At 36.5% G+C, this 65,639-nt stretch overlaps 2 protein-coding genes, 2 long non-coding RNA genes and 1 pseudogene across 34 annotated transcripts; 1 reads left to right on the top strand and 4 right to left on the bottom strand.

The window, feature by feature from the left end:
- Positions 1-3,083: 3,083 nt before the first annotated feature.
- Positions 3,084-7,569, bottom strand: LOC114271120 (transcription factor, putative (Protein of unknown function, DUF547)). Of its 5 annotated transcripts, none has more exons than XM_082922101.1 (12): positions 7,025-7,569; positions 6,807-6,923; positions 6,243-6,326; positions 6,007-6,123; positions 5,473-5,728; positions 5,225-5,379; positions 4,773-5,134; positions 4,581-4,680; positions 4,320-4,379; positions 4,047-4,130; positions 3,837-3,953; positions 3,084-3,611 (listed from the first exon to the last, which is right to left on the bottom strand). In XM_082922101.1, exons 2-12 carry the CDS (start codon positions 6,864-6,866, stop codon positions 3,306-3,308), a joined length of 1,701 nt encoding a protein of 566 aa, XP_082778227.1. In that variant the 5' UTR covers positions 6,867-6,923; positions 7,025-7,569; the 3' UTR covers positions 3,084-3,305. The 5 variants fall into 5 exon arrangements, with proteins under 5 accessions (XP_082778227.1, XP_082778225.1, XP_082778228.1 ...); XM_082922099.1 differs by having other exon boundaries at positions 6,243-6,341; positions 7,025-7,355; XM_082922102.1 differs by having other exon boundaries at positions 6,807-6,902; positions 7,025-7,355.
- A 15,929-nt stretch (positions 7,570-23,498) lies between these two features.
- HEMD (uroporphyrinogen-III synthase family protein) lies at positions 23,499-63,968 on the bottom strand. Of its 27 annotated transcripts, none has more exons than XM_082922080.1 (12): positions 63,602-63,909; positions 61,300-61,387; positions 60,709-60,778; positions 55,357-55,472; positions 55,106-55,201; positions 54,112-54,167; positions 53,094-53,206; positions 52,575-52,709; positions 44,253-44,415; positions 30,550-30,690; positions 23,921-24,021; positions 23,499-23,843 (listed from the first exon to the last, which is right to left on the bottom strand). In XM_082922080.1, exons 1-9 carry the CDS (start codon positions 63,833-63,835, stop codon positions 44,313-44,315), a joined length of 1,011 nt encoding a protein of 336 aa, XP_082778206.1. In that variant the 5' UTR covers positions 63,836-63,909; the 3' UTR covers positions 23,499-23,843; positions 23,921-24,021; positions 30,550-30,690; positions 44,253-44,312. The 27 variants fall into 27 exon arrangements, with proteins under 27 accessions (XP_082778206.1, XP_082778205.1, XP_082778215.1 ...); XM_082922079.1 differs by having other exon boundaries at positions 30,550-30,650; XM_082922089.1 differs by lacking the exon at positions 30,550-30,690 and having other exon boundaries at positions 53,094-53,179; positions 60,709-60,775; positions 63,602-63,954.
- LOC145823075 (uncharacterized) lies at positions 36,541-36,768 on the bottom strand. The gene is made up of 2 exons (XR_014365180.1): positions 36,709-36,768; positions 36,541-36,666 (listed from the first exon to the last, which is right to left on the bottom strand). It is a non-coding gene; the product is annotated as an uncharacterized LOC145823075 (long non-coding RNA).
- Positions 39,529-39,805, bottom strand: LOC145823074 (uncharacterized). The gene is made up of 2 exons (XR_014365179.1): positions 39,680-39,805; positions 39,529-39,637 (listed from the first exon to the last, which is right to left on the bottom strand). It is a non-coding gene; the product is annotated as an uncharacterized LOC145823074 (long non-coding RNA).
- LOC145823073 (uncharacterized) lies at positions 41,267-41,854 on the top strand (annotated as a pseudogene).
- Positions 63,969-65,639: the final 1,671 nt, after the last annotated feature.

Genomic DNA, 65,639 nt, shown 5'->3' with positions numbered 1-65,639 from the left:
AGAAGCAAGAAGATGACTTTAGTTTGGTCATTGCTTGATAAATAAATTAACTAATTAAAACAAGAGATCAAATCAAGGGCTGCAAATATTTGTTGTTTATTTAAACTCTTTTATTTACAGAATTACATATGGATAGAAAGCATATTGGCAATTTGAATGAAGCTAAATTAAGATAGTTTGTGCACCTTAAATAACAAGTTATGAGTTTTGTTTTTTCCTTTTTATCTAGGCTTGTTTCAATTTGGATCTTGCCTAAAACCATATGCAATCCACACAACCCACTTGATTTGACTTAGTTTTGAAATATAATTATTTTGAGTTTTAACTTCTTCTTCTTTTTTTCTTCTTTTTTTTTTCTTTTTTCGTGAGAGTAGATCGTGGATCTTTGCTTGTGAAGGCAAGGGCAGAGGGAATAGGGTTGGAGGGGTTACTAAGTTTTTTTTGATCGAGGAGGGGTTACTAAGGTCTCGTTTGAGAACCTTCCCTTTTAGTCAAAAAGTTAAAAAGTTACTAAATTAGTCAAAAAGCCAACAACTCATACCAAAAAGTCAAAGATTCTCTTTTCTCTCTACTTTTTGCACATCTTTTCGTAAAAAACCAAAAAGTCATCCCAACATACTAGTTTTTTTTAGCTCATATTTTAGCCAAATAGCCAAAAAATTACTAAATTAACCCGTTCCCAAACGAGGTCTAAGTTTGATTCACCGTTTATAGTTTGGACAAATATGGCTCAGTCATTAGATTACTTAGATTATTGCCTAAGGCTTACAAAAAAAATATTATATGGTCGAAAGTCCTAAGGCCTCATTTTTATATTTAAGATTGTTTTGAAAATTGACCTTTTAGTAGTTTTTTTTACTTTTTATTTTATAAAAAGACGTTAAAAAAATTAAAAAAATAATTAATTTTTTTATAATTGTGACTTCCCAAAAGAGGACTCCAAAAACTTTGGGCTGCTGCTGAGCTTGGGGAACGCAAGGGTTGGACACAGATTGGGTTTAAAATGCTCTCCTGTTCGAGTATGGGGTGCTAGTAGGCTGTGTTGGATTGCAGTTTTGGGCTTTGTCCGTGTTCTGTAGTCTCTTTAGAGAGCCCCATGGGCCACTTGTCACGTAGTTCATGGGCTACGAGAGTTTGTTTGTATGTTGGATGCAACCGATATATCACGAGGCATTCTAATTAAAATCTAATTAAGTGGAATCATTATATGTCATTACTAATGTTAATTTTTGAGTTTTTTTTTTTTTAAAAAAAAAAAAAAAAAAAAATTAATCTTAGTCAAGTTATATATATATGGAAATGTCTAGAGACCCAGACTAATCCACCCGGAAAATTTTGGGTGAATAATTGTGTGGTGAAAATTAATTTGTAATTGTGTGGTGAAAATTCATTTGTGTAGTATAGGGTCCATGTATATGAAAAATCTGAACTACAAGATAAAATTTCTAGATAATTTTTGAGTTGATAATGGTGGATTCCTAATATTACTGTATATATATTTCATAAACATGTTTGTGGATTCCTAATATTACTGTATAATTTAACTTTTTATAAACATGTTAAATTACATGTAAAACAAGACTTTGAGACATTTAAACTATTGCTTCAACAAATGGAGCGCTTTCACAAATCTGACTTTGAATATCTCAGCCTTTTGAATTTGTATGAGATAAATAACTAACAACAAACAAAATGTCAAATGTCTTATAATCACATGTAAATGAGCTCAAACTCTTTAAGTATCAAGTTTCCACTAAGTTTTTTTTTTTTTTTTTAGATAAAAAAATTATTTACTTAATAAAAAAAGGCCCCCAACTTTATTTTTAAATTTTTATAATTAGATTCAAATTTTGAAACTCCAAAAAGTTAAAATTGTGTATTTTATAATGTTTATACAAAAATGTTAAAAATATAATTCAATTATGTATGCTTATTAGTCTTTATTATTTTAGAGAGATTGAATATTTTTATGTAGTTAAAATATATGTTAGGTAAAATTTGAGATCTACTTTAATGTATTAAATGTAAAGCATAAAATAATTTGTTTTAAAGAAGACAAGAGTATGCATTTGTACCCCTGATGCAGGTATAACCCCCTTTCCCCTTCTCTCTCTCCTCGGTTGTTAAGACATTAGCCATACTCAACAAACTAGTTAATTAGCTAAACATGTAGAGGACTATTTCACAAACTCATTGGAGCCCATAAAAATAAAAATAAAAATAAAAAATACTAGACCATCAGATTGAGGGGTAATAGCTTTTTGTAATCACTCACTTTGGAAAAGCACTTTGTTCTTTTCTTCAACTATGGAATGGTAGTAGTAGAGGTAGATGGGGCTTCCTACTAATATATATATATATACAACCAAACCTAACCTAAGCTTTGGAGTTAGGACATAGGACCACTCACTGTACTGCACAAGTCAGCTGTCAGTGATCCAAAAAGGTAAAAAATAGGACCACTTCCACTTACTGATTATATTTTCATGAGAATGGGACAAAGTTGGATTCTTCCCTTCCACCTGTTCCCTACCCCTGTTTTGTGCTATCTAGTAAAATAGATATGTATTATACAGATATATATATGTGTATAAATGGGTATTAACTGATCAAAAAACTTGTGGATTTGTGAGTTGAGAAGACATTTTTGCAGATACTTTTGCACATCTATTTCTAACAGGCTAGACAGAGTAATGGGATGTCACTGTTCACACCATTCATGAAACAACCTCTCACTTCCCCATTCATTGTCAATATAGTTGGCCATCTTTCTGTGGGAAATTCTGTACTCCAATCCAGAATGAACATTTAACTATCTGTCCTCGTCCCGAGAAAATATCCGGAACTCTCGGAGCAAAGTTATGTGATGTTCCAAACCCACCTTGCATCCACGTGATTAGTCCATATCAATGGGGTCCGATCCGACCTTATATGTCGGTGTTTACATTTTAGCCCAACACCTTTATATCATAGTTCTTAAATATCATTTCTCATAAACACATTTTCTGAATTCACCACAAGAAAAAAAAAAACTGCAAGAATTTGCCCATTTCATGTAAAATTCTTCCACCAAAGCAAAACCAGAAGCAAAGAGTAAAATAATTATAATTATACCCAAAACCTCTTTGTTTAAGAAAAACATACCTTCCAAGAAGTCAATTTACTTACAAGTAAGAACAGATTATACTCCCCCCCCCCCCCCCCCTCTCCATTTTACTATGTATTCTATAGCTGTGTACATACCCATAACCTCAAAAAGTCCTCAAAACTGTGCAGACAAAACATCAAATGAAGCAAGATTTATTTTATGCACGAAATAGGTACCTGAAATTAAATTCATATGGTCTAACCCAAACAAACTGCGAAAGAGGCTCGCCTTTTCCTCTCTCAAGGCACTTAATTGCTTCCTTTCCAAGTTCATTTGGTAGTTGAAGGCATATCCAATCAAGCAATGATTCCAAGTCTTTTGCAAAGTCGAGTAGATACCAATCCAAGAGCTTTGGGATCCCTAACAGCTTCCTTCTTGTTGAAACGCCAACCGCTGCCTGTAAATAGTCTCTTTTCGCTACTTCCAATTCGTTTTCTACCTGAGAAGCGGTGTACACTCTCACCTTCATTCAACAACGTTCATGAGTCAATAATAGCGCATAAACATAGATCTAATAAGGACTCTGATGGAAGTGTTTATGACTACAATGGTAGGTCTGGGCTGGGAAACGTTTTTGGCAATAGGTAAAAACATCAGGGGAAAAAAATAACATTTTGACGAAACAGCATATAATTTGAGAATATCCACAGGATTAAATGAATCCTATCTACCCGGTGCATGAACTTACAGCGGGGGAGGACCAGCTTCCACAAGAGAGAGCAAATGTTACCAACGGTTCAGACAATTCCAATGCAAAGGCACTCTGTGCTATCATCTCATTGTTTCTCACACCTTTCGCAAAGGTCTGGTGGAAAAATTATTAATAGGGTGTAGGGGACAGCGAATTCCAATTAAAAGCTGAAAGAGAAGCTTGTATATTGAAAGGGACTCGGCTTACATATTTTGAGTGGTAAGGCAGTCTGAGGATGAAATGTTCGATGGTGATTGCATTTAGCAAGTGCCCCCCAACATTTATTGTTGCCTGAGGATAAGAGGTAAAATTTCATCTGTCAATGAATTCATATATCCATCTACACACATAAATATAGAGTTCATGTCTAAACACAAATATAAGGATGTCAATTTATGAACTAATTTAACTGTAACGACCGTCCTTGGTTAGAATACAAAATAGTCTTATCATTACATGAACAAAATGATTGCCCGTTACCTTCTGCATTAGCTCAACAACCATCTCAGGACTGTCTGGTATTCCATGCTCAAGAAATGCCTGCAGCAATGAAGTATGTGGTAAATGGCTCTTTTCTTGACATGAATGGAATATAATAACACACCCATAACTTGTCTTTTATTTAGAAAACACTTGTAAGAATGGACAATTTAACTGAATATGATCAAATATATTAAGTATCAAAATTTAGTTAAACAGTCAGTTTCTGGGGTAGTATATAGATAGAAAGGTCTCACATACATTCATCATGCACGAATTGTACGTGTTAATCCAAAAAGCTAGCTTCTCCTGATGAGTGAGGCCGTTTAAGTTGAGCGAGGCAAGTTTCCCCAGGAGAAGTCTGAGAATGCGAAAGACAAGATAGTTACAGCTCCCAGCAGATCAAGAAAGTGAAAATTGAAAATCTAATCCAATTCCAAAGCAGAGACTTACTTCAGTCTACGAACAAGAAACACAGAATTTGTTCTTCGGTTTGGTTTAATTGAGGTAGCTTCAATTGCAAGTAAATCCTTATAAGGACCAATATCTCTCTTGCCAAATTCTAAACAGATACCATAAGGGTCCTTGAACTCTGTTGCCTCAGAGTTGTCACGTGAAGTCAATGCCGAAAATGAGGGCAATGTATCCGCTGTGGCTCTACTCTTTGACGAACTCATTCTTAAGAAAATATTCGATAAGCACGTCAAAATGTTCTCAGAGATTTTGTTTGGACTATCATCTCCGGATAATCTTTCATCTCGAATAATAGGAGTTGTCACTTCTGCACTTTCATGGTCTGTAATGCTGCATTCTAGCTGGACATACAAAAAGCCCGTGTTCATTCCACAGCAATCTAGAGACTTGACTCTTAACGAAATGAAATTAGGTGTTATTTGAGCTTATACCTCTAACTTTTGAGGATCTAAGCACCTCTCAGGTGGTCTATCCTCAATGGGAGGTCTCTTTACTGGAGTCTTGATTGTTTGTATTTTCAAATTCAATGACCATTTGTTCTTTGAAGAATTAGAACATGCCTGGTTCTCTTTCCCTCGCCCATCATCTGAAAATCAAAATAGAGCATAATCAAATTTTTTTCCGATGTTTTTTCTTCAGTTAAGGGCCAATCAAAACAATGTATATTTAAAAGTAATACCGGGAAGAGAAGGTAAATGCCCCAATGTGGATGTTGCTGAACTGCCTTCAGTTTGAACTGAAAACTTGGATTGCTTTAGTTTGGAATTCTTAATTGGGTAGGGATCATATAAATCAGCTGAACTTTCCATATTCCTCTTTGAGGAAGAAATGTAAACAGCTTCCTGATAAAGGCCTTGTCTGAAATGCACGACCTGTTCTTCAAGCCTAACAACCTCCTCTTCCAAAACAGCCACTTCAGCAAGAAGCTCTAGTGTCTAAAAATTTCAGAATTCAGAATTATAATCACAATTCTCACCCAAAATACATTTTGTGGTCAAAATTCATTGACTGTTAGATAAAAAAAAATATTAGGTGAAATTGGGGAAATTGCATCAATGTCAATCTTTCCATTCAAATTTGTATGCCCATTATTCTCATTATTACTAAAATTGTTTGTGGTCCGCTTATCCAAATTGCAAATACTATTCACAATTACAAATATAAAAATGAAATCAAATATAAAAAATGTTTACACAGAGAGTGAATTACTAACAGATGGAGGCAGATAAGGAGGAAGACGAGGTAGGGCTCCCAAGGGTCTGGTGAAAGCCCTCTCCAATGCTCTGTGAACATTCTCTTCATGTCTAAGCTTCTTCTTTAGCTTATCTACCTGACAGTACAGGAACAGCATTATTGCAGAGCCATAATCAGTAGAATCAAATTTGGTATGGAATTCAAAAAAAAAAAAAAAAAAAAAAATCAATGGCTAGTGTAATGTAGAGTGGATACATCTTGTTGTAATGCCATTTTTTTCTCTCTGATTGAGCCCCTTCGACTAGTGGTTGCTTTCTCAGCATCCATTGCTCTGCTCCCCTGCATTTTCACCTTCTAATTTAAGCAATCAGAGAGAGAGAGAGAAGAAAAGACAAGAAAAATCTGCAACCCATTGTGGGAAATAATTAAAGAAAACAAGTACTTTTTTACACTTTGACAGCTGATAGATCAAAAATTCACAATCACTCAAAACAATGAAAAGGAGAAAAGAAAATAATCAAGTTTTCCCGAGAAAATTTTCCGCCTGGGAAATTGAATTGGAAAATTTTGTTGTTTTTCAACGGACTGAATCCAAAAACCCATCAGGAATTTTCACATCAGAGGCCTACTTCTCGAAAGATTCTGGGGGATTTCAACTTCCAAAGAATGGCCATTGAATTTAAGGCCATGAGTTCTTTATAAAAGTTGTAACAGCTTCTACAGTAGAAAAAGCAAACCGTTTTTCAAAAACACACATCGATTTCAAGAACCCAGCTCAGACGTTGATTACAAAGTATTAGTAATTAGTATTGTGATTACATTTTCGTGCTTCATTGGAGCTTTCATAGACTGCAATGTAGTCCGGACTCTGGTATTCATCTTTTTATTGATAGCCAGACAGACAACCAGTTCACACTGCAAACCCACAAGAGCAACCTGTCAAATCCATAAATATGTACATAAATAAACACACTTCACATATCAGAATTAGAGAAACAACATCGAATTTGACATTAATGGGAAGAAAAAAGGAAGACCTAGAGAGAGGAATATCATTCCAATTCCATCAGAAAGCGGGAAAGTTTTAACCCAAGGCGCCAAACAAGGCCTTGATGAGTCCAATCCCCGAATCCCTCGATGGGTGTGAACTAGTAGTAATAATAAATCAACATAAACCCAGGGGCCTAGAACTGGAAGATATGAATGAGGTCTTCATAGGACAAAAGAGGAAGCTTATCAGAACTAGAACTAGAACCAGAACTAGAACTAGAGCTAGATATGTACATACATATATATACTGATATAGATAATGGAATGGTACATATGTATGTATCTGAACAGAGAGAGAGAGACGATGTTTACAACTGTATGTATGTGGTTCTTCATGTCCAAATTTTTATATTGGATTTAGTTGGGGGTATTTGAGAAAATAATTTTTTTTAAAAAATAAAATATAAATAAAATATATTTATATTTCATTTAAATTTATATAATTTTTTTTTTCTTTCTAAATTTCTCACTAAATCCGGTAACTAAACCCACACGGCATTAAGAGAGAGTGTGAAAGGTAAATTAGTTGGTTGTGACCAGAGATGCAATTAATTCGTTATAAACATCATCACTAAATTGATAATGTTAATTTTATTATTTTAGATTGCAAGCAATATGAACAGTTTCTCACATCTCAAAGGGTGGTAGTAGTGGTGCATCGAGTGCGCTATAGCGCCGTACGAAAGCAAACTAAAGGCGCACAAGCTGCCTCGCAGCTTCATCATGAATAAACGTGCGCTTCTCTTGTCTTGTCTTTTTTAAAAAATCGCAAACTACAGCATCAGACCGCTTTCCACTTTTTATACTTCCTTCACCTCTTCACCTGGTTGTGATATTACCGAAATGCCCTTGAATTGTGCCTTAAATATCAATAATTATAAATTGTAGGATACAGGAGTATTTTTTTTTTTTATCAGATAGGAGATAGGAGATAGGAGATAGGAGTATGATTTTGTAAATTACACTAATCTCTTTTAAAATTAAAAATATATATTCTATTTTATAAGTTTGATATAATTGTATTAAATTTTTTTAAAATTTTAATTCACACAATATTTTATTATTTTGTTGTCACTAATTTGTTAATAGTATGGATATAAAATAATATTATTATCTCTTTTATATTGATATATATTTACCATTGTTTATTCCCATATCTACAAAATATATGTATAATTTTTATCACTTTAGTCTAGTCTTATGAAAGAAAAATTTAATATAATTAGGTCAAACTTATAAAATTTATAAGATTTTTAAAACTTCGAGAGTGGTCAATGTAATTTACTTACTTGTTTTGGTAAAGAAGAATATGAAACACAAAAATTGTGTTGCAAAAATGAAAAAAAAAACTCAAATTTAAACATCACATCTAACTAAAATAATACCCAACAATCCCTTTATCTTTTAATGTTATTACAAATTGAGTCAAGTGCTTTCATGCAAATCTTTGATTTGATTTTTTTTTTTTTTTCTATGAATGAATTATTTAACAATTAATCATAAGCAAATTAAATAACTCATACCAAACGGGGCACTAAATTACCTACTTTAGTTTTGAGGGTAGATGAAGAAATTGTCTAATAATAATAGTAAAAAATAAATTGCCCAAAACACATGACTAAAACCAAAGTATTTTTTGGCACTTGAAAAATAAAATGTGAAGACATTCCAAGAGATGGAGGCTATTGGGGGTGGGTTTGAACACATGGATCCATAGCTCTCTTTATTAATTAGAGAGGCCAGTTGTCATGCTCAATTCACATGCAGATCCATTGGACCATATTATTATTTTCTATATCATGTACATATATATATATATATATAATAATGTCTCTCCTTTGCATTTTCTCTAAATTTTTACAAGTAAAATGAAGTCATATTAATTGCTATTCTCCTAGAAATTAGTTGGTAGTTTAGCAAATCTGCATTAATTGCAAATTAAATTGGTCAATACTATGACTTCTTCATTCATGTATGTTTTTTGTCCTTTTTTTTGGTAGAATCATATCTTTCATGTTCTCTTTGATCTTTAATTTTAATAACAAAAATAAAAAGGGTGGTGGAAGATAAACTAATTAATACTCTTAATAAAGAGAAATCATAAAACATATTATCTAAATCATTCATTATCTTTAAATTACTCAACAAAGATAAATGTATTATCCTATACCCATAATTTTTTTTTTACCAAGCCATTCATTGAAAGTATTATATGAATAATATCATGTGGTATAATTATTTATATTGCAAACATCCGTTTCATGAAGTGCCATGGAACCATGAATTCCTCGGGTATTTTTATTTTTTATTTTTTAAGAAAAAAAAAAAAAGGAAATAATTTTAGCTTTTCCCTCCTCCATATCTGCATCCCTTTCACCTTTTGTAAAAGAAAATGTTCTACCTTTAGAAGACAGCACATCAAAGAGAAAAAAGGATAATTCCTTAATTACAAAACCCATCGCAATTCATTAACATTATTATTATTATTTTGGGGCATTTACACACAAATTTTAATTTATGAATTTATACTCTATTAAGTCTTGACTAAGATTTTTTTGACCTTTAATTCCTATCAAATTTTTAATAATCAGGATTGCACTTCAAATAATGATTGTTTATCATTTTTTATTATCTATAAAGGAACCTGATAATTTGGCATTTATTTTGATTTTCAAAACTATAAAATATCAACTTTCAAATTGACAAAAAAAAAAAAAAAATTATGTGCAAAAAAAAAAACTAACATGTTTTTTTTTAAAAAAAAAATTGAAAAAAATAATTATTTTTTCTGCAAAACTAAAAATTTTGTATCTATAAAAGAGCATGATGATGGAGCATTGATGTGCAAAATTGAAAAAAAAAACTTTAAAAATAAAAAAATTAATAATGTTCTCAGTTTTAAAACTGAAAAAAAAAACTGATAATATTCTCGATTTTATAAGGATAAAAACATTTAATCTCGTGCTCTGTTTTTTATCATTTAGTGAAACAATTATCTAAAACACTACTAACTATACAAAATTGATAATATTCTTAGTTTTAAAAATTGAGAAAAACTTATAATATTCCTAATTTTACTAGGACTTATTGGTTTAAATTTTTTTAAATATGACATGAGTTATCATAACATTTATAGATAGGATTTTAAGTAATTAACTCTATTATGTTTTTATTTTTTACTTTTTATTAAAAAAAATAAGTGGATTTTAACAATTTTCTCACATTGTTAAAACAGTATTATGACTTTGCGAATAAAGTCTGTTAAACACTTTTTTCTTATAAATAACTAATTTGAATTGTGAATGAACTGTTTATAGAACGGATTAAGATAGTAAAAAAATAGATAAAAATTGATCAAAATAGGTGCAGTTTTACAATTTGAATTGCAAATGAACTCTTTATAGAATGGATTAAGATAGCGAAAAAAATATATAAAATTTAATCAAAAATTTATCATGGATCGAGTAAATAAAATAATATATTCTAACTAAAATAGTGAAAAGAAGAGTAACAAGGTGATCTGAACACTTATTAAAAACAAATTAGATATAGGTGAGGAAGAGAAAAGAAGGCAATATTAATGGGCGGTGACAGACAGCCTGGTGATGTTAAACTTTTAAGGCCGGTGAAGCCGAAGGCAGTGAACAAAGCAATGGGCAGAGCCCCACACCCACAGCACGTGACAGTGACTCCGAAATCCAAAAGGCTCAATATTTTATCATATTAATTTCAATGCCATATTATTTTCTTAATTATTAGTCAATTGTGAGTTTTAGTGATTTAACGTTTGATCCATCCATGCACAACAACCTCAATTTGAATGACAAAAATATCCTTTTTATGAGGATCTAAAAGTGTTGGCCTCATGGTGATATATTTATAATGACACACATAAGGCTCGATTAAACAAAAGAATTCAAGTTTGATTCATTCAAAATTTATTTAAGATTTTTTCAAATTAAATTTGAATCATTTACTACTCAGCTTGATAAATATACATGCATTATAAAACATTAAATTATTTAAGCTTGAATTGAAAGATAAAAAATAAACTTGAACTCATTTTGAAATTCGTCAAATTTGCAAAGTAAAATTAAACAATTTACTATTTAGTTATAGACCGACCCAATTTATAACTCTAATGATACACAGTCACATAAATGAGCTCAGACCCTTTCTTTCAATCATTTTCTATATGTTCATCTCAAATCATCTCTCCACTATATAATGAGTTTCTTTAACGAAAAGGAAATGAGGGACAAAAAGGTGTAAGACATAGGATATTGGTTAATAAATTGTTTTCAAAATAAAATTACCCCAACGTAAACCTATAATGTTGACAAATGTGTGTCAATCTAAGGGTTAACTCAATATAAAAACAACGAAAGGGTGACTAAAAAAAGCATTAAACTAATAAAATCATATCTTTCTTCTATAATCAAAATTGTATAATGAAGATAAGATTGAAAGCTATATTTATATATATCAAATGCATAATGACACTTTGCAATTCATTATTAAAGATGACATTAAGACATCAACATCGTGGCCGTGCACGGTAAGTTTATAAAGACATTTAAAGCAATAATTATCTACTTTTTCTTTTCTTTTCTTTTCTTTTCTTTTGTGTATAATAAGAAATAGTAGTATGATGTAACAAGAAAATCTAATTTTTATGCGTATCACAAAAAGGTCTAAGGATGGAGATGGCATCACCATATCTCATTGATTAATGGAGGCAATATGGCTTTGGCTTTCTAAAGGATGTAACATTTATTTATTTTTTAATCAGTCAAACTTAGTGATTAGTTGTTAAGTTAGTACCTTGAAAGAGTTAAACCTTGTACTCATACATCTTGCAAGAAAAACTTTCCTTCCCATTTCACTCTTAAGAGTGGAACCTAAGACCTCTCCTTAATAAGACTTGATGCCAAAGACCCAACCAATTAGGATAGAGTCCCTTAGTTTCTCAAAGAAGTAACATGTTTCATTTTTTTCAATAATCATGCTATCAGTAATATTAAGAACAAAAATTTTAGATACCTTTTTTGATGAATTTTTAGTAATGTTAGAAATTTATATATATCAATTAGGAGTGTTCGCGGTTCGGATTTGGCCGGTTTGCGGATCGGTTTGGACCCGCCGGCATCTATGCAGTTTTGGGAAAAGACAACCCACAACCGCCCGCAATGCAGTTTGCGGTTTGTGCGGATAAGGTTCGCGGATGTACGGACGGTTGCGGGTGGTTTGCGGATTGGACTTTTTTTTTTCAAAAATTTATTTTTGAACCTTATTTTTTTACCATTTTGTAAATATTTATTTGGACCCTTTTTTCCCCATTTTCTAAAATGCTCCAATATTAATAATTAATGAATTAAAACTTATAAAATTAAAAACAAAACAAAATCAATTCGTAACACAATTAAATCATTCAAAATCTTAAATCAAATCATAAACTAACACAAGTACATATTTCAAAATCCTAAATTGTAACTACATATTCACTAAGAAATTTAAAATTCCAAATCACACTTCATCCGAGACAAGTTCAATTATGTAACAATAATAATATGATCAGTATTTATTCAGTTTCAGTTGATATAATACTATTAGCAAATGTAATGTTAGAGTAAGTTTAAAGAATAAATGGTGTTTTGTTTTGGGCAAAAATATCTAGGTGGGATATATGAATGAAATTAACGGTTAAGATAAATAAATAAATAAATAAATAAAGTACAGGCAATTTCTTGCTGGTGCGGGTTAAACCCGCAACTCGCAAACATGCCATATTTCAAACCTCATCCGCCCGCATTGTATTTGTGAAACCACCCATTTATATGCAGATTGGGCAATTTTTACAGATCGGATAAACCGTTGCCCCACCCTTAATATCAATAGACGAACCCTAAAAAATGCACACCATAAAATTTTCCTAGATGTAATAGTTGAGCTATTCATACCATTTTGCATTTAAGATATCAGAATTTCATTATTATGGTGTCCTTTAATAATGTTTACCGTTGGTTTTTTTTTTTTTTCCTAAAGAAAATGTGAAATATGCTTATTTTATTTTTAATAGCTACAAAATAAAAAATATATTTAATTCCACGTGTTTTAAAAGTTATTTTGAAAATAAGTGAGAAGGGGTGGCCGAAAATGGTTGCCAATTGTTTAAGGTAGTTATAGGGCGTCAGAGGTGGTGGCTAAATGTGGTAGTGGTGAGAGGTGGTTTTTAACCGGGGAGGGAGGGGGCAATTGTTCAAGGTAGTTATAGGGCGTCAGAGGTGGTGGCTAAATGTGGTAGTGGTGAGAGGTGGTTTTTAACCCCGGGGGGGTGATATGACCAAAGGTAATTGTCTGTAGCTAGAGGTGGTTGCCCAGCGAGAAGTGGTTAAAGGAGATTGCTAGCAATAGTGGCCAGAGCTGAGGGTGGCTAGATATTGTGGTCGATGGTGGTGATAAGCAGTGAAAAATGATAAAAAAAATATATTAAAAAAATGTGGGGGAGAAGAAGAAATAATGAAAGTTTATTTTTTAACCAAGTAAAGCCAATTTTTTTTTGTTAAAAGAGTTTAATAAATTTTATAAACTATTTACAATTTTTTGAAAACAAAAATAGACACCAAATAATTTTTAATTTTTGGATAAACTGCTAATAGGTCCTAATAGTTAGACTTAATTTCCATCGAGTCTTCTTAAAATAAGACCCAATAAAATCATCGCTAAAAATATTTTTTTGTAACGATTTTTTACGTATGTCACTAAAAATTGATAATTAGTGACTTTTTTTGTCACGGTTTTATAAATTGTGACTAAAATTTATAATTAGTGACATTTTTTTGACGAATTTTTTAAATTGTAGTTGAAAGTTAAAAAATTAGTGACATTTATTTTGTGATGATTTTTTTAAAATTGTCGCTAAAACTTATAATTAATGACATTTTTTGTGACAAAATTTTCAAATTATCTCTGAAAATTAACATTTAGTAACTTTTTTTAATAATTTTTTGATGAAAAATGTCATTAATTATCATAAAATCTATTGAATAATAAGTTTACTTATTAGGACCTACAGGTAAGTCTCCATAATTTTTTTATAAATATAAATAAAAAATTGTAAAAATAAATATTATCAAATAGACCCTCCATGTCACGACAATAATTTGTAGATTTATTAATTTATATAAAATCTTATTATCATGATAAAATTCGTGTACCAAAATTTTGGATATTAACTATTAAACCAATAATTGAGAACTATATATATAATTGCAAATGATAGATAAACTACAAGACATGGGAATCTATGGTCTATAACATGTATGTATGTGTATAATATTGATGGAAGCTATTAGCTCGACTAAAATAGCAAGAAATAAAATTGAAATAGTATATGCAACAACATTCACAAACCGACAAATGTTTCTTCTTCTCTCCCGACACTCTTGCTTTTGTAGTAGCAACCTTCTTGGCAGATGAAACGTCCATCTCAATACAAGAAAACTAAAATAAATAAATAAATAAAATCCTTTTTAAAGATTGATATACAATGCTTAGCAGTTGTCATTGTTTGCTTTTATATCAAGACGAATACAAATTCATTAGCCCATCTAAAATTATTGATGTCATATAAAATTATTTATTTTTTCTTTCCCCTTTTTTTTTTTGGATTAGTAAGCTTTTTACATTTCCAACTGAAAGATATTACCATGAAACTAATTACACCTTTATTTACTTGCAATGTAATCAGTGAGTTCTTTATTTATGTTATATATAAATGCAGTTTTACTTGTCCTAAAATAATTTTTTTTAAAAGTAAGCTTGTTTCATGTGCAGATGTAGATGCAGAATGTTTACCCAAAAAAAAAAAAATGTAGATGCAGAATGGTTAAGATTATGTTTGGATCATGAATTTATAGACTACTTTATAAAGCAAAAGAAAAAAAAAATGACCTAAAAGAAGGGTTTTTTTTTTGGATAAAACATTGCATAAATTCGGTGGAGAATTTTTTTAAAAGGTGTTTCCAATATGAACTTTCTTCCAGCTGAAGTGTCAAGAAGTGAATTTTTTTATAAGATAATGGAAATTGGGAGATGATCTGAAGTTTTAATTCACTTGACAATTTGATGGAATAGACATACATTATTTCGGTTCTGATGGCTTTAAAAGTTCTTAAAATGGGCATTGATTCAAGAACAATCTAAGAACTCATTTTGTTCAATGAATTGTCATTAACGAAACAGTTCCAACTTAAGGGTTCGTGTGAGATGTGGATTGGCTTTTTGGCTATTTTAACTTGGGGTTAAAAAGTCACGTTTGGGATAGGCATTTTAGTTTTTTTGACTTTTGTGAGAGAAAAAATAAAATGATTATGGTTTGGATGTGATATTTTGCCTTATTGAACTAAAAAACCTATTTTTTCTTTTTACGACTAATTTAGCCAAAAAGCCCCCATTTAGCTTATGCCAAACGAGGGCTAAAGTGTATTAACTACAGCTCTTTCTGAAACTTCTTCCTTTAAACCAAAGGTTGTCCTCACTTCTCAACATATAGCTAGAAGAAAAGGCTTTTCCAACCAAGAAGGTACTCTTTATCCTTTTCCTTTCTTTGTCCACAATCACATTGCTTCTCTCTCTCTCTCTCTCTTGTAATTCCACCAAACCATATGCTTTTATCAAATTTTCTAAACTCAACAAGTTTTAAACACTTTTGTTTCAATTTGAAGTATGAAGTCATGTTTTGAAAATATGATTTCATAAAAAAGTTTACAAAATTCTCAGTAAGAATGATATGACAGTGCCAATGTTGAAATTACAAGTCAATAAAAAATGTTTTAGTTAAAAATGAATGAAAAATAAAGGGCTCCATCTTTCTGTATAGAAATTTTATACAAAATTTCTATTTACATATCATTACCTAATTCAAAATTACAAAAAAAAAACAAACAAACAAACAAACAGTGCCTTCAACACACTGCTTAAAAAGAACTTGTTTTTGATAAACATGTTTGAAACAGCATGTGTCAATAAATAAGTTTAAAAGCAATATGCTTTTGGTAAAAGCTCTCTCTCTCTCTCTCTCTATATATATATATAGATTTGGAGTTAAAAGAGAATCAATAGGTAAGCTCAGTTGTAAATTTATTTGTTTTAGTAGTGAAAGCAGAAACAGAGTACACTGGTGCATCACAGTGGTAGTGAAATGAAGTCATGAAAGCATAATTTATCACTTCCTAGTAAAAAGAGTAAATAATGGTTTCCAAACCTTTTCCATCGATTTGGATGGGACTGCCAAAGTGGCCAGCCCCACCAATAACATTATAAAAACTAGACATCAGGTCCTATTTCATTTCATTCAATCATTCTTATCAACTCTTGTTGAAACACAACACAATACAATCAGTTTAAATCACTGCACTCTACATTAATTGGTTCTGATTAAGTGTTTCTTTAGTTACAATATACTAACCCTATGCATGGAAGAAAAGAGAGCTGCAGGGTTTTAAATGAGTCAAATTATTTAAATTTGACTTAAACATTTAACGAATTTTAAAATATATTTAAAATTGATTTGTATACCTTTTGAATTGAGTTGAAAATAGATTTAATCGATTTGAGCATGAGTAACTTGCTTATCAAGCTGATTTTGAGCCAATCTCATAACATTATGAATTAGTTTGTACCCTAACATGAGAGCAATAGATAGGCCCCGTTTGTTTGGGGTTATAGGGAGGGATTGGGTTTGGTAGGGAGGAAAGGATTGAGAATGAGGTGTTTGTTTTGAGAGATAGGGAAGGGATTAGTAATCTCTTGGTATTAGTAAAGAGGAGGAAGGGGGATTGGTAAGGAGGAGGTAGAGATGGTATTAGAAAAATAGTGAGGGGATTAGAAATTTTTTTATTTTTTATATATTGGGAATTTTTTTTTAAATATAATGTTTAATTTTTTATATTTTTTTATTTGTTTTATTATTTTATATAAAAATAATTTAACAATTCCTCACTATTAATTCCCTTACTATCAATCTCCTCACTATTAATTCTCTCACTATGAATCCCTTCCATTCTATCTCTGAAAATAAACGGGCCATAGTTCCTTAAAGTTGTGTTTAGATGTTAAATTTGAAAAAAAAAATATATATATATATATATATATATATTAATAGATACAAAAATACAACCAAGTGCACAAGACTTGCTAAAGTAAGGTTTGAAAATGATAGAATGTATACAGTTTTACTCAAACTCAACACTACTAGTAGGAACGCTAACAACCATATTGTTGGGTCAAGAGATCCAAGAACAAATCTTCTCTCTCTCCCTTTCACTAATCCAAAGATCTGAACACAAATTAGGTGAAAAATTACAAGAAAATTGTCCAAGTTGGCATGAGAGGTAAATGGGTCCACATCCAGCACAACCTCTATAGAGAGCTGGAGAATCATTATTGAGGAAATGAATACATGTGACCCTCCACCAGAAGCCCCATATGGACTGAGAGCTGAAATTGGAGGTTACCCATTTGAGATTTGTGGGTTGGTCTGGTCTGGTCTTGAGATAGTAGGGATCAGTATCATTATATTTAGGAGTTGCTTGGGATGATCTAAATAAGTGCACTTTTTTACTTTTTATGAAATATGGGTTGGGTTTGAAGTGATGTGGTAGAGAGGTGATGTGATTTAAATAAGATGATGTGACTTAAATAGGATAGTAACTTTTTGACTTTTTTGTGTTACGCCAAACTTAGCCTTAAGATTATTATGGATGCTTTAAAATAGATTCCACAAAGGACTACCAAACGATGCCCCGCATAGTCATGTCTTTGCACAAAGAAGAGATCATATATTCATATCTATCTATCCATTCATCTATCTTTGCCTTCTCTTAAAAGATTGCACAAATTCGAAGCTTTTATAAGCTTTTTCAGAGTGGGGAGTCTATCGTCAATTCATGTTACTCAAATGATTGTACCTCTCTCTCTCTCTCTCTCTCTCTCTCTCTCTCTGTGTAAAAGCTTCTTCACTCCCTCGACTTTTTCTCTCTTTTTTCACCTCCCTCCTTGAAATGGGTGATAAGTATGAGTAGGAGAAAAGTAGTAGAAGTGAAGGTTAATGTGGTGTAGTGAGACTCCAATTAGGACCATCGCGATCAGTAAAATAACACCTCAACCACTAAGCGAACTATCTTAATCACAAATGGATGTAGACCCTATGATAAAAATAGTATATGGGACAAGGGTACATGAGACGAGATAATAGAACAGAGGATCCTCAGCTAATTATAAGAACAATATACTCTAAACCAATTGTTGTGACGAGCAATAATGAAAACAATCGTAGGCTAATAATAGTACAAAGAAGTGAGAATAAAGCATGCGAGGTAAACATGGTTTATCATCTGAAGCTGAAGAAACCTTGGGAGTACCACCATTGCATAGATAGGATCAGAGGTCAAAAGGGAACACCATACCAATGGCTTTGAGTGGTCCTACTCTCTCTCTCTCTCTCTCTCTCTCTCTCTACATGGGTTTCTGAGGTCTCACTTTTTGTGGGCATGAGGCCAAAATAGAAAATGGAAACAATGGTCCTAGCCTAGGGGGAGCAAAACACAGCAGGGTCATGATGATAAAAGGGCAAAAGCAGCCACATGCTAAAAGGCTATCCCTTTTTACAAATTCAGTGGTGACAATCAAAAGCCCACCTTTCACCTGCAACTTACAGTTTTATAAAATGCGAGGTAAACTACACTAGTCTAGTCATCACTCATGAACCATGACTCAATATGCATATGCTGTCCTACTTGAGCACCCAACCTCTTTCCTTTACCTGTAATGTATGATCATGAATTTCATATTTTTGTACCATCAATTTTAACAACAAACATTAACCAAAGTCGTCCTACTTAATAATTAAGCTTTACTATACTTGGTTTGGAAAGAAAATGACTTAACATGCAGAGGAGAACATAAACATGTGAGTCGGTATTACTAAAAACAAGTCTCTGGGTGGCCCATTCCGGGCTCACCACCATAGGAATGTACATGTTTTGGATTTGATAAAACACTAATCATAAGACACTTTGCCAACAAGAAGCCAGCTTTTTAATTTTTAATTTTATTTCAAAAGGGGAATAGGAAAAAGAAAGCTGTATTCAAAGCAATAAGACTTGAACTCAGACGTCAAACTAAATTTTGTTGGGGCACTGGGAAATGTGAAGAACACCCCTCCCGCAAGAATATAACACAAAAGAAGCTCAAGAAAAAGATTCACAACCTCAAAACTTCTTATTATTATTATGTGTTTGTTTTTATTTTTTCAAATTTATGAAGTTATGGTTATGTATTTGGCTTTGTTTCTTTATGCCCTCTCCTCTCGGGATGTGAGGATTTTTTTAATTTTCTCTCTATTGGCCTAACATACAGGGATTGGGAGCGGACATTTCTTCAGGCTAGTTCAGTTTTGAGTTGCCTAGCTTGTGACATAGTGGGTCTCTTGACCGTGTCCTGTAGACAGTATCTTGAGTTTTGTTGTATATTCTTTTTTTTTTCTTTTTCTTTTTTATTATTTTTCGAAGTAATTTCATCTCCCAGACCCAGAACCAAATATCCTCCTATTGAAAGAAAAGCACATACTACTAACAATGTACAGATGCATTCAGATAGAGAGATGAAGCATTTAAACGCAATGCCATAAATATGTTTCAGTGCCAAGAGAACATTGCAGTGAAAGAAAAATTCTACGTGCACAGAATCAGATCACATAATCGGATACAACCCACTCAATTTGGTGGATCTCCACTCCATGAAAGAGTATTGTATCTAGTTCTGTGATTGAATTCAGCACACATAAAAAAAGCGTAGGAAATCACAAAATTATTGTAGTAGTAATAAGCATAACCACGACGACTATCAAAAATATAATTAACAAAAGCAAATGGGACACTATTTTATGAGATCAATTCTCACTAACACCGTATACAAACACAGAATCAGAATTAAAATCTTGCTTCAGACATCTAGCTATTGTTTTGTAATTTCCACAAAATATTTTACTTCACAAGTAATAAGATATATATTGAAAGACAGTAGCAAATTAGAACATCAGAGAGAGGAGAAAGATGCCCTGTTTGTTATTGTTTTCTACACAACAGAAAACACGAGTAATTTTAAAGTGTTTTGTAAAGGAGGTCTTTCAAGCAAGAATCAATTTGCCAAACAAATTTTCTGTATCTGCTTCAATTTTTTTCTGTTTTGTAAAATAGAAAAACATAAATGCAAAACAATACAATGGTTGAGGTAGATAAGCCAGGTAATGAGACAAAGTGAGACAAAAGAACAAACAAAAACAATTTAGGAGCTTAATGTGCTATGCAGAGATCAGTCATTGTCCTCTATCATCTTGGGTTTGGCTTTGCCAGCCTTTTTATTTTATTTATTTTTGGTATTCGGCATTGCCAGCATTAATGAAAGAATGGTCCCCATAGAAGAAAATCTCTGCCTCTTCCATTAATATTATAGCTGTACTTTACCACATAAACAACTTCATTGTAATAAATCCAAACCTAAAGCTTTCTGTGCAATGTCTACACAATTAAATATGAGAAAAAGACGAAGCAATTCATATAATATAACAATGTTCTCACTTCTTCTTTATATATGCCATATATATAATATTTTTCAAAATATATAAACAAACAACACCATGCATGTTACTGTCGGTCGTGAGAATATCAAATTAGAAAATCACCACAGCTTTTCAGCAATCGACAATTCACCTAGCTAAATTGCCCACCAAACTCGAATGGTTGGTTAGATTTTAAGACTGACACTATGAATGCAAGCTTTGCTTCACTACATTCTCAAGTGCATTTGCATGAGCATGTTACATTAGTTCACAACACTTAGATTTTTAAATTGCATTAACATTGGCTTATCTAACTTATTTTGTAGTTCTTGTACACCTAAACTTCGATTTACTTTTAAATACATGACTTCATTATGTTTCTTGAGAACCAACTCAAGTGGGCTTCCAAGTTTTTGGCTCGATTCCAGAAGTGCATGCTTAGAACACTCCCAAAACCAACTCCATCTAGCACTCAAAACCTAGTTTTCAATAAATACAACCAAATTTCTTTTGCATGCATGATTACACACATTAGAGTTTTTTCTCTTTTTGTGAGAAAATTAAGTTTGAGAGTTTAGCTAAAACCCACATCAGACTTGCACTGCATACCTATCCACTGGTCGTCATGTAATAGAGCCGCAATGAGCAGAAATTGGAGTGAGGAATTCCATAGAGCGCTAGTACATCAAGAGTGCCTGTGGAGTCAGAACCACGAGGAGTGGAACACAAGCCAAAAGCAAAAGATTGCTAAAGTGAAGTAAACTGGGTTGGGTTGTAAATGCTCTCATCTTGAGTCTTGTACTCTTCTCAATTCATAATTGAATTATTTGGTTGGGTGCATCTATAATTTTTTTCTAGATTTTTTTAAAAAAATTTTAGGTAAAATTGTTTCTTCCTCTCTTGATTATTGTTGTTTTTCTGTGGTTGCCATATGCAAAATTAATATTCATTAATAAAATTAAACAAAAAATTTAATTGATAGTCTTCCTTATGAGTTTGTCCTATTCACCCTCTAAGCACAAACAGGTCAGGCTTCAATTAAAAAAACAAGTACTATTTTAAGAGAAGAATACATATAATAAGCTTGTTCAGACAAGATGTGGCATAGTATGACCCCAGAACTTAGCAACATTAGACATATTCACATGGTCAGCAAAAAGTAAATCAATAAATAAAAAGCAGCAATACAAGATTAAAGTAAAAGAAGAAAAGAAGCATCAATGAGTGAATATCATCAACACACTTTTTTCAGTCTACACACTTCATTGGATTCCCAAAACTATACACCCAAATCACAAAGAGCCTACAAGAAGGCTGCCATATCCATTTCACCTCTGTAACTTAAAAACTTGGAAGTGTCTCCAGCAGACACCCCCAAGCACAAAAAGTAAAGGGATGAATTAGTTTTAAAGAAACTGTCCAAAGTAGCAATTCTATCCCGAAAGTCTAACCGCTTTGGTGGTAGAACTGTAAAATGAACCAAACTGCTTGAGCTCAAATCATTATATAAATAAATCTAACTTCAACACATTTTGAAGCGAATAAATTGCTTGAGCTCGACTTGAACTCAGCTCAATAAATGTATATGCACTGTAAAAATGAAGCTACTTGAGCTTGACTCGAAAGATAAATAAGTCAAACTTGATTCAACTCATTTATAACCCTATTTGGTGGAGATCAATCCCTTTGAAATAAATTTCCACCTCATTTTCAACTTGGACGTGACATACATTAACATATATCATTTTCTTCAATAACTACATATGATCCATTGTCCCCATTAGCATGTTGAATAGTGCCAGTTGGACTATTAAAACATAGCTACATTAAAATTCTCAGCAACAAGCCATTATCAAGACACCAAGCAAAAGAAAAAGAAAAAGAATTAAGTAAATATATATATATAAAAACTGAACTAGCTCCACCTTAACAACCCATAAAACCCAATTTTATATCTTTCATAGGAGGGTTCTGCACATGGATGGAATAAGCACAAGGGCCGTAATGTCAAGGCAAATCGTAACTTACAATAATCACCAAATGAGAAAATAAATCTGTTTTTCTCAAATTTATCACGACCAGTTTCTTCTTTTTGTTCCCTCAACTACAAGGATTTTATTTTCAAGCCACAGCTATCCAAGGCACCCAAAAGGTCTACCTATCATTATAGTCTGCCAATGCAGTTACTACATGTAAGTTCACCTTCGGCATCTTAAAACTCCATAAGCAATTACAAAAGGTCACCCTTTTGGCATCTTATGTGCCAAAAGATCCAAAAAGTGGAGACCAATCTCAAGAATTGACCTTGAAATCGACATCTGGTCCATTTCCTACTCCGAATAGGTGCACAAAAGAATCACACGTACTCGACTGACAGGTCAAATCAAAAGTCAACCAGTTTGCAAAATATCATGTGGGCAACAGTCTTGGCACTTGAGCCACCAATATACACAAAGGTTCTGTTGGCTTCACTGTGGAAGGCATTATACAAAGAAGTTATGGACATGAACCTCCAACTACGGTGCTGCTTTCTAGGAATATTGTTCACTGCATTTTCAGCATTGGGTTATACCTTCTTCAACAGTGCTCTGGAAAACATCGTAATTCAAGGGTACCAATTCACTTGTTATGTTGAACTTCATTCATTAGTTTTGAAATTTCAAATAATACTGCCCCATCATTTCATTTCTCAAAGCTGTTAGTAGACTACCATTATAAATCACAAAAATACATCACAGAATCTAATAACTTTTCAATCTTTCAAGTGCACAAATTTAGGGGAACAAGGCACCAATGATGACTTTGAAGCTAGTGATTGGAGAGACAAAACAATGACAAGCTATTAGTAATAAAATTTTATTTCAATAGTATTAGTGTTCCACAAAGGGGTTCTTCAAGCTGATCATAGAATTTAATATATTAACAGTAGGATATCTACAGCATCAAAATGTATATACAAGTTGCTTATTTGTCTTACAAAATATCATCTATAAACAGCTGCCTAACTTACCTTGCAGTAGCTCTGCCAAATGTACATGATCACTCCGCAAAGGCAAACGGTTTGACACCTTTCTGTTCTGCTGTTTGCGACTTATCTCTCTTGTTTTGAGAAAATTTTACATAGGAATGTGCACGTTTGCTTATTACTCCTGCAATTATTGGCTGCCAATCGAACCCTGCAGGCCCTGAATGACAAAGAAAGAAAGCAATAACTATATTTATCTTTGGGGAATGAAGAGGAGAACAAGTAGTCACAAAATACCTTGAAAAAACTGAAGGCTACAGATGGCACAACAGCACCACTATTGGACCTTCTGGAATTGATCGCGGACTTTTAAAGCTTCGAGAATGCTATCAACCCATCTGCAAAAAGTAGATTTTACGAAAGCCAAGGGATCATTTAACAAGATTTCCAAATAGACTAATTCAACAATCCTATTAACTAATCTTGCTGCAACCAATTAGTAGATTTGGGCATGCTGACAATATAGAAAGAATTATATGGGATGCTAAATGATCTTGAGAATTATAAGTCAATTTGGAAAATGTAGAAAGCTATAGTCGTCACACTAAAATATAGAACAGGAAAAAATCGTCAACACTACAAACTAAAACAAGAAAAGCATCCACTTTCTGTAACATATGTATAACCTGCTACTTGCGTAAAAATGAACATTGTGAACCTAAAAAGAAATGACCAATCAATAATTTTCAAATCAAACAATGTCAATGATTTAATTTAACAAATGAGACCAGAAGAGTGCCATTTAACAAAAGTTGAAGCAAGGATTTACAGAATAGCAGCAGAAGGAGCCTTCATAGTCAGGGTTGGTGGCAAAACCCAAAAAGGAGAAGACCTAAACTAATTTTAAGATAAATTGTTCAATGATGGTAGTCAGATTTAGCCTAATAAATAGATATTATATGACATGGAAAAACTAGTTACTTGAATTTGAAAGAAAAAAAAAAAAAGCAGCCTAAAAGGAAAGGGTTGTCATCAAGGTTTTGAAAAGCGATTGCGGTCACCGTAACGGTGGCAATAGCCCGGTTGTGGTTGCGGGGTGTAAAGGCCGTAACGTAACGGTTGCGATAACCAGAATCGTGAATTTTTTTATTTTTCGCACAATTTGAGAAAAACTTACTGATATGCATATTTTTTTTACATAATCATATTTATTAGGTTTTAAAATAAATATTGATCAATTTTTGTAAATTTGTAAGCATGATCCAATATATTTCATATTTTTAAATCACTACAAACTGAGTTTTTTACATTTTATTTAATAATTAATGACTTTATATGTCATAAATTCATATTACGCTTGTGGCAAAAAAAAATTTTATTGAACTTAGATATATAAAATTATTTTTTTTAATTATTATACTTGTGGAAACATATGCAAATTTTAACTTAAATAGTTTTAAAAAATAAATTATACATGCTAATGTGCTCGTATAAAAATTAAAAAATAAATGATAAAGATTTTTTTTTTGGGGGGGGGGGGGTTGGATCACTTGAATATTCATTATCTTTTTGAAAAACCTGTAAATTAAAATAAAATAAATTAATCTAAAAAAATTGACATGTATAAAATATGTATTAATATATAATTATAGGTGTTATGTTTTCTAGATATTTTACAAAAAAATCAATTACTAACTATTATATATAAGATAAACAATGACAAAAGTAAGAGAATAAATAAGAGCCTAAATATATATATACATTTTTTTTTAATCAAGCCAAATAGTTAATGACCACACTTATTGTAAGAAATAATGTATAGAGAAAGAGAGAGAATAAATTGTATGTATTATTATTGATTGATATATTGATATCTATTACAATGATTCATGATTCCTATATATAGAAGAGGGTGAGTGTGTAGTAGGTAAGGAGTAGGTGAAGTGGAGGTGGTAGTGGTGTAGTGGGTTAGGTTTAGTGGAGTAGGTGAGGTGGTAGTGGTGTAGTGGGTTAGGTTTAGTGGAGTAGGTTTAAGTGGGTGAAGTAGGTGGAGAGTAGGTGGATTTTAACAGCCCCCCGCAAACTCAAGGGGGATAGGAACTAACCAACTTGAGTTTGGAGAGAGTAACAAAACAAGAAAATACATAAAAATAAAAGAGGATAGGTGACACTGTATGGTCGTGTCAGACCATTGGTGAAGACACTGTATGGTGGTGTCATAATGGTGTAGAGGACACTGGATGGCGGTGTCAGACCGCTGTAGAAGACAGTTTATGGGGTCATGTCGGACCGTTGTAGAAGACAGTTTATGGGGTCATGTCGGACCGTTGTAGCAGACAATGTGGTGACAGTTGTTGTGACAGTTTACGGAGTCTTGCTGGACCCTTGTAGAAACTAACCGGAATCAATGTCGGGACAGTTTACAGAGTCTTGTCGGACCCTTGTAGAAACTAACCGGAATCTATGTCGGGACAGTTTACAGAGTCTTGTCGGACCCTTGTAGAAACTAACCGGAATCTATGTCGGGACAGTTTACAGAGTCTTGTCGGACCCATAAAGGAGCTAACCGGAATCAATGTCGGGACAGTTTACAGAGTCTTGTCGGACCCATTAAAAAAGTCACACCCTCAAAAGGTGCGCCCAATTTTTCAAAAGGCGTGCCATCAAAAGGCGTGCCCAATTTATCAAAAGGTGTGCCGGACATGATGGCGAGGCACGTGAGTGTCTTGGTTGGCGTGCCCGTTTGTCGGCTGGTGGCAAGAGGCGCGCGATGCGCGTGGCTGCCTCGGCTATAAGACGGAGGCTGAGGCTGAGGCAGAGAAAAGCTGCGAAAAACCTCTGAAACAAACTCTTCCTTTGCTGAGAAACTCTGTAATACTCTGTAACCAACCCGTCTCTGAAACACTCAGCAACATGGCCTCTTCTTCCCGTCCAGCTACCCAGAACATGGCCTCCTCTTCCCGTGGTCTGCTCACGCTCTTTCCAGAACTGAACGAGTCCACAAGAGAAATAACTGGTGCGATGGCCAGTGAACCTCAACCAAACACCTCTGGTTTTGCTCCATTGAACTTTCCGATGCGGTCGGTGGAGCAAAAAATGGCGGTGCAAACTGATATTGAGGCCAATCAGTATACTCTGAAGTCATGTGTGGAAACCATGACGGCGGTCACAAACCTGTCGCACCGGCTGCAAAGCAGGACAAATGAGGTGCAGCAGTTAAACTCCCAGCTGGCTCTGCTCCAACGCATGTATAAGGATGCACGAGCAGAGATAAGCGTGCTAAGGGCAGAAAACAAGGAGCTGAAGCGGAAGGCCAGTTTTATGTTCCGATTTGGAGGGCCGCCATATGCTGCAGTGGAGGAGCAGGGAGTAGTGATCATGCCCAGTGGAGTGGGAAACACGGAGGCAACACCGGCAAGGGCCGCCCAAGACGGTGGCAAGAAGAAAAGACCGGCAGAATAGGCGAGAAGAAAAATCCCACTGTTCCGATTTGTGTTGGTTGTGTTTTGTTTTGTTTTGTGTTTTTTTTTATTTTTATTTTTATTTTTTTTTATTTTTTTTTATGGTGTAAAATGCTGATCGGGGTTGATCCCCGGCATGAAGAAATGACAAGTTTGTAAAATGTTGTTTTTTTTTTTTTTTTTTTTTTTTTTTTTTTTTTTTTTGGGAGTGTTTTGTTGAAAAAATAAAAATAAAATGAAAGAAAACAAGGGAGAAAGAAAATAGATAAAAAATATTTATAGATGGATTATATGAAAAACATCAGTGCGATTGTTTCAAAATAAAGTGGGGTATTTAAAAAAGAGGAAAAGTGACTTGGAAAAAATAAATAAAAATAAGTGATTTTTGAAATCAAATGGAGGAGAGAGAGGGACAAACCCATGTGATAAAGTGGAGAGAGAGTCGGTGAGTGGGGTGCAAAAGGTGAAGGAGAAATGATGGATTGAAAATGGTTTGGGTCAAAAGTGGACACTGTTAGTGGGGAACATGAGTGCATTGATTATTTGATATAATAATAATAATAATAAAAATAAAAAGTTAGAACAGTTGGAGAGAATGAATGGAGTATGGTAAGGGTTTCATCCAAAGCCAAAATTCCTGCAGCGAATCACTTCGCAAATCCTAGCATGAGCTTTTTCTCTTTCCAGGCTTATTCATGAATTTCCTGGTGATTTCAAGAGCCTCTGGTGGCATTGTGGCAGAGAACACCCCAACCTGGATTTTGGGTGGCAGCAACTGAGAACACCCCAACCTGGATTTTGGGTGGCAGCAACTGGAAAATATCATAGATCTGATTTTTAAAAACCTCGTGACAGCATTTCATCAGCTTCATCCAAGACAAACATTTTGATGTAAACAGGGCGAAGTGATTGTCTCCGCAACATGTCAAACACACGACCAGGAGTACCAACAACAACATGAACCCCACTGGAGAGAATGCGCTGATCTTCGCGCACACTAGTCCCTCCAACACAAGCATGAACCTTCACACTTTGCTGGGCAAGTTCAAGAGTGGGTGGAAGAACCAAAGCTTGGCACTCAACCAAGCTATAATCTAGCTGCTGCAGAATTCCAGAGCAGAATGTTGCAGTGTTTCCAGTTCCAGACTGTCTCGTCATATGAGGTGAAGAATTCTTCTCCATCAGCCTCACACATGACTACAGTTGCACAAATCTTTGTTGATTTTATCAGCGGAATAGGTTGAGGTCCGGCGGGCGGCTAAGGTGAGGTTGCCGCCCGCCGGGGAAGCGAAAATACTAGGTTTTAAACCAGCTCTGATACCATGTAAGAAATAATGTATAGAGAAAGAGAGAGAATAAATTGTATGTATTATTATTGATTGATATATTGATATCTATTACAATGATTCATGATTCCTATATATAGAAGAGGGTGAGTGTGTAGTAGGTAAGGAGTAGGTGAAGTGGAGGTGGTAGTGGTGTAGTGGGTTAGGTTTAGTGGAGTAGGTGAGGTGGTAGTGGTGTAGTGGGTTAGGTTTAGTGGAGTAGGTTTAAGTGGGTGAAGTAGGTGGAGAGTAGGTGGATTTTAACACTTATTATTATTATTATTATTATTATTATTATTATTATTATTATTATTATTATTATTATTATTATTATTATTATTAAACAATATATAGATAGACACACACAAACAAAATGATTTAAATGATAGCAGCTGAATAGAATAGCATAGGTCTTACAACTTCAACAAATCAATAATACGTTCTTCATCTTCCCTCTTCTCTCTCCATCCCTCTTCCCCCATTTTTTTTCCGAAAGAAGCACTTCAAAACCGTTACGTAACGGTGCGTAACAGACCGTTATGGCCGTTACGACTGCTACGGCAGCCGCTACGGCCGACACACCTGTGAATCTCAATCACACCGCAAAAGCGACCATAACGGGTGGCGGTAACCACGTTACGTAACGGTTGCGGTTGCGGCTGCTTTTTAAAACATTGGTTGTCATTTAAAAAGAAATGAACATGGAATGATTTACATTTTATTTTTTTTTAATAGCAAAAAACCCTGATCAAGCTTAATACTAAAGCCGAAACGAAGAAATTTTTGATAGACAGGACTGACCTAAATAAGTAAGGTGAGCTTTAGACAATAGGACAATTTAAATTGTAAATCAATACGACTAGGAATTTGTAGTCAATCTTTCTCTATTGAAGTAGAGGAAAAATTGAGACTCCTCATTTGGCAAGTGGCTTTTTTAGTCAAAAAGTCACTAAAAAAATCGAAAAACTAACAATCTATACCAAAAAGTCAAAGATTCTATTTTCTCTCTACTTTTTGCACATCTTTTCATAAAAAAATCAAAAGTCATCCCAAATATACTAATTTTTTTTACATTATATTTTAGCCAAAAAGTTACTTTAAATGATATTTAAAGTGAAATTACTTTAAGATATTACTAAAAACAGATAGGAGTTATGCTTTAAAATAATTTAGTTGACTTGGCGATTCTAAGAAATTTAGAAATTATAGATATATCGAAGGAATTATGATAATGGAAAATTCAAAAGTCTCTTCAAACTCAGTGTTACCATAAATCATTAACACCCTAGTGACTTATATTTTGGAAAGCATGTTCAGAAAAATGCAAAGATGCTAACAACTTTGTGCCAAAATGGCGAATTTAGTGATTCCAAAATTTTCCTATTTATCTCCTCGAAACATTTCTTAGTAGGATAAGACAAAATATAATGAGTTGAAATATAGGTAGAATGAAGTTTTGGTAGCACAGAGTGTAACAAATGGACCATAATAATACTTATAAAAATGTACTTTTACAAGATTAATTTGAAGAGGGAAAAAAAAAAATAGCTGTATTTCACTGGATGTCTAATTGTTAAGAAAATATTGTACAAGTACCTTAAATAAGGGTAGAAGTTTTAAGAGAAAACCATAAAGCAAAAGGATGAAAAGAATGATTTGGCTTACCAATGAATGACGTAGAGGCCACGTATATATAATAGATTCATAATACAATTTAGGAAACGATATAAACAAGGCACCAAATCATTGATTGACACAATCATAGATTATATACATAATACTAAAAATAAAAAGATTTTATATACTCTAATTCCTATATTTAACACTCCCCCTCAATCTGGTATAAAAATATTCAACAATAGCAGCTTGTCAATGGATGACTGAAGTAATGTCGGTCTTACAGACTTTGTGAACATATATGCTAACTACTGAAAGGAAGAGACAAAGGATGGACTCACAATACCAGTCCGAACCTTTTCTCAAATGAAATGAATATAAACCTCTATATGCTTAGTGCGTTCATGAAGGACAGAATCAGAGGACAGTATAATAGTAGACTTGTTGTCACAAAATAAGGAGGTAGGACCAGTCTCCTCAAAATCCAACTCTACTAGGATAAAACGAAGCCATAGAATCTCACATGTTCCCTGTGCCATAGCTCGATACTCAGCTTCTGCAAAAGATCTAGAAATAACTGCTTGCTTCTTATTGTTCCATGATATAAGATGATCACCATAAAAACTACAAAAGTCAAAAGTAGAACACCGATCAATTCTCGATCCTGCATAGTCAGCATCAGAGAAACAAGAGAGCCCAGATTGAGAAACAACTGTAATGTTACAAAAGGAAGCCTTAAGGCACTGATTAAGGAATTACCTTTTGTATTCATTGATTAATTGACTGATTAAGGAATCATAATCAATCAATCAATCACAATCTAATCTAAATAAGGAAACAAGGAAATATTCTAACACTCCCCTACAAGCTGGTGCAAAGATATCTCGCATGCCCAGCTTGCCTAGAATGTCATGAAATGGTTACTCCCAACTCCCTTAGCGAGGATGTCTACAAGTTGTTCGACTGACTTCACAAAAGGTGTACATATCATGCCACTGGTGATTTTCTCCTTGATGGAGTGGCGATCAATCTCAACATGTTATGTCCTGTCATGTTGAACAGGATTGTGAGCTACGTTGATGGCAGCCTTATTATCACAACATAGCCGCATAGAGTCTATCTGGCCCATCCCCAAATCACTCAACAAGAGTCTGATCCACAAAAGTTCACACACACCTTGTGCCATAGCTCTAAATTCAGCTTCTGCACTCAAGCTAGCCACCACATTCTGTTTTTTACTCCTCCAAATAACAAAATTGCCGCCCACAAAGGTACACAATCCTGATGTAGATCTCCTAGTAGTTATTGATCCTACCCAGTCAGCATCTGTATAAGCTTCCACTCTGAGGTGATCATGTTTGGAAAAGTAAAAACCCTTTTCAGGAAAAGATTTCAAGTACCTTAGAATTCTCATAACAACCTCTAAGTGAATTTGATGAGGAACATGCATAAACTGGCTAACCATATTGACAGCAATAGCAATATCAAGCTGAAAGTGAGATAAGTAAATAAGCTTACCCACTACCTAAGAAGCATGGACACGGACACGTGACACGACACGAGTACGACACGGACACGCCGACACATTAATTTTCAAAAAATACAGGACACGACACGATGAAGGCACGCATGAAATACATAATTTTATATATTTATTATATGTTATATATATATATGAATATATCATTCAAAGATAATAAAAAATGCAATATGACACTAATTCTTATAAATTTATATGGTTTTTATTTTATTATTGTATCTTAAGTTATTTTGTTCAAACTTATAATTAGTTTTACGTATGTCTAATCGTTAGACACGTGCGTTTAAACGATTGACACGTGTGTCCTTCAAGTGTCCAAAAAGTGTCCAAGTCTTTAAACAATAGGACACGTTTTGAAGAGTGTCGGACACGTGTCCTGAGAGTGTCCAAAGAGCGTCGGTGTCCGACACGTACCCGACACGGATACGTCACCTTCCTAGAAGTGCCCGTGCTTCTTAACCCACTACTCACTGATAACTCCCCTTATCAACAGCCGCTCCTTCATCATCATCACCAAGTTTCTAATTAGGTTCCATTGGGGTATCACAGGTCTCACATCCAAGCATTCATGTTTCCTTCAAAAGGTCAAGAACATATTTCCTTTGTGAGATGAAAATCCCATCCTTGGAGCGAGTAACTTCGATTCCCAAAAAATACTTTAAGTTCCCCAAGTCTTTGATTTTAAACTCACTAGCTAAATATTTCTTCAACAGGGGTATTTTCTCACTATCATCGCCTGTAAGTTCTATGTCATCCACAAAAGCAATGAGAGTTGTAGTCTTATCACGTGAAGAATGTTTCACAAAGAAAGTGTGATCTGCCTGACTCTATTTGAACCCAAATTTAAGCATAGCCTGAGTGAATCTCTCAAACCAAGCCCTTGGAGACTGTTTAAGACCATATAACGACTTCCGAAGCTTGCATACTTTACCCTCTGTCTGATGATTCTCAAAATCAGAAGGAATGTCTTTATATACCTCTTCTTCTAGATCACCGTGTAAAAAAGCATTCTTTACATCAAATTGATGACGTGGCCAATCTAAATTAGCTATTAGAGAGAAAAGTGTAAAAAATCAATGTATAAAGAGAAAAATACAGAGAGAATAAATGTATCTGATGATCTTATTATTGATTGATGTCTTGTTGTATATATTACAAATGGTGAGTGGCTCATTATATAGGAGAGGGTGAGTGTAGTAGGTGAGGAGTAGGTGGTGGTAGGTGATGGTAAATTGGTGGTAGGTGATGGTAAATTTTAACAGCCCCCCGCAAACTCAAGGAGGATAGAAACTAACCAACTTGAGTTTGGAGAGAGTAACAAAACAAGAAAATACATAAAAATAAAAAAGGATAGGAGACACTGTATGGTCGTGTCAGACCATTGGTGAAGACACTGGATGGTGGTGTCATAACGTTGTAGAGGACACTGTATGGTGGTGTCATAACGTTGTAGAGGACACTGTATGGGGGTGTCAGACCGATGTAGAAGACAGTTTATGGGGTCATGTCGGACCGTTGTAGAAGACAGTTTATGGGGTCATGTCGGACCGTTGTAGAAGACAGTTTATGGGGTCATGTCGGACCGTTGTAGCAGACAATGTTGTGACAGTTGTTGTGACAGTTTACAGAGTCTTGCTGGACCCTTGTAGAAACTAACCGGAATCAATGTCGGGACAGTTTACAGAGTCTTGTCGGACCCATAAAGGAGCTAACCGGAATCAATGTCGGGACAGTTTACAGAGTCTTGTCGGACCCATAAAGGAGCTAACCGGAATCAATGTCGGGACAGTTTATAGAGTCTTGTCGGACCCTTAAAAAGTCGCACCCTCAAAAGGTGTGCCCAATCTTTCAAAAGGCGTGCCATCAAAAGGCGTGCCCAATCCATAAAAAGACGTGCCATCAAAAGGCGAGCCCAAGTCATAAAAAGATGTGCCGGACATGATGGCGAGGCACGTGAGTGCCTTGACTGGCGCGCCCGTTTGTCGTCTGGCGTCAAGTGGCGCGCGATACGCGTGGCTGCCTCGCTATTTAACCAAGGTTGATGCTGAGGCTGAGGCAGACAAAAAACTTCTGAAAATCCTCTGAAAAAACTCTTCCTTTGCTGAGAGAGAAACTCTGTAATACTCTGTAACCAACCCGTCTCTGAAACACTTAGCAACATGGCCTCTTCTTCCCGTCCAGCTAACCAGAACATGGCCTCCTCTTCCCATGGGCTACTTACGCTCTTTCCAGAACTGAATGAGTCCACAAGAGAAATAACTGGTGCGGTGGCCAGTGAACCTCAACCAAACATCTCTGTGTTTGCTCCGTTGAACTTTCCGATGCGGTCGGTGGAGCAAAAAATGGCGGTGCAAACTGATATTGAGGCCAATCAGTATACTCTGAAGTCATGCGTGGAAACCATGACTGCGGTCACAAATTTGTCGCACCGGCTGCAGAGCAGGACAAATGAGGTGCAACAGTTAAACTCCCAGCTGGCTCTGCTCCAGCGCATGTATAAGGATGCGCGAGCAGAGATAAGTGTGCTAAAAGCGGAAAATAAAGAGCTGAAGCGGAAGGCCACCGTGATGTTCCGATTTGGAGGGCCGCCATATGCTGCAGTGGAGGAGCAGGGAGTAGTGATCATGCCCAGTGGAGTGGGAAACACGGAGGCAACGCCGGTAAGGGCCGCCCAGGACGGAGGCAAGAAGAAAAGACCGGCAGCAGAGTAGAGAAGAAAAATCCCGCCTGTGGAGGGGGTTGTTTGTGTATTTTGTTTTTTTTTTTTTTTTTTTTTGTTTTCGTTTTGTTTTGTTTTTTTTTTTTTTTTGTGGAAAATGGTGTCGGGGTGAGTCCCGACATGAATAAAATGAGTTTGGTGTGCACTTCTTCTTCTTCTTCTTCTTCTTCTTCTTCTTTTTTTTTTTTTTTTTTTTATGTGCAAATCGGATGGCAGGAATGACATAATACGGAGCAGAAATAAAAAAAAAAAGGATTAAAAATAAAGTGAAAGAAAAATAAAAAAAAAAAAAGAAAGAAAGAAAAAGCAGTGAGGTGGTGTGGAATCTGTGCGTTGTTTGGAATAGGCCAGACATTTTATTGGTTTTAGATGTTTTAATGTGGTGAGAACGAAACTGCCATGGAAATAGGCACCTACCAATCTAATTATCACACACTAAAAAAGTAAGGAATATATTATTCACATATGATATATACCATTCTAAAAGGTGTGTACTACATTGTTTTCGGCCAAGTTGATTTTAAATCCATGTGTTGAGCCATTAAAAATAGATCCCATGTGACTAGTTTTTTTTTTTTCTTTTTTTCTTTTTTTCTTTTTTTTTTTTTTGGTGGATATCCATGTGCTTAGTTAGGTTTCAGTAAAAAACAACTGATTTTTTCGATTTTGTTTTGCTGTTTTTTTTTTTTTGTTTTGTTGTTAAAAAAAAAAGAAAGGAAAAAGCTGTGGAGGTTGGGTGGACAATATTAAAATAAAAAGAAAGAAAAAGAGAGGGTTTAAAGTGAGAGAGAGATTGAGTGGGTGCCCTGCGTTGCAGAGAGAGACCCAGCTAGAAAACAAATATTTTGGGAAGGCATTAGGGTGGTACCACTCAACTGTGGGACAGGTGTACCTGGCATAGGACTTGATGCAGCAGGTGTATCTGCAAAATTTATCTGGGGAGCAGGAATTTTAGCTGAAGCAGGACCATATAATGCAGCCTTCACAATGTCTGGGGTCAGTTCTCGCTTACTTTGTGCAACAGTGATAAGTTTAAGAAGATTATAAAACTCGGCTCTGCCGAGGAAACCAGTTTTATGTTGATCAGCATACATCCATATCTGAGCGAGGACTTGTTGGGGCAAATTGGAGCCCTGCAAGAAGGCAACAGCCTCAGCGCCACTGATCCGACCGTCGTGATCCAAATCTGCTCTCCGAAAGTAGGCATCGAATGGATCGATATTCGGCGTCTGGTTCTGCCCCGCCATTCCTCAAATTAATTTCGAAGATCGATCGGAGAAATGTCAAACGACAATCAAAGCTAGAGAGAGAGAATTTTTTTTTGGTGGTCCACGGTGGCTCACAGCGGTCGACGACGGTGGAGCAATAGAGTTTCTCCGTCTGTGTGTGTGATGGCCGAGAAGAGGACTGAGAGACTAGCCCATGTGTGTGTGTCTGTCTTTCTCCCTGAATTTCAATACAGAGAGAGAGAGTTGAAGATGCAGCGGAGACGAAGGTATGTGTAGAAAAAAAGAAAAATTCTAGCGGACTAGGTTGAGGTCCGGCGGGCGGCTAAGGTGAGGTTGTCGCCCGCCGGGGAAGCGAAAATATTAGGTTTTAAACCCGCTCTGATACCATGTAAAAAATCAATGTATAAAGAGAAAAATACAGAGAGAATAAATGTATCTGATGATCTTATTATTGATTGATGTCTTGTTGTATATATTACAGATGGTGAGTGGCTCATTATATAGGAGAGGGTGAGTGTAGTAGGTGAGGAGTAGGTGGTGGTAGGTGATGGTAAATTGGTGGTAGGTGATGGTAAATTTTAACAAAAAGTATTCAGACTGAATTCATCTTAGCCACTGGTGCAAAAGTCTCTTGATAGTCTACTCCATAAGTCTACGTAAAGCCTTTTGCCATAAGTCGAGCCTTATAACGCTCAATGGAACCATCTACTTTGTGCTTCACAGTATACACCCATTTGCATCGCACCGGTCGTTTGCCCTTAGGTAACTCAGTTAATTCCCAAGTGTCATTCTTACGAAGTGCTTTCATTTCCTCAATCATGGCAAGTTTTCATTCAAAGGTAACAAGAACATCCTGAAAATGGTTAGGAATATTAACAGAGGAAATGATTGATACAAAGACTCTATACGAGGAAGACAAATAAGAGTACGACACAAAGTTTGAGATAGGATGTTGAGTACAAGATCTCACTCCCTTTCTCTTGACAATAGGAATATCAAGATCAGTAGTGTCAGGAATAGCAATATCAATTGTTAAAATCCACCTACTCTCCACCTACTTCACCCACTTAAACCTACTCCACTAAACCTAACCCACTACACCACTACCACCTCACCTACTCCACTAAACCTAACCCACTACACCACTACCACCTCACCTACTCCACTAAACCTAACCCACTACACCACTACCACCTCCACTTCACCTACTCCTTACCTACTACACACTCACCCTCTTCTATATATAGGAATCATGAATCATTGTAATATATATCAATATATCAATCAATAATAATACATACAATTTATTCTCTCTCTTTCTCTATACATTATTTCTTACATGGTATCAGAGCTGGTTTAAAACCTAATATTTTCGCTTCCCCGGCGGGCGGCAACCTCACCTTAGCCGCCCGCCGGACCTCAACCTATTCCGCTGATAAAATCAACAAAGATTTGTGCAACTGTAGTCATGTGTGAGGCTGATGGAGAAGAATTCTTCACCTCATATGACGAGACAGTCTGGAACTGGAAACATTGCAACATTCTGCTCTGGAATTCTGCAGCAGCTAGATTATAGCTTGGTTGAGTGCCAAGCTTTGGTTCTTCCACCCACTCTTGAACTTGCCCAGCAAAGTGTGAAGGTTCATGCTTGTGTTGGAGGGACTAGTGTGCGCGAAGATCAGCGCATTCTCTCCAGTGGGGTTCATGTTGTTGTTGGTACTCCTGGTCGTGTGTTTGACATGTTGCGTAGACAATCACTTCGCCCTGTTTACATCAAAATGTTTGTCTTGGATGAAGCTGATGAAATGCTGTCACGAGGTTTTTAAAAATCAGATCTATGATATTTTCCAGTTGCTGCCACCCAAAATCCAGGTTGGGGTGTTCTCTGCCACAATGCCACCAGAGGCTCTTGAAATCACCAGGAAATTCATGAATAAGCCTGGAAAGAGAAAAAGCTCATGCTAGGATTTGCGAAGTGATTCGCTGCAGGAATTTTGGCTTTGGATGAAACCCTTACCATACTCCACTCATTCTCTCCAACTGTTCTAACTTTTTATTTTTATTATTATTATTATTATATCAAATAATCAATGCACTCATGTTCCCCACTAACAGTGTCCACTTTTGACCCAAACCATTTTCAATCCATCATTTCTCCTTCACCTTTTGCACCCCACTCACCGACTCTCTCTCTCTCCACTTTATCACATGGGTTTGTCCCTCTCTCTCCACTTTATCACATGGGTTTGTCCCTCTCTCTCCTCCATTTGATTTCAAAAATCACTTATTTTTATTTATTTTTTCCAAGTCACTTTTCCTCTTTTTTAAATACCCCACTTTATTTTGAAACAATCGCACTGATGTTTTTCATATAATCCATCTATAAATATTTTTTATCTATTTTCTTTCTCCCTTGTTTTCTTTCATTTTATTTTTATTTTTTCAACAAAACACTCCCAAAAAAAAAAAAAAAAAAAAAAAACAACATTTTACAAACTTGTCATTTCTTCATGCCGGGGATCAACCCCGATCAGCATTTTACACCATAAAAAAAAATAAAATAAATAAAAAAACACAAAACAAAACAAAACACAACCAACACAAATCGGAACAGTGGGATTTTTCTTCTCGCCTATTCCGCCGGTCTTTTCTTCTTGCCTCCGTCCTGGGCGGTCCTTGACGGTGTTGCCTCCGTGCTTCCTCGACCACCAAGCAAGTTGCCTCCTCCCTGCTCCTCCACTGCAGCATATGGTGGACCTCCAAATCGGAACATCACGGTGGCCTTCCGCTTCAGCTCCTTGTTTTCTGCCTTTAGCACACTTATCTCTGCTCGCGCATCCTTATACATGCGTTGGAGCAGAGCCAGTTGGGCGTTTAGCTGCTGCACCTCATTTGTTCTACTTTGCAGCCGGTGCGACAAGTTTGTGACCGCCGTCATGGTCTCCACACATGACTTCAGAGTATATTGATTGGCCTCAATATCAGTTTGCACCGCCATTTTTTGCTCCACCGACCGCATCGGAAAGTTCAACGGAGCAAAATCAGAGGTGTTTGGTTGAGGTTCACGGGCCACCGCACCAGTTATCTCTCTTGTTGACTCGTTGAGGTCTGGAAAGAGAGTGAGCAGACTACGGGACGAAGAGGCCATTTTCTGGGCAACCGAGTATTACAGAGTGTTTCAAGATTTGCAGCTCTTCGAGACACTCTCTCAGCAAAAGGAACTATCTCTCTCAGCAACACGAAGAGTTTTTTTCAGAGTTTTTTAGCGGGTTTTCTGCCTCAGCCTCAGCCTCCGCTTCGATTTATAAAGACCTTGACGAAGAGGCAGACACGCGCATCATGAGCCGCTCGGCGCTCGCCGACAACTTGGCACGCCTTTTGATGGCACGTCTTTTTATGGATTGGGCACGCCTTTTGATGGCACGCCTTTTTATGGATTGGGCACGCCTTTTGATGGCACGCCTTTTGAAAGATTGGGCACACCTTTTGAGGGTGCGACTTTTTAGGGGTCCGACAAGACTCTGTAAACTGTCCCGACATTTGATTCCGGTTAGCTTTTCCAAGGGTCCGACAAGACTCTGTAAACTGTCCCGACATTGATTCCGGTTAGTTTCTACATGGGTCCGACAAGACTCTGTAAGCTGTCCCGACATTGATTCCGGTTAGTTTCTATATGGGTCCGACAAGACTCTGTAAACTGTCCCGACATTTGATTCCGGTTAGCTTTTCCAAGGGTCCGACAAGACTCTGTAAACTGTCCCGACATTGATTCCGGTTAGTTTCTACAAGGGTCCAGCAAGACTCCGTAAACTGTCACAACAACTGTCACCACATTGTCTGCTACAACGGTCCGACATGACCCCATAAACTGTCTTCTACATGGTTATGACACCCCCATACAGTGTCCTCTACAACGTTATGACACCACCATCCAGTGTCTTCACCAATGGTCTGACACGACCATACAGTGTCTCTTATCCTCTTTTATTTTTATGTATTTTCTTGTTTTGTTACTCTCTCCAAACTCAAGTTGGTTAGTTCCTATCCCCCTTGAGTTTGCGGGGGCTGTTAAAATCCACCTACTCTCCACCTACTTCACCCACTTAAACCTACTCCACTAAACCTAACCAACTACACCACTACCACCTCACCTACTCCACTAAACCTAACCCACTACACCACTACCACCTCACCTACTCCACTAAACCTAACCCACTACACCACTACCACCTCCACTTCACCTACTCCTTACCTACTACACACTCACCCTCTTCTATATATAGGAATCATGAATCATTGTAATATATATCAATATATCAATCAATAATAATACATACAATTTATTCTCTCTCTTTCTCTATACATTATTTCTTACATCAATAGACTCAAGAGAAACAAGAGGTTCAAAGTTACCTGAACTCTTATCAGAAACAGGAGATGGCAGTGGGTGAGCAGAAGTAGTCTCTTGTATCCAAGTAACTTTATGTCTATCTTTGTCCCTAACATAAACTAGCCATTCCCTGTCCTTGATGGCATTGGATTCTATAATCCCAATAATAGGTGATACAAGAACAACTGGTTTCACCATAGGAGCAACAGGGACAACATGGATCTCTTCACACCAAGGTTCCCCTTGAAGGGATGCCTGTGACACCGGACAAGACATGAAGTAGGACTGGGACTCAAAGAAGGTGACATCTATGAATACAAACCACTTACAAGAAGAAGGGTGATAACACTTAATACCCCTTTTAAGTAAGCAAGTATCCAAGAAAAACACACTTGAGAGAGCGAGGATCCAACTTACCACGAGTAGGAGAATGATTGTAGACAAAACAGACAGCCAATATTTTAAGGGGAATGGAAAACAAAGATTCTGAACCGAGAAGGACTTGAAGTGGAGCTTGTTTTTGCAAAACCTGGGTAGGAAGACGATTAATGAGATAGGTTGCAGTAAGAACGGCCTCACCCCAGTAGGACCGAGGCACACTCATAGAAAAACACATGCAGCAAGCCATATCAAGAAAATGACGATTCTTGCGCTCTGCAATCTCATTTTGTTGAGGGGTATTGGTGCAAAATGTCTAATGTATAATGCCATGAGTGAAAAAATAGTTCTCTAACCTCGAATCGATGTATTCACCCTTATTATCAGAACGCAAGATTTTGATAATTACCCCAAACTAAGTACAAATCATTTTATGAAAATTTTGAAATACAGAGAAATCCTTACTTTTTTCTTTCATGAGATACACCCAAGTAGTACAAGAAAAATCATCGATCAAGGTAAAAAACCATCTATGGCCTTATACAAACACAACACGAGATGAACCCCATAAATCAAAATGTATTAAAGAAAAATGAGCTAAACTTTTATAGACTTTGAGCAAAAGAAGCTCAGTGTTATTTGCTAAGTTGATAGGTGTTAAAATTTACCATCACCTACCACCAATTTACCATCACCTACCACCACCTACTCCTCACCTACTCCTCACCTACTACACTCACCCTCTCCTATATAATGAGCTACTCACCATTTGTAATATCAATATACATCAATCAATAATACAATTCTCTATTTCTCTTTATACATCAATTTTAACATGGTATCAGAGCAAGGTTAGCTCTTGGTGATCTTCACCTTCCGGCGGGCGGCAACCTTACCTTCACCGCCCGCCGGACCCCAACCATGCTTATTGAAACCTCCATCAACTCCATTACCTTCTGGTCCATCATCTCCAACCGCAATCAATCTTGACAAGTCACCATGGGTCACCATGAGTCAACCACTGCCAACACACAAGCTTCATGTGCTACAAGCTCTGCTTCAGTGAGCTGTGTAGAGAGTCTGATGACAGAGATAGTCTCTTCTTACTGCAATCACTTGTACGCCAACAAGCCAGAGCTCACTGCTCGAAAGATCGAAGCTATTGGCTATCACGTCGGCCACCAGCTCTCTGAAAGGTATACGATGGACCGGCCACGGTTCAGTGATCATCTAGAGGCAATCAAGTTCATCTGCAAGGATTTCTGGACTGAGCTCTTCAAGAAGCAGATAGACAATTTAAAGACCAATCATAGAGGTACCTTTGTGCTACAAGACAATCAATTCAACTGGCTTTCACACATGTCAATTGAACCGTCCTCTCAAAACTCTGGTTCAGTTCAAGATCCATCTACTATGGCTGAAAGTAAGGCAGCACAAGCAACAGGCATGTATCTTTACTTCCCATGTGGGCTCATACGGGAAGCGCTATCGAACTTGGGAATTCCTTGTGCGGTTTCTGCAGATATATCGAACCTTCCTGCTTGTTCATTTGTGATCCGGAAAAAGGCCTGATGAGTGGTATTAACAGAGGGATTGAGGCTTCTGTTCAGTTCAATGATCTGACCCACACCAAAGATGTGTTCTTCTTTCTACTCTCTCTCTACTCAAGGACATCCACCAGGGTGACCACTTTCCAACCCCTTATCCACCACCTTTTGCACATACCCATACTTTTTTTTTATTTTTTAAACCACTCTCCACCAAACAAGCCAGACAGACTACTTATCACCAAACCACTTGCAGCACATGTATGGCCATTATAATATTACAACATGCTAGCAAAATCAACCCACATGATCCCCTTTTCTTTTCTTTTCTTTATTTTCCACTTTCAAACCCTCTCTTTTTTATTCTCTTTGATCACCCCATGTCTGACCAAACACCACTCTTTCTTTTTATTTCACACTTTTCTTTTATTTTAAAGATATATATATATATATATATATATATATTTTATTATAATATATTTTTCTATCCCTACTTTTATTTTATTTTATTTTATTTTTTGTTTTTTCTATCTTTCTTTTTCCATCAATATTTCATTATTATACCACTCGTTAGTGAGCATCACCCTTTTTTCCATTTTCTTATTATTATTTTTTATATTCCACACAAAAAAAAAAAAAAAAAAACACCCAAAACCATTTACCACTTTGCACAACAACCCATATTTTATTCATCTCAGGGGTTCACCCCAATCCACATTTTACACCACACCCAAAAAAAAAAAAAAAAAAAAAACCACACAAGATCACCATCACAACAACAACATATTTGTTTTCTTTTCTGCCGACGGCCACCCACCGACCTCACTTCCACTACTCTGCCGCCGGTCTCTTCTTTTTGCCTCCATCCTGGGCAGTCCTTGACGGTGCGGCCTCCGTGTTTCCTTGTCCACCGAGCACGTTCACTCCCCCATACTCCTCCACTGCAGCATATGGTGTCCCTCCAAATCGGAACATCACGGTGGCCTTCCGCTTCAGCTCCTTGTTTTCTGTCTTTAGCACACTTATCTCTGCTCGCGCATCCTTATACATGCGTTGGAGCAGAGCCAGCTGGGAGTTTAACTGTTGCACCTCATTTGTCCTGCTCTGCAGCCGGTGCGACAAGTTTGTGACCGCAGTCATGGTTTCCACACATAACTTCAGAGTATACTGATTGGCCTCAATATCAGTTTGCACCGCCATTTTTTGCTCCACCGACCGCATCGGAAAGTTCAACGGAGCAAACACAGAGGTGTTTGGTTGAGGTTCACTGGCCACCGCACCAGTTCTCTCTCTTGTTGACTCATTGAGGTCGGGAAAGAGAGTGAGCAGCCCACGGGAAGACGAAGCCATTTTCTGGGCAACAGAGTGTTACAGCGTATTACAGAGTTTCTCTCTCAGCAAAGGAAGAATTTTTCAGAGGTTTCTCTCAGTTTTTCTGTCTCAACTTCTGCCTCAGCCTCAGCCTCCGTCTTGGTTAAATAGCCGAGGCAGCCACGCGTATCGCGCGCCACTTGCCGACAGACGACAACACGGGCGCGCCAGCCAAGGCGCTCACATGCCTCGCCATCATCATGTCCGGCACACCTTTTTATGGATTGGGCACGCCTTTTGATGGCACGCCTTTTGAAAGATTGGGCACACCTTTTGAGGGTGCGACTTTTTAGGGGTCCGACAAGACTCTGTAAACTGTCCCGACATTGATTCCGGTTAGCTCCTTTATGGGTCCGACAAGACTCTGTAAACTGTCCCGACATAGATTCCGGTTAGTTTCTACAAGGGTCCGACAAGACTCTGTAAACTGTTCCGACATTGATTCCGGTTAGTTTCTACAAGGGTCCAGCAAGACTCCGTAAACTGTCACAACAACTGTCATAACATTGTCTGCTACAACGGTCCGACATGACCCCATAAACTGTCTTCTACATCGGTCTGACACCGCCATCCAGTGTCCTCTACACCGTTATGACACCACCATACAGTGTCCTCTACAACGTTATGACACCCCCATACAGTGTCCTCTACAACGTTATGACACCACCATCCAGTGTCTTCACCAATGGTCTGACACGACCATACAGTGTCTCCTATCCTCATTTATTTTTATGTATTTTCTTGTTTTGTTACTCTCTCCAAACTCAAGTTGGTTAGTTTCTATCCTCCTTGAGTTTGCGGGGGGCTGTTAAAATTTACCATCACCTACCACCAATTTACCATCACCTACCACCACCTACTCCTCACCTACTCCTCACCTACTACACTCACCCTCTCCTATATAATGAGCTACTCACCATTTGTAATATCAATATACATCAATCAATAATACAATTCTCTATTTCTCTTTATACATCAATTTTAACAATAGGACTCACAAAAAAACTCACACACATTATTGTTTGTAAAAACAGACGGAAATAAATACTTACGTAAATGAAAAGAAGGATGTCCAAGACGCCGATGTCACAACCATAAATCCTCCTTGGTGGTTAGGAACTGGATGGAATGATGAGCAGGCTTGTTCTGCTGATCCAAGAAATAGAGACCATTTTTTGCACTACTACCGCCAATCGTCCTCCACGTGACAAAGTCCTAAAAGAGACAATAATCAAGAAAAAATGTCACACTACAGTTTAAATCCTTAGTAATACGACTCAAAGATAGAAGATTAATAAAAAAAATTGGAAACATGGAGCACTAGAGACAGAGGTAAGGTGGGGGTGACATGAATTAAACTTTTTCCAGAGATAGAAGAAACAATACCATCTACAATCCTAACTTTGTCTTGACTTGAAAAGGGCTTTTATGCTGAGAAAAGATAAGAAGACCCAGACATATGATCTAAGGCACCAGAATCAATAATCCATGACAAAGACTTATGGGAAAGAAAAACACTAGGAGAAGAGGTTAAGTTACTTGAGCGAGCAAACGATGAGAAAGATGCTCTAGGAGCAATAAAAGACTGGCAGACCAGCAAATGACGCAGAACATCCTCAAGCTCAAGAGAAGTCGTGCTAGATAAACTATTAGAAGTCAGACCAACTGAAGTGGAAGTAGAATCAAGGGTGTCAACAGCACTAGGCTGATGGGCCCGTGGATTAGAGCCACGTCCTCTAAACTGGCCTGATTGACCGTCTCCAGTACTAGGCCGATCACCCTGACTCCCTAATGGAGCCCCATGAAACTTCCAACACATCTCACGAGTATGCTGCGGCTTGCGGCAATAATCACAGAACATAGTATCCTTCCCTAAAGGATGGGAAGGAGGTAGTGACAAACCAGTCCCATCTCGAGGAGTAGTAGAAAATAATGCTGAACAGTCTCCAGTATCCGGTGGTAGTATAGTAAAACGATGACTCTCTTCATTCTGTATATATGCAAATGCCTATTGAAAAGATGGAAGAACATCCATGCTAAGGACATGACTTCGGACCGGATTATACTCCACATTGAGTCCTTCCATAAACTTCAAAATGGTCTCCCGGGCAAGAAACTTCTGGTAACCAACTGAGTTAACTATACTAACTAGTTTGTAATCCAAGAGATGATCTACGCATTTCCAACCATTAGTAAAAAAGGTGTAATACTTGGGAAGTGTCTACTCCCCCTGTATTGAGCGCTCAATAAACCGACACAACTCAAAAGACTAAAAAAATTTTCTTTTTCGAGAATATGTAGCGGCGACTACTTCCTAAATATCCTAGGTAATATCCATGGATAAGTAGCATTCACAAATCTCAAGAACCATGGAATGAATGAGCCAACCCATGATTAAAAGTTAGTAATCTTCCATTGGTCATAGCGAGGATCCGTAATACCTGGTGCTTAAACTCTTTCATTAACATATCCCATTTTCCCCTTATTCTTCAGAAAAAGTGTCAGACATTGAGATCATGAAAGGTATTTCTGACCATTAAACAGAACGGTGGTGATTTTGAGGCTAGGGTTCAGGTTCTCAGATGTAGTAGTTATAACTGGACTACAGCTCTCCTCTTTAAATGGATGAGAAATAGATGGATTCACTAGTTAGGTCAGCCATAAGAACTTTACAATTTCAATTCAAAAAACCTTACACGAATCACAAGAATGGAAAGCGGAATGGAATGGACTGGAACAAGCAAAATTACATACAGACCACTATGGCAGCATAACAATCAGATTAATGGGTCATCTATAGACCCAAAAAATAAATCAAATATTGAAAAATAAACCTCCAATCAATACAAGTGCTAAATTGCATTCAAGAAAATAGAGGGAAAGAAACTCGGGGAAACAAAAGAAGGACAGCCCTCAAACACTCATCCATAGGAGCCGAAATACATAAAGAGAGGCTAGGACAACCCTCACAAGGGTCAACTAGGCCAGAGGAGCCTTCGGCTGAAGCCGAAACAGCTATATGGGACCTTAGCTGGTTCCGACAGAGACTTAGGGACCAGCGATGGAGGATGGGTGGTGATAAATGATGGCTGGTTGGTAGCAACAAGTGTGTGGGTGACAGTTTTTAGGGTTTTGGCTCTGATACCATGTAATTTAAGAGAATACAAAGCTTAGGTGATGATTATGATATCATCACCTTTTATATTAATCAATCAACTGTTACAAAAGGAAGCCCTAAGGCACTGATTAAGGAATCACCTTTTATATTGATAGATTAATTGATTGACTGATTAAGAAATCACAATCTAATCTAAATAAGGAAACAAGGCAATATTCTAATAGGAACAACCTTATCCGTAACCTCGTCTAAAATAGGAATAGGGCAAACACTAGAAGTAACGGGAGTGGAAGCCTGCAAAGGAGGGTTAGTACCAAAAAATGGGAGATCCTCACAAAAACTAACATCCAAAGTGTGGTGGAAGTGGCGAGACACAAGATCAAAACATATATACCCTTTTGACATGAAAGAATACCCCAAAAAGACACAACGAATAGACGTGTCATCTAACTTTGTACGAGCAAGACTCCGATCCTAAACAAAACAGGTACAACCAAAGACACAGGGTAGGAGAGGAAATAGAGTAGTGTGTGGCATAAGAACATGAAATGAGGTAAGACCCTGCAACACACGATTAGAGGTCCTATTAATAAGATAGACAGCGGTGAAGACAGCCATATGCCAATTGGACTTAAGGACACTCATACCACGAAGGAGACACTGCACAACAGACATAATATAACGATTTTTACGTTCAACAACACCATTTTGCTCAAAAGTTCGTGGGCATGTAAGTTGTTGAAGAATACCAGTCTGATTAAGATGGGAACGAAAAGCATTGGAAATATATTCCCTATCATTATCAAAACGGATATTCCTAACAACTGTACAAAATTGAGTCTTAACCATTTGCAAAAACTGAACAAAAATGAGAAACACGTCAGACTTACAACGGAGTAAATATACCCAAGTGCATCTAGCGTGGTCATAAATAAAGGTGACATAATATCAATGGCCAGAAAAAGCAGGAACAAGAGACAGACCCCAAATATCATAATGTATAAGGTCAAAAGCACTAGGGACACGAGTCATATGAGGCATGTAACTGGTACGAGTATGTTTAGATAATTCGCAAATCACACAATCAATCTTAGAATCTTTGCAAGCTTTATTTAATAAGGAAAAAGTTGACACAAGTATTAAAAATTGGCATGACCTATACATGCATGCCACAATTCTAAAGTTTGAACATTAAAAACACAAGATATAGAAACAGGCAAAACAGACACCGAAAAACTAGCTAAAGTAGAAGGACGTTGGTCCAGTGGATCCCCAAAGTAATAAAGTCTATCACGCTCATATCCCTTGCCAAAAATCCTCTTCGAACTCAAGTCGAACTCAAGTCCTATAACAGACACAAAGAAGGTAAGAAAATAGCAGCACATTCAAGGACTTGGCAAGCCAACTAAAGGATAGTAGATTATATGCAAAATTAGGAATATGTAAAACACATGATAAAGTAATATCAGGAGATAAAAACACTTGACCCTTATGACAAACTAAGGAAAAAGATCCATCAGCAAAACAAACAGATTGGTCAATAATAGTAGGAACTGGAAATGAAAGACGGCAAAACTCACCCGTCATATGATTATTAGCCCTAGAATCCAAAACCCACGAGGGACCAACAGACCGAACATAAAAAGCAGTAGAAGTACCTTTAGCGAGAGTAACAGTAGTAGAGGATGATGGGCCAGAAGAATTACTGGTTAAAGTCCCAAGTTGAATCTGAAGTTGGCTAATCGGAGTCTGTAACTACTGTAAAATAGGAATACTCGGAGACCGAGAAGCATAAGAGGCCTCCACTAAAGCAGCAGTGCGAGGTGTGCCAGAACAACAAGGGCCAGAAGATCGTTGCCTTAACTCAGGATGAAATTTGAAGCAACGAGCCTTGACATGATCAGGAACCCCACAATGATGATAGGTAACTGAACCAGTAGAACCCCGAGAATCTGAGTTTGCGGCAAGGGCCATCTGGTCAGATAAGACAGGAGTCACTGGAGTAGTGGTGGGTTGAACCAGACGCCGACGACGCTTATCATTATCAATGGTGGCGTAAGCCTCATAGAGGGATGACATGGGCAATGTGTTTAAAATCTGGGTTCGAAGAGATTCAAATTCAGAGTTTAAACCCATCAGAAACTGGTAAGTGTGCTAGCGGGCAAAGCGACTGGACACAAGTGCAGCGGCATCTGCTGGTAACTCGGTCAAGGGCTCATATTGAGTCAATTCCTCCTAACAGGCTTGAAGGTATCCAATGAACTCAGACACAGAGAGACCCAAAGTAGACTATGAGGCACGAGCAATGTCCTGATAGAGCTCAAAGATGCGAGCATCATTTTAAGCATGGGCATACATTCGAGACAAGACACGCCAAAGACTCGAAACTGTGGCGCAATAAAGAAACATGTAGTAAATATGGTCCTCCATGGAATTAAGCATCCATCCTAGAATAGTGTAATTATCTATATCCCACTGGGCACGTGTAGGATCGGTTGATGCAAGCTGAATAAAAGATGAGAGCCAATGGGCTTTTCGCTTTCCCCCTAAATAGAGTTTAAGGGAGCGGCCCCAAGCAGCAAAATTTTTCCTATTCAACACCACACTCGTAATGCGATGAACAGGAGTGTGATAAGAAAGAGAAAAATCAAAAGTCACTAGCACAGGTTTGGTGGGCATAACGGAAGCAACAAGGGATGAGTCAGTCATGGTGGATGAATAATGGCTAAAAAACACAAAATCACAGCAACACAGTCCAAAAAAATACGAGACGTCAGAAAAAACTCAACGGCTAGTCCAAATAAATGCTACCGAACAAATCTGATAGTCCATTAAAAAAAAAGGACAAAAAACAAAATGCTTTATACATCAACACCACACCCTAGAACAGGAAAAACAGAGACTAAACTGCCCTAGAAGAGTTACCGAAGCATCTATGGCCAGGAAACACCCTGGTCGGCAGCCAACAAGACCCTCGGCAACACTAGGGCAGCCTGCCGAGGGGTGTAGAGGGTTGGGTAGATGGTTTCGGGGGACCTAGGTTGGCTGGGTGGGGCTGTCAAGTGAAATAAAGGGTTGGAAGGGGACTATCGGCACTTAAGAAGGAAGGAAAAAGATCAAACGGTGTCTAGACAGTGAAGCAAAGGTGCCCACAGTGGCTGGGCAAAGGATTAGGGTTTCGTGCTTTGGCTCTGATCCCAAGAAAGATGAAAAGAATGATTTAACTTACCAATGAATGAGGTAGAGGTCATGTACATATAATAGATTCATGATACAATTTAGGAAGTATGAGGAGAATCTCAAGAGAAGTGCTTGGAGAGTCAAAAGGAACAGGACCCAGCTCTAGAGAAACTTCGTGGTAGAGGAAAGAGGTTTAAACGGTAGTTAAGGCAAAAAAAAGATAACTTTAAAAAGTGACAGAAAGATAAAACTAAGGAAAACCTTAAGAGCTATAGATTGACTAATAAAAAGGTCAAGAAAGTAGTGAGAGAGGCTAAGTTGAAAGCTTATGATGACCTATACTATACTAAATAGTAAAGAGGGAGAGAAGAGAGTATACAAACTTGCTAAGATATGGGAGAGGAAAACAAGAGATTTTATTCAAATTAAGTGCATCAAGAATGAGAATTCTAAGGTATTGGTGAAGGATGAAGAGATTAAGAAGAGATGGAAGAACTATTTTGAGAAACTATTAAATGAGGAACATGGAGATACATCAATAGGAGAAGAAATAACTAGTAATACGATAAACCAAGACTATAAGTTATATCGCAGGGTTAGAAACTTTGAAGTGGAGATTGCACTTAAGAAAATGAAATCAAATAAGACTTTAAGACCCAATGATATCCCTATTGAAGCTTGGAAGTATTTGGATAAAAAAGGAGTTGTTTGGTTAACTAGGTGGTTTAGCAAAATTTTGTTGACTACGAACATGCCAGATGAGTGGAGGAAGAGTATTTTAGTGCCAATCTATAAGAACAAAGGAAATGTCCAGAATTGCAACAACTATAGAGGAATCGAGCTAATGCGTTATATAATGAAAGTGTGGGAGAGGGTGATGGAACGCCGATTGCGAGTTATAACAGAGGTGTCAGAGAATCAATTTAAGTTTATGTCTAGCAGGTCAACAATGGAAGCGATCTATCTGTTGAGGAGAGTAATAGAAAAGTATGAAGAAAAGAAGAGAGACATTCATATGGTATTTATCGACCTTAAGAAAGCACATGATAGAGTGCCTTGGGATATAATATGGTGGGTGTTGGAGAAGAAAAGGGTGACAAAAGGTTACATTAGGGACATATATGAAGAGGTGATGACTACTATTAGATCGTCTGCTGGAGAGACAAATGAATTTCCTATCACTGTAGGGTTACACCAAGGATCTACCTTAAGTCCTTATCTTTTTGGGTTAGTTACGGATGAGTTGACGAGAAATATTCAGGATGACGCGACATGATGTATGCTTTTTGCAAATGATATCGTGTTAATAAATGAGACTAGAAAAGGAGTAAACACAAAGTTGGAGAGTTGAAGAAAATCACTTGAATTTAGAAGATTCCAGATAAGCAGAACTAATACAAAGTACATAGAGTGTAAATTTAGTAACAGTAACAATGAAAGCAGAGAAAAAGTGAAGATTGAGAACCAAGAATTACCTAAAAGTGAACATTTTCGCTACTTAAGGTCGATTATCACAACGGCGGGGGAGATTGATGCGGATGCGGCCCATAGGATTAAGGCGGGATGGCTTAAATGGAGAAATGCGTCTGGGGTACTGTACGATAAACGAATACCCACTAGACTAAAAAGTAAGTTCTATAGAATGGCTATTAGACCAGCGATGTTGTATGGGACGGAATGTTGGCAAGCAAGAAACAATATGTAGATAAGATGAGTGTTGCTGAAATGAAGATGCTAAGACAGATATGTGGCAAAACTAGATAAGACAGAATTAGAAATAAGTGTATTCGGAAATGGAGAGTAGCACCAATAGAAAATAAGTTGAGAGAGAATCGATTGAGATGGGTTGGTTATATTCAACGGAGACCAATAGAGGTAGTAGTGAAGAGATGCGATGCAGTGACGGTAGATGGAAGTGTTAAGGACTTGGTAGGCTTAGATTAACGTTGGCTAGCGCTGTAAATAGAAATATGGATCTACTTAATTTGACTAACGAAATAGCCATTGATAAAGCCGCGTGAAAAAGAATGATTCATGTAGCCGACTCCATTTGACGGGACTTAAGGCTTGGTTTGGTTTGGTTTATGATACAATTTAGAAAACGATATAAACAAGGTACTAAATCAGTGATTGACACAATCACAGATTATATACATAATATTAAAAACAAAAAGATTCTATATACTCCAATTCATATATTCAACAAAAGCTACCCCTGCTAAATGGTATCAGATTCCATGGAATCAATAATAACATGCCCCATAGAATCAGCTATTCCACATGATAATTTGATGAATCAAGTGGGCAGAGTTGCATGACATGGAAGGACATACTAGACAGTAAACTGCGGGTGCCACAAGGGGTAAGCCTGGAGCAAGTTTAAATGGAAAGAAACATCTGTTTAAAGCACCCCAAACAGCTAAACACAAAGCAAGAAAGGCCAAAGCAAAATAAATTATGGGAAGAGATAACATGGCCATTGACTCAAGAGAAGATATGACCCTACATGGGATGGTGTGACTAGATTAACAGTATGAAGAGTGATGGTACTTTGATGAGATGGGTTGAGTTGACTTTGAAGTAATGTCTCGCACAAGTATAGCCACATAGCATAACTACTATCATCATTCATACTATCCTCAGCAAACAAAGCAAAAAAGAGTTCTGATTTATCATGAAACTGTATATATGCATGTGTCAAGCATATTAACCCATAAGATTTTTCATTAGCAGGTCCTGTAGTAAAAAGTACAACAGTATAACTAGATATCACAGATGATAGTTCAGTATTTTAATCAGCTTCCCCACTTCATCTAATACATCCAACGTGTCTCCTTCATCGTCCTTAAAGTGGTGGAATAAGTGTTTGGGCATGTTAAAAACAAAAAGGTAAAATAAGGCTTTTGAGCACATTAGGAACGAAACAAAAATATTTTCTTCCCTTATTACGCTATGTTTCAGAATCATGCTAATGTTATGGAGCCTCATGGCAGAGGATTATGTGAGAAGTACTTAAAACAAGAGAAATTAATTCAGAGCATATGGTGTCAATAGATAGCTTAGGAGAGGAAAATACCCTTCCAGACCAGGATTTGTTGGATGATATACATTTCTCAAGCCTAATCTTTTTGCAGCCAAAGCAGTTGTCTCACCAATACATGCAACAGAATTGCCCCAGCATTCCGACTCTGAAATAAGATTAACCCAAGCACTGTTGCAATAGAGATTGTATCAACTCAGTGGATGGAACAAACTACCTTACCAAATAATCACTGGTAAAACACATGCAGGAAAAAAATTGACCCTACAGCTTTTATTAATCACAAAGCATTTAAAAGGAACAGCTACCATCATGTACACATAGTTAAGTCCCAATTGGATAGGGGTTTGGGAGAATTAAATACAAGTATGGTTAGCTTGGGTACCTGGCATTAAGTTTAAATGAAGAATGTCCATACTGATATACATACGATATTAGTCATATTACATATTGCCTTCTTTATCTATTTATTTTTTCATAGCTAGGATATGAACTAGAAAATAATATGTTCAAACCCTACATAGCTAAGAAAAAAAGTTTGATCGATGAGTTTACCGAACAGCAGAAGGCGATGCTACAGTAACAACAGGAGCAGAAAGAGCCTGCATGAGAACTATTTGGTCTACATGATGAACAGGAACCTGGAAGAAGACAATAGGAATCAGGGCCTGCCAGACATAAGTCAATTGGCCACCATCAGCCACCAAATAAAGTTTAAAGTTAATGCCATATCAATTTATTTTTTTGTTATAAGTTAAAACTTATTGAGAAAAGCATTGAACGGGGATCCTAACCATGTACAAGAGCTAATGCCATCTTTGTGTCTATTTATAAAAATAATAAATATTAAAGTCTCTGTCTCCTATAAAAAGAAAAAATCAGCAATTGTTGAATAACCAATTCCACTAAAAACTAGATGAAGTTATACCTTCTGAGAATGGGCAGCAACTTAGTACTTGCACAGAATTGGCATAAGCCTTTCTAGGCAATGCCAATTTTGAGTATGGAAATAGAAGATTGAGCCTATATGCTCTTACCAATTAAAACTTTGCATGAAATTATTAATACACACCTCACTAAAATCATCCAACAGCTCAATGCCCAAATTAAATTAATTTATTGAGTTGCTTGAGTAAAATTGCTCTTTACTGAGTGTGACCAATTTACAGAGGTATGTATCGAATTGACCAATTTAAAGAGGTACATAAAGCTAAACACTAAAAAAAGCAAACACGTTGGGAACTTCTCTCTCTCAAGTACAATGGAGAAAGAAAATGAAAAAAGTTTAAAAAGCATGAGGAATTACAATTTACAGGGAGTCCTAGTCATTACAATTCAATAGTACCCTCCAAAAAAAAATTAAATCTAGATAAACAAAGCTTTTTTCCTTCAATAGCAGGTACACATAGAGAATATGCACAAAATGAAATTAAGAGGTCAACAGCAATTTAGACACATGAAACTATCAAACCAAAAAGGGTGACTAAAATTTTAGAGTTATTGTGACAAGAAGGGAGAAAATGGACTATCCAGAACCAGAATGCATCAATGTGATCAAACTTCGAATATTTACCGTTGTGTATGTATTTAGCCTTGTGACTTCGAATCCACGATTAGACAGGCCTTCTTCTGGAAAAAAAAAAAAAAAAAAAGAAAAAGGTGACAAATATCAACCCATGTTATTTTCATCTAGTTCTCGTAGAACATAAACTCCTAAATTGCAATGACACTAAATGCTAAGAAGGTTACACAATAAATCATAAGACTTTCAAATTGTCTCAAATGTATGTTCTTCTCAGACATGAGACATGACAAGAGCTACCATAGAATGCAAGAAAGGTGATCTATATAAATGGCTTTAGCACTAGTGATAGACATCTAAGGCAAAAAAATGTGTGCTTAGAATTGAGCTGGGTAGTCACAACAAACTACACCCTAAGAATTGTATGTAGTAGATAAAATTGTGTTCAGAAAAACATACAATGCTCTCTGAGAACTGTATGGAGAAGACAAATTGCTTCATTTTGTGCCCAAAAAAATCTTCATATTACAAAAAGGGAAAAAAGAAAAGATTAAAAAAAAAAAAACACAGAATGAATCAATTTCCTGGAGAATTTGCACTGAAAGACAGAATGAACTTTTACATTGTTGGCAAAGCAATAAAAAGAGAGTGAACAACAAAGTATCTAAATTTAAAAATGAATAAATAAATAATAATAATAAGTCATATGATACACTCACAATATTAATCTTTCAGTCAGCTGCTAGAGAGAATGAATATACAGAATAAATATATGTTCAAAAAAATATATAGAATAAATGAAATTCAGTAACAATGATGCTGAACCTTATTAAGGCCTCTATGGGCATCATTATCGTGTTTAAGTTTCAGTTTTGTGTTCGGAACCACTGATATGATGCAGATACTGTTTGTTGTCTTCCCATCCAATATAGAACCTGAATTATATTTTGTTTGTGCATTACGGGATAGGATCCACATATTCATGTGCAGACTAATTCTCAGTTGACAAAAAGGGCCATCATAAAATCAGAAACATTGCACATACCAATCTCAGCACTAGCTTTTGCTGAAGCAGGATATAGGACAGTGCATTTTTTGTTCCCGTGCTTTGGAAGCTCTGAAGCCAAAACCTTACCTGTTGCTGAAGAAAAATTCAAAAATTAAATTAAATTTTACCAAGTAGTTGTGAGATTCCAAGTGAACAAGGGGTGAAAAGCAAAACGCCATGTTATGATGTGTGCTTATATATACGTGCTTGTTGGATAATATAAAGGAGAAAAGGACATATAGATATACCTTTTGATGGTTCAAAAGCAACATCAAGGCACTTTGATGACTGTGCTACTTCCTCAAATATACTTGCTGTACCAGCTCCGACTACACCTACTTTAACCTTTGGGGTTCCAGAAGCCCTAAGGACCAAAAATTAGGATAAGTAAATCGTTTGATAGAGACCAAAATAATCACTAAGATATTATATATATATATATATAGAGAGAGAGAGAGAGAGAGAAAACGAAAACTGTGAATAGATCACTTTTAGACACCTCACTTTTTAATGAAATTCTGGATTGCATACTGCATTTCACGGAAAAAAAATTCTAGACTGCGCTTATGCCAATCACGTAAAGTCTGAAATGGCAAGGAGCTGGCCTAAGAAATCTATCTTTGCTAAAGCAAATTTGTTTTGAGCTGGTATTAGCTTATAAGACATCACTAAAGTCTAAAATGGCAAGGAAAAATAGAAACCAACAATTTCTTATATAATATATCAATCTACAAAAAGTATGCCTGCCAAAATCTATACCAAGGGATGCAGTTCAGAAATTGATATATGACAAAAAGGATTACACTATGCCCCTTTCAGATTAAGTGACTAACAATTGAACTATGTTGCTCACAACCTACTGGAACTTTGTGAATGTAGCAATTGTGAGAATATATATTGCATATACGGCATGCTTGTGTATATTAAAAATTAGGCAATTTCCTTTTCTTCCTTGTGTATATTAGGAATTAGGCAATTTCCTTTTCTTTGTATTTCCATTTTCAGTCATAGGTTTAGGCTATATAAACTGCTGAACTCTTTATAAATATACACAATTGAATATACAGAATTATTCAAAAACTTACATGGTATCAGAGCCACATTCGAAACCCTAGTCCTCATCTGAGTTTGAATCAACCATTTTGGTACAGTCTCTGGTTCGTGGCCATCAATCGTACCTTCCTCTGACATCGCAGCCGTGGTCGGTTCAGTCTCTGGTTTGTGGCCATCAATCGACCCTTCTTCTGAAATCACAGTCGTGGTCATGACCCTTCTCACTCTTTGACGTCGCAATCGTGCTCCGATTGTCTCTCTCTGGTTCTGGAGTCACGACACCGTGAGCTTCGAAGCTTCTCTGGTCTTCTTCGACTCTTGCTCTCTCTGCTCGTGGTTCTTCGGTTGGTGATCTTCTTCGACTCCTCTCTCTTTGCTCGTGGTTTGTCTGGTTTGGGTTAACGTTTGGTTTGGGTGAGTAAACTTAAAAACTTATTTTAGGTTTATTATTGTTTAACCCCAGCACCTTCTGAATATTATAAGTTTAACCCATTAATTCTAAATAAATAAATAAATAATCCTACAAAATTTTGGGTACACTTGAATCCCTCAGTTTTCTAGTTATTATGATGTCTCTGGCTTCGAATGAATATGCCTACTGCTATCAAAGGGGTCATTGGAAGTACCATTGTCCCAAGAATGGATGTCTGTCTGTTCGGCCTCCCGCCGATTTTACTGCATCTACTCCGGCTCCTGATCCTAACTTGGCTTCCTTGAGTGCTCAAATAGCCAGCTTCAGCATATACTGTCTACTTCCCAGCCATCTCCATCTGCCTCCATTGTTTCCTCTCTTCATTCAGGTTTGCTTAGGTCTTCTTCAGGTATCTCTTCGTCTGTCTGGCTTTTTAACTATGGTGCCTCTCATCATATAACTCATCATCTCTCTTTACTTCAGAATTGTACTCCCCATCCCTTTGCTAATACTGTTAATGCTGCTAATGGGTCTGGTATGTCAGTTATATCTGTTGGGTCTGTCCTATCATCTGCTATGTCTGCAGTCTCTATTCCATTTATCTTATATGTTTATCAATTATCTGTCAGTTTATTATCTATTAGTCAACTTAATGCCTCTGATTTTGATGTTATCTTTTCTTCTTCTTTTTGTTCTGTGCAGGATCGGATGTCCAAGCAGCAGATTGGGACTGGCCGCAGAGTTGGAGACCTTTATGTAGTAGAGAGCTTGCATCTGCCTATGACTACCTCTCTGACTGCCTTTTTTTCTTTTCAGTTAGATTCTCTGTCAAGTCCTTTCTATTTGTGGCATTCCAGGTTAGGGCATTTGTCTGCTAACTGCTTACGGTCTTTAGCTTAGTCAGGTATATTGAGTAAAGGTACTCCTAGTCAACTTACCGAGTGTTGGGGGTGTAAACTTACCAAAATGGCAGCCTTACCTTTCCATAACAGTACTTCTATATCTGCTACACCGTTTTCTTTAGTTCATACTGATTATCTGGGGCCCTTCTCCTATTCTCACTAGGGGCGTTCTGCATACTATGTGTTATTTGTTGATGATTACACCTATTACACTTAGGTTTATCTTATGATTCATAAGTTCGATTTCTATCAGATATACCATACCTTTCAGTCTATGATTACTACTCAATTTAGGTCTACAATTAAAGTGTTACGATCTGACTTGGGTGAGGAATATTTTAAAAATGAGTTATGTGAGTATTTGACTAATTTGGGTACCATTCACCAAACTTCCTGTACATCTACCCAAAATGATCAAGCCGAGCGTAAACACCGTCATCTCCTCGAGACAGCTAAGTCTCTTCTTCTCTCTGCCTTAGTTCCAACTCCATTCTGGGGAGAGGTAGTTCTTACTGCTGCTTTTCTTCTCAACCACATGCCTACTCCCCTTCTTTCTGGTCAGTCTCCTTATGAGGCTTTGTTCTCCCAAATTCCTAACTACTCCCTTCTTCGTGTGTTTGAGTCTACCTGTTTTGTCCTTCTTCCCCACAAAGATAGGACCAAACTTAGGGCCCGGTCTGTCCTCTATGTCTTTTTGGGTTACAGTCTTACTAAGAAAGGCTACCACTGTTATGATCCTGCCTCTCGTCGCCTTTGTGTCTTCTGTCATGTTGCCTTTCTTGAACGTCCGTCTTACTTTCAACTTTCATTTCTCACTGCTCCAGTTTCCAAAGAGGATTTGGTTCACATTGACCGCTTTCCTTCTAAGGTCCCGTCTGATAAGTACATCTCCACTGTTCCTCTTGAGCCCATTCTTACTTCTCCGTCTACGTCACCTATGGCTTCTTCTCCTTCAGCTTCTTCCCCTCCGTTGTTGGTCTATTCTCATCGCCAGGCTCCTCCACCACCAGTTGTCTCTACTCCTGTTGCTGCTCCTTCTGCTTCTGACGACTCTGATCCTGCTGTACACCGATATCCTACTCATGAGCATCATCCTCCAAACAGGTTGGATTGGTCTAATACATGTTTTTCTGCTTCCTATCGTACCTTTTTGTTTGTTATTAATTCTTTTCAGAACCACATTCTTACACGAAGGCCTGTCAGGATATTAATTTGGTTCAAGCTATGTAGGATGAGTTGTTTACCTTACAAAAGACGAACACTTGGAAGTCGGTCCCTTTGCCTGCTAGCAAGAATCTGGTTGGTTGCAAATGGATCTATAAAGTCAAGACTCATTATGATAGTTCTCTCAAGCGCTACAAAGCTCTCTTGGTTGACAAGAGTTTCTCACAAAAGAGTAGTATTGACTATGAGGAGACATTTGCCCCTATTGCCAAGATGACTATTGTCCATACCTTAATTTCTGCTGCTGCTATTCGACATTAGCCTCTCTATCAGATGGACGTTAAGAATGCTTTTTTTAACGATCATCTCACTGAGAAGGTCTACATGCGTGCTCCCCCTGGTCTTCTCCACTCATCTAGGCAGATTTGTCATCTTCGACGTGCTCTGTATGGTTTGAAGCAGTCTCCTCATGCTTGGTATGATCGCTTTCAACCTACCGTTACCGAGCTTGGGTTTCATCCTTTTGCTTCCGACTCTACTTTGTTTCTGAGATATACCTCAGCTGGTTTTGTTGCTCTCCTACTCTATGTGGATGATATGATCATCACTGGCTCTGACTCTTCTGTTATCTCTGAGGTCAAGCAACATCTCTTCCGCACCTTCGAAATGAAAGATCTGGGTCCATTGCGATATTTTCTTGGTATTGAGGTTGCCTCTCCTCCAAAGGGCTATTTTCTATCTCAGGCCAAGTATACTAATGAGGTTATTCATCATGCCGATCTTACTGACACTAAGGTTTCTGATACACTTATTGAGCTTAATGTGAAGCTCAACTCTACTGATGGTGTCTCTCTGGATGATCCCACGGCCTATCGCGAGCTGATGGGTTGTTTAGTTTATTTGACTGTCACTCGCCCTGATATTGCTTATGTTGTTCATGTGGTTAGTCGGTTTGTTTCTGCTCCTCGCTCTACCCATTGGGCTACTTTCGTTCGCATTCTTCGCTATCTCCGGAGTACCATCTTTCAGAGCTTTCTGTTGTCCTCTACTTCCTCTTTAGACTTGGTGGCCTATGCTATTCTGATTAGGCTGGTGATGTTAATGATCGCAAGTCCACCTCTGATTTCTGTATGTTTCTTGGCGATTCTTTGATCTCTTGAAAAAGCAAGAAACAAACTGTTGTTGCTCGCTCTACTACCGAAGCTGAGTACCGTGCTATGGCTCATACTACTGCTGAGCTTGTTTGACTTCATTGTCTTATCTCTGATTTGGGTGTATCTCAGTCTTCTCCGACCTCCCTCTATTGTGACAACCGCAATGCTATTCAGATTGCCCACAATACTGTCTTCCATGAACGGACGAAACACATTGAGATTGATTGTCACTTTGTCCAACAGCATCTGCAGTCGGGCTCTATCTTGCTTTCTTTTGTCTCCTTGGCTTTGCAACTTGCGGACATCTTCACCAAGACTCACACTACCGCTCGGTTTCAGTTTCTTCTTAGCAAACTCTCAGTGTTTTCTGCTAAAACATCTTGAGTTCGAGCAGGGGCATGAGAATATATATTGTATATAGGGCATGCTTGTGTATATTAGGAATTACACAATTTCCTTTACTTCCTTGTGTATATTAGGAATTAGGCAATTTCCTTTTCTTTGTATTTCCTTTTTCAGTCATAGGTTTAGGCTATAGAAACCGCTGAACTCTTTGTAAATATGCACAATTGAATATACAAAATTATTCAGAAACTTACATAACATTATGAATCCAAACAACAGCAGGGCCAGCTCTAAGTTGCACAGTAACAAGAAAGATCAACATCTTGTGGAACCATATAATCAACCAATCAACATTTTACATCCCAAGGATAGGATGAAGAACGACACCAATCAGAAAGAAATTTCACATACAAGACATCATTTATATCCCAGATTTAATTCAATTTGCCATTGTGATTGAAAATGATTAAGCGCATACACCAAAAAAACCAAAATTATAAAATTCTATCTGCCAAAATTGAATGACTAATTTAACATTACAAAAGGGGTACTATAGCATTTAATTCTTACTTCCAAGCATCGAGAAAAACCAGACCCGCTTCAGGAGAAGTTATCACAATCCAGTCAAAAGCATTGTCTGCTGCCACAAGCAAGAAGAAAAAGACCCAAAAAAACATTTTTATTAAAGAATACCGGACAATATTTGTTTACAATGCAGCAATATATTAGAAAATCTAACAAGCATGACAACCCAATTAGTTCAAGCAAGATTTAATATCAGATCAGCATGCAAGTTGCATCACCCTTGCTTTAGTAAGGTCAATGGCCCTCTTAAACTGCATTCCTACTACTCACATGTTGCAGTAGAACATATTTGCATGCAAATTTAGGACCAGAGATTTGACTATGTCTGAAAAGGATACAAGATGTCTCAAATGATGACCTCAAAGAACCTAGAGTGTAGATCAAATATATTTGCACTTGGTACTAATTTAGATTTATAAAAAGAAAATGAAAGAAATATATGGAGAAAAGCCATGTAAATTGGTAACTATTCTATCGTGTAGATGCGGGATCATCCCTGACAAGGCTTGACCATGATCTTGAAACATGATATGTTACTACCTACCAATCTAGACTACGAAGACTTCATGAACTTACCACTTAGTAAAGAAGAAAGTCGTTCCAAATCAGGCAACCGTGTGTGCTCGATGAGGGGAAGCTCCAAGCAATTAATCCCATGTTTTTCCTGTATTCAAATATAAAAAGGCCATCTTTAATACCATTCACATGAAGTTACCATGCAGTATAACTCTCCTATTTTAGTATTTTCCTGCTGAGATGTATGTTGGAAGAAAATAAGTAGTTATTTCTTTCAAATTCGCTTGCCAGTTCTCACAAGCATTGTCTATTTGCCTACATATTGTTTATGTTGACTATAGAAAACAACATTGCATCCTCTAATTCCTTCCCAAAACCTAAAAAAGGTTAACTATTTTGTAAAGAGAACAGCCGAAAAATTAAGGCTCTGTTTGGTAGAGTTTTTAAAGTTTAATTCTACCCCTTAGTTTGAGTGTGCTGTTTGGTTATAGTTTTAGAAAATTAATTCCACACCCACTTTTCAAAACACTCACTTTTCAACATTATATGTCACATCACTCAATTCAAATTCTTTTTAAAACTCATAACCAAACAAATTTTCTACACTCAAATCATAATTCCAAAACTCACAAACTTAAAATACAACTCTATTCTCAATTCATAATTCCAAAATTCTACCAAACGCAACTTAAGTTTTCCTTCTATGATGCGGTTTAGCCCCATTATCAGATAGCAGTCAGATGACATGGAAGGTTCCAATAGTGGATTTAACCATATTATAGCATTTTGTAACTAGAACCAAGGCATGTACTAAACTGCTGTTCATAATGACGACAGAGACTTAGTGTACAAATATTTGTACTCCATTAAAAAAGTCAAAGTGGGGATAAAGACTAAACTAAAGGGTAATGCATATTTGTAATCCATTAAAAAAGACGAATTGGGATAAAGACGAAACTAAGGGGCAGTTAAAAAAAATTTAAAAAAAAATAAAATTACTACAGAAGTTATCAAAATTGCTTACAAAATAATGAGAAATGTTATGTGTCACAAATTTTTTGATACTGTTTTGTATCACCGCCTATGTGAATACTCATGATTGGTCATTAAGAAAATAATGAAAACAAATACTATCTTGCCATGTGCATGGAGATATCAAAGGTGCAAAAAATGGGTCACGTATATCAGTTCTCAAAAACAATAATTTAGCTCATGCAAAAATGAAATAAGTATACATGAATCTAGAATAATTAAAGGGTTTATCGACACCATAAAAAAAATACTAGAAACCAAATATAAGGAATGAAAATCAAAATGGAATTTAAACAAGGCCTACACTAATGAATTATGAACAAACATTTTGGAATGAACTCCACGACTAATGAATTACGAACATACATTGTGGAATGACCTATATATTCCTACAAGGAAAAATGCTAATGCTCCATTAGGCTGCCTAATTACAGCCGGCCAATTATTTCGTCTCAGAGAATCATGTGGTATTGTCCACGTGGCACTCCAGCCAATGAAGCAACAGAAAATTTTATGGATGGTATAATGCTTACCCATGTTTGTTGGGTAGTTGAAAGACAAATGATGACCCACCTAATATGTTTTGTGGTTCTTAATTTGTTGACAGCACACCACATAGGCTAATGGCACATGGTAGTCTGGACAACCTAATAAGTTTCCTTCCATGACACAAGAAATAAATAAAACTTGGTATCTCGTAAAAAGTGGGCAGGCAAGTTTGTCTTCTTATCTTCTGTGATTTGTTGGCTTCAAATTAAAAAGAAAAAAAAAAGATAGAGGGGTGGGGGTAATCATGAAGAACTTCTGGTTACGGCTAAGATTATGAAATTTATCCAACATAGTGATCGTTTCCCAAAATATGACTGTATCGTGCTAAAGATCATTTTAAAGCTATACAGAAACAACCACTTCTGTGCATTTATTTCTCAAAGAAATCTAACAGTTGCCCACTTAGCTTACGGTTCATTTCTATCTTTCAGTCTCAACTTCATTGAAAATGCTTAAGATTCATATTTTGTTTGGGAAAGAAAAAAACAAAGTTCATTCTCGCATTTGATCAAACACGTAATTCCACAAACTTAATTGGCCACTCATCCTAAAAGACACAGGAAAAATAAGAAGAAGAAAAAAATTGTCTACAAAGATAAACCAAAAAATTGCAATAGATATACACATAGCCAAAAAAAGTAAAGGACTTTGAACATTGAAATTTACAGAAAGGACAAGCTACAGTATGAGATATCCAACAGAATGCAACACTGCGGACAAAAATTAAAGAATCAAAAACAACGCAGACCACGAAAACTAGAGAGAGAAAAAGAGAGATTACCAATGCATTGATGAGCTTGCCGTTCTTGCCGCGTTCTCTGGTCACAACGACCTTAGGTTTCGAAGACAGCCCAGACACCGAAGACGAAGAGGAAGACGAAGACGAAGACGAAGATTGTACGGTGAAAGAGCGAAAAAAGACTCGCCTTTGGAGTTGCCGAGAAGATGAGGAAGAGGAGGAGGAGGACGATGGAGGTGGGGGAGGAGAGAGAGAGGAGAGAGAAAAGTGAGCCATTCGATTTTTTGGTAACGTGTTGGGCAGAGAGTTGCCGTGACGGGCCAGCTGTTACCAATTTAACCACACCTTCTTCCCCATCTTATCCCCACCTCCATTTAAAGTAAATATATTTTTTTTTAATGTGTTAACTAGGCCCCATATTACCTTATTGAGATTATATAATCAGATTAAAAGTTATTTTATTAACCTTTTAATATTTTTTAGATTACATTCGTATGTTTAATTTAAATTTTTTGGATTAAATTTTTTAAAAATTCAGTTATTTGATTTTTGTATTTTTTTATTTTTAGTGAATATTTTTAAAATTTTAAACATTTTTTTACCTTTTTAAATGCACTTTACTTAGATGTATCTAAATAATAAAAAAATTGTGAAAAAATATTTTTAAAATTTAATAAATACATAAAAATATAAAAAAAATGTACTGAATTCTCGTATTTTTTTAATATTTTTGGTATTTAGTGAATTTTTAAAAGATTTTTTTCATAATTTTTTTACTTTTTAGGTATATTTATGTTAGGTATGTCTATAAAGTAAAAAAAAATTGCTTAAAATATTAAAAAAATTCAATAAAAACAAAAAAATACGAAAAACAATAAAGTAGAATTTTCTAAAAAGTATTTTTAGAAAAACACAGCCAAACAAGCTGATTATTTTTTTTACATGATTTAAAAAATTAACTTTTGATCTACTTTTCAAGATACGTCATAAAGTGGTACAACTAATAACTTTTGTTTATTTTAACTTTTTTTTTAAATATATCTTTTAATTTAGAGTTAATTACCAAAAAGTCCTGTCTACAGATTTGGTAGTAGCTTAGGTCCTGTCAAAAAAAATTTGAACCAATAAGTCCCATTTATAGGTAAAAAGACGTTTTGCCCTTTAATTCCAAAACTGAGAATGTTCTCAATTTCAAAATTGAGAATATTCTCAATTTTCAAACAGAGAATGATTTCAGTATATAATTATCAAAATTAAAAAATTTATGTTTGGCTTCTAAAAAAAGTATGGGATTGAAAAGAAATATAATTCTGTGAATATTCTAAGAAATTTATAATTATTAATTTTGAGAAATTTCTCAATTTTTTCATGATTAAAATTAAGAATATTATAACCTGAGAAGGTTCTTAATTTTAAAAAACTCTCTCTCTCTCTCTCTCTCTCTGCAATCTGTCTCAATTTCCTAATTGGTTCTCTCGTCTCACCAGTCTCTGCTGCCTCAAGTTTCTCTCCATTAACCCCGTTGATGGAAGGCGAAGGTGTACCTCACGGCAACACTCAAAGTCAGCCCCCCAAAACAATAACAACAACAACGGATACGCTGAAATGGAGGAGGATTCTGAGAATGATGATGACATTCTCATCCCTAATATACTTATGAGTGAAGATATAATCAACGGGTTTCAAGAGCTCAGCAGAGGCTATCCTGGTTGTACTGGTTTGGATTCAAGGTATGACATCGGTGGCAAGTTTTTGACTTGATTTTCGGCTCCATGAACACCTCATCTGCCACCAAATCCACCTCTTCCGCCAATAGAGGTGGTTGTTAAGGGCCGCTAATGCCGGGAGGCTTGGATTTTCCAGAGTCCGTATCTGTAGGCACCATATCTGTAGGCACGACTATCAGCTACCACCTCTTCCGCCGATGGAGGTGGTTGTTGAGGGCCGCTAATGCCGGTTCACCTCCCGTCTCTTCACCTCCGTCGCCGCCGCCGCCACAAACGGCTGTTGAAGCCGAGCACGACAAAGATGGTGAGAAGGAGGTGGTGAAGAAGTCAGATTTGATGATCTCGCAGGCGAT

The sequence above is a fragment of the Camellia sinensis genome, chromosome 3 (assembly GCF_055761805.1).
Source record: "Camellia sinensis isolate YWXY chromosome 3, ASM5576180v1, whole genome shotgun sequence".
NCBI classification, from domain to species: domain Eukaryota; kingdom Viridiplantae; phylum Streptophyta; class Magnoliopsida; order Ericales; family Theaceae; genus Camellia; species Camellia sinensis.
Note: the sequence above shows the minus strand (reverse complement) of the source record. Positions and strands in the feature narration are given on the sequence as shown.

Coding starts and splice junctions, on each gene's coding strand:
- LOC114271120 (XM_082922099.1), bottom strand. CDS start 6,866: ATGAATACCAGAGTCCGGACTACATTGCAGTCTATGAAAGCTCCAATG. Junction 6,342..6,806: donor CTCCAATGAAGCACGAAAAT/GTAATCACAATA, acceptor TGCTTAAATTAG/AAGGTGAAAATGCAGGGGAG. Junction 3,954..4,046: donor TGCCTTACCACTCAAAATAT/GTAAGCCGAGTC, acceptor TTTTTCCACCAG/ACCTTTGCGAAAGGTGTGAG.
- HEMD (XM_082922073.1), bottom strand. CDS start 63,835: ATGGCTCACTTTTCTCTCTCCTCTCTCTCTCCTCCCCCACCTCCATCG. Junction 61,388..63,601: donor GCAAGCTCATCAATGCATTG/GTAATCTCTCTT, acceptor ATTTGAATACAG/GAAAAACATGGGATTAATTG. Junction 30,651..52,574: donor ACAAATCCTGGTCTGGAAGG/GTATTTTCCTCT, acceptor TGACTTTTGTAG/TTTTTATGGTGATCATCTTA.